This window comes from Rutidosis leptorrhynchoides, chromosome 3 (assembly GCF_046630445.1).
Source record: "Rutidosis leptorrhynchoides isolate AG116_Rl617_1_P2 chromosome 3, CSIRO_AGI_Rlap_v1, whole genome shotgun sequence".
Classification (NCBI taxonomy): domain Eukaryota; kingdom Viridiplantae; phylum Streptophyta; class Magnoliopsida; order Asterales; family Asteraceae; genus Rutidosis; species Rutidosis leptorrhynchoides.
In genome coordinates this window covers 2868128-2940216 of record NC_092335.1, presented here as the reverse complement: position 1 = coordinate 2940216, position 72089 = coordinate 2868128, and the positions used below count along the sequence as shown (strand labels likewise).

General features: G+C 36.2%; 3 protein-coding genes and 2 pseudogenes across 4 annotated transcripts; 2 read left to right on the top strand and 3 right to left on the bottom strand.

Annotated features, from left to right (window-relative positions):
* Nucleotides 1–23469: 23469 nt before the first annotated feature.
* LOC139896896 (myb-related protein 308-like) lies at nucleotides 23470–25547 on the top strand (annotated as a pseudogene).
* On the bottom strand, nucleotides 23854–23997 carry LOC139903704 (U4 spliceosomal RNA; annotated as a pseudogene).
* Nucleotides 25548–50217: 24670 nt separating the features above from the next.
* On the top strand, nucleotides 50218–52971 carry LOC139895653 (uncharacterized). Of its 2 annotated transcripts, XM_071878180.1 has the most exons (6): nucleotides 50218–50319; nucleotides 50414–50584; nucleotides 51027–51356; nucleotides 51433–51621; nucleotides 51824–52660; nucleotides 52784–52971. In XM_071878180.1, exons 1-6 carry the CDS (start codon nucleotides 50235–50237, stop codon nucleotides 52828–52830), a joined length of 1659 nt encoding a protein of 552 aa, XP_071734281.1. In that variant the 5' UTR covers nucleotides 50218–50234; the 3' UTR covers nucleotides 52831–52971. The 2 variants fall into 2 exon arrangements, with proteins under 2 accessions (XP_071734281.1, XP_071734280.1); XM_071878179.1 differs by lacking the exons at nucleotides 50218–50319; nucleotides 50414–50584 and having other exon boundaries at nucleotides 50982–51356; nucleotides 51439–51621.
* A 413-nt stretch (nucleotides 52972–53384) lies between these two features.
* LOC139896885 (receptor-like protein EIX1) lies at nucleotides 53385–56455 on the bottom strand. The gene is made up of 3 exons (XM_071879531.1): nucleotides 55403–56455; nucleotides 55154–55330; nucleotides 53385–55084 (listed from the first exon to the last, which is right to left on the bottom strand). The coding sequence occupies exons 1-3, from the start codon at nucleotides 56451–56453 to the stop codon at nucleotides 53385–53387; spliced, it is 2928 nt and encodes a 975-aa protein (XP_071735632.1). The 5' UTR covers nucleotides 56454–56455.
* A 608-nt stretch (nucleotides 56456–57063) lies between these two features.
* On the bottom strand, nucleotides 57064–57587 carry LOC139895652 (actin-depolymerizing factor 7-like). Its single transcript, XM_071878178.1, has 2 exons — nucleotides 57334–57587; nucleotides 57064–57214 (listed from the first exon to the last, which is right to left on the bottom strand). The coding sequence occupies exons 1-2, from the start codon at nucleotides 57573–57575 to the stop codon at nucleotides 57064–57066; spliced, it is 393 nt and encodes a 130-aa protein (XP_071734279.1). The 5' UTR covers nucleotides 57576–57587.
* Nucleotides 57588–72089: the final 14502 nt, after the last annotated feature.

Genomic DNA, 72089 nt, shown 5'->3' with positions numbered 1-72089 from the left:
TGAAATCGTAAACCCCCCAAATCAAAAGAAAAGTGCACCTGGACGCCCAAAAGGTGAAATGTCCCGTTCTTATTGATTAAAAACGTTCCATATTAATTGATTTCGTTGCGAGGTTTTGACCTCTATATGAGACATTTTTCAAAGACTGCATTCATTTTTAAAACAAACCATAACCTTTATTTCATAAATAAAGGTTTAAAAAGCTTTACGTAGATTATCAAATAATGATAATCTAAAATATCCTGTTTACACACGACCATTACATAATGGTTTACAATACAAATATGTTACATCGAAATCAGTTTCTTGAATGCAGTTTTTACACAATATCATACAAACATGGACTCCAAATCTTGTCCTTATTTTAGTATGCAACAGCGGAAGCTCTTAATATTCATCTGAGAATAAACATGCTTTAAACGTTAACAAAAATGTTGGTGAGTTATAGGTTTAACCTATATATATCAAATCGTAACAATAGACCACAAGATTTCATATTTCAATACACATCCCATACATAGAGATAAAAATCATTCATATGGTGAACACCTGGTAACCGACATTAACAAGAATGCATATATAAGAATATCCCCATCATTCCGGGACACCCTTCAGATATGATATAAATTTCGAAGTACTAAAGCATCTGGTACTTTGGATGGGGTTTGTTAGGCTCAATAGATCTATCTTTAGAGTTCGCGTCAATTAGGGTGTCTGTTCCCTAATTCTTAGATTACCAGACTTAATAAAAAGGGGCATATTTGATTTCGATAATTCAACCATAGAATGTAGTTTCACGTACTTGTGTCTATTTTGTAAATCATTTATAAAACCTGCATGTATTCTCATCCCAAAAATATTAGATTTTAAAAGTGGGACTATAACTCACTTTCACAGATTTTTACTTCGTCGGGAAGTAAGACTTGACCACTGGTTGATTCACGAACCTATAACAATATATACATATATATCAAAGTATGTTCAAAATATATTTACAACACTTTTAATATATTTTGATGTTTTAAGTTTATTAAGTCAGCTGTCCTCGTTAGTAACCTACAACTAGTTGTCCACAGTTAGATGTACAGAAATAAATCGATAAATATTATCTTGAATCAATCCACGACCCAGTGTATACGTATCTCAGTATTGATCACAACTCAAACTATATATATTTTGGAATCAACCTCAACCCTGTATAGCTAACTCCAACATTCACATATAGAGTGTCTATGGTTGTTCCGAAATATATATAGATGTGTCGACATGATAGGTCGAAACATTGTATACGTGTCTATGGTATCTCAAGATTACATAATATACAATACAAGTTGATTAAGTTATGGTTGGAATAGATTTGTTACCAATTTTCACGTAGCTAAAATGAGAAAAATTATCCAATCTTGTTTTACCCATAACTTCTTCATTTTAAATCCGTTTTGAGTGAATCAAATTGCTATGGTTTCATATTGAACTCTATTTTATGAATCTAAACAGAAAAGTATAGGTTTATAGTCGGAAAAATAAGTTACAAGTCGTTTTTGTAAAGGTAGTCATTTCAGTCGAAAGAACGACGTCTAGATGACCATTTTAGAAAACATACTTCCACTTTGAGTTTAATCATAATTTTTGGATATAGTTTCATGTTCATAATAAAAATCATTTTCTCAGAATAACAACTTTAAAATCAAAGTTTATCATAGTTTTTAATTAACTAACCCAAAACAGCCCGCGGTGTTACTACGACGGCGTAAATCCGGTTTTACGGTGTTTTTCGTGTTTCCAGGTTTTAAATCATTAAGTTAGCATATCATATAGATATAGAACATGTGTTTAGTTGATTTTAAAAGTCAAGTTAGAAGGATTAACTTTTGTTTGCGAACAAGTTTAGAATTAACTAAACTATGTTCTAGTGATTACAAGTTTAAACCTTCGAATAAGATAGCTTTATATGTATGAATCGAATGATGTTATGAACATCATTACTACCTTAAGTTCCTTGGATAAACCTACTGGAAAAGAGAAAAATGGATCTAGCTTCAATGGATCCTTGGATGGCTCGAAGTTCTTGAAGCAGAATCATGACACGAAAACAAGTTCAAGTAAGATCATCACTTGAAATAAGATTGTTATAGTTATAGAAATTGAACCAAAGTTTGAATATGATTATTACCTTGTATTAGAATGATAACCTACTGTAAGAAACAAAGATTTCTTGAGATTGGATGATCACCTTACAAGATTGGAAGTGAGCTAGCAAACTTGAAAGTATTCTTGATTTTATGAAACTAGAACTTTTGGAATTTATGAAGAACACTTAGAACTTGAAGATAGAACTTGAGAGAGATCAATTAGATGAAGAAAATTGAAGAATGAAAGTGTTTGTAGGTGTTTTTGGTCGTTGGTGTATGGATTAGATATAAAGGATATGTAATTTTGTTTTCATGTAAATAAGTCATGAATGATTACTCATATTTTTGTAATTTTATGAGATATTTCATGCTAGTTGCCAAATGATGGTTCTCACATGTGTTAGGTGACTCACATGGGCTGCTAAGAGCTGATCATTGGAGTGTATATACCAATAGTACATACATCTAAAATCTGTGTATTGTACGAGTACGAATACGGGTGCATACGAGTAGAATTGTTGATGAAACTGAACGAGGATGTAATTGTAAGCATTTTTGTTAAGTAGAAGTATTTTGATAAGTGTATTGAAGTCTTTCAAAAGTGTATAAATACATATTAAAACACTACATGTATATACATTTTAACTGAGTCGTTAAGTCATCGTTAGTCGTTACATGTAAGTGTTGTTTTGAAACCTTTAGGTTAACGATCTTGTTAAATGTTGTTAAACCAATGTTTATAATATCAAATGAGATTTTAAATTATTATATTATTATGATATTATCATGTATGAATATATCTTAATATGATATATATACATTAAATGTCTTTACAACGATAATCGTTACATATATGTCTCGTTTAAAAATCATTAAGTTAGTAGTCTTGTTTTTACATATGTAGTTCATTGTTAATATACTTAATGATATGTTTACTTATCCTAGTATCATGTTAACTATATATATATCCATATATATGTCATCGTATAGTTTTTACAAGTTTTAACGTTCGTGAATCACCGGTCAACTTGGGTGGTCAATTGTCTATTTGAAACATATTTCAATTAATCAAGTCTTAACAAGTTTGATTGCTTAACATGTTGGAAACATTTAATCATGTAAATATCAATCTCAATTAATATATATAAACATGGAAAAGTTCGGGTCACTACAGTACCTACCCGTTAAATAAATTTCGTCCCGAAATTTTAAGCTGTTGAAGGTGTTGACGAATCTTCTGGAAATAGATGCGGGTATTTCTTCTTCATCTGATCTTCACGCTCCCAGGTGAACTCGGGTCCTCTACGAGCATTCCATCGAACCTTAACAATTGGTATCTTGTTTTGCTTAAGTCTTTTAACCTCACGATCCATTATTTCGACGGGTTCTTCGATGAATTGAAGTTTTTCGTTGATTTGGATTTCATCTAACGGAATAGTGAGATCTTCTTTGGCAAAACATTTCTTCAAATTCGAGACGTGGAAAGTGTTATGTACAGCCGCGAGTTGTTGAGGTAACTCAAGTCTGTAAGCTACTGGTCCGACACGATCAATAATCTTGAATGGTCCAATATACCTTGGATTTAATTTCCCTCGTTTACTAAATCGAACAACGCCTTTCCAAGGTGCAACTTTAAGCATGACCATCTCTCCAATTTCAAATTCTATATCTTTTCTTTTAATGTCAGCGTAGCTCTTTTGTCGACTTTGGGCGGTTTTCAACCGTTGTTGAATTTGGATGATCTTCTCGGTAGTTTCTTGTATAATCTCCGGACCCGTAATCTGTCTATCCCCCACTTCACTCCAACAAATCGGAGACCTGCACTTTCTACCATAAAGTGCTTCAAACGGCGCCATCTCAATGCTTGAATGGTAGCTGTTGTTGTAGGAAAATTCTGCTAACGGTAGATGTCGATCCCAACTGTTTCCGAAATCAATAACACATGCTCGTAGCATGTCTTCAAGCGTTTGTATCGTCCTTTCGCTCTGCCCATCAGTTTGTGGATGATAGGCAGTACTCATGTCTAGACGAGTTCCTAATGCTTGCTGTAATGTCTGCCAGAATCTTGAAATAAATCTGCCATCCCTATCAGAGATAATAGAGATTGGTATTCCATGTCTGGAGACGACTTCCTTCAAATACAGTCGTGCTAACTTCTCCATCTTGTCATCTTCTCTTATTGGTAGGAAGTGTGCTGATTTGGTGAGACGATCAACTATTACCCAAATAGTATCAAAACCACTTGCAGTCCTTGGCAATTTAGTGATGAAATCCATGGTAATGTTTTCCCATTTCCATTCCGGGATTTCGGGTTGTTGAAGTAGACCTGATGGTTTCTGATGCTCAGCTTTGACCTTAGAACACGTCAAACATTCTCCTACGTATTTAGCAACATCGGCTTTCATACCCGGCCACCAAAAATGTTTCTTGAGATCCTTGTACATCTTCCCCGTTCCAGGATGTATTGAGTATCTGGTTTTATGAGCTTCTCTAAGTACCATTTCTCTCATATCTCCAAATTTTGGTACCCAAATCCTTTCAGCCCTATACCGGGTTCCGTCTTCCCGAATATTAAGATGCTTCTCCGATCCTTTGGGTATTTCATCCTTTAAATTTCCCTCTTTTAAAACTCCTTGTTGCGCCTCCTTTATTTGAGTAGTAAGGTTATTATGAATCATTATATTCATAGATTTTACTCGAATGGGTTCTCTGTCCTTCCTGCTCAAGGCATCGGCTACCACATTTGCCTTCCCCGGGTGGTAACGAATCTCAAAGTCGTAATCATTCAATAATTCAATCCACCTACGCTGCCTCATATTCAGTTGTTTCTGATTAAATATGTGTTGAAGACTTTTGTGGTCGGTATATATAATACTTTTGACCCCATATAAGTAGTGCCTCCAAGTCTTTAATGCAAAAACAACCGCGCCTAATTCCAAATCATGCGTCGTATAATTTTGTTCGTGAATCTTCAATTGTCTAGACGCATAAGCAATCACCTTCGTTCGTTGCATTAATACACAACCGAGACCTTGCTTTGATGCATCACAATAAATCACAAAATCATCATTCCCTTCAGGCAATGACAATATAGGTGCCGTAGTTAGCTTTTTCTTCAATAACTGAAACGCTTTCTCTTGTTCATCATTCCATTCAAATTTCTTCCCTTTATGCGTTAATGCAGTCAAGGGTTTTGCTATTCTGGAAAAGTCTTGGATGAACCTTCTGTAGTAACCAGCTAGTCCTAAAAACTGGCGTATGTGTTTCGGAGTTTTCGGGGTTTCCCACTTTTCAACAGTTTCTATCTTTGCCGGATCCACCTTAATACCTTCTTTGTTCACTATGTGACCGAGGAATTGAACTTTTTCCAACCAAAATGCACACTTTGAAAACTTAGCGTACAATTCTTCCTTCCTCAATACTTCTAACACCTTTCTCAAATGTTCACCGTGTTCTTGGTCATTCTTTGAGTAAATAAGTATGTCATCAATGAAAACAATGACAAACTTGTCAAGGTATGGTCCACACACTCGGTTCATAAGGTCCATGAACACAGCTGGTGCATTAGTTAAACCAAACGGCATGACCATAAACTCGTAATGACCGTAACGTGTTCTGAAAGCAGTCTTTGGAATATCATCTTCTTTCACCCGCATTTGATGATACCCGGAACGTAAGTCAATCTTTGAATAAACAGACGAGCCTTGTAGTTGATCAAATAAGTCATCGATTCTCGGTAGTGGGTAGCAGTTCTTGATGGTAAGTTTGTTCAACTCTCGGTAGTCGATACACAACCTGAATGTACCATCTTTCTTCTTGACAAACAAAACAGGAGCTCCCCACGGTGATGTGCTTGGTCGAATGAAACCATGCTCTAAAAGTTCTTGTAATTGGCTTTGTAGTTCTTTCATCTCGCTGGGTGCGAGTCTGTAAGGAGCACGAGCTATTGGTGCAGCTCCTGGTACAAGATCTATTTGAAATTCAACGGATCGATGTGGGGGTAATCCCGGTAATTCTTTCGGAAATACATCAGGAAATTCTTTTGCGACGGGAACATCATTGATGCTCTTTTCTTCAGTTTGTACTTTCTCGATGTGTGCTAGAACAGCATAGCAACCTTTTCTTATTAGTTTTTGTGCTTTCAAATTACTAATAAGATGTAGCTTCGTGTTGCCCTTTTCTCCGTACACCATTAAGGGTTTTCCTTTTTCTCGTATAATGCGAATTGCATTTTTGTAACAAACGATCTCCGCTTTCACTTCTTTCAACCAGTCCATACCGATTATCACATCAAAACTCCCTAACTCTACTGGTATCAAATCAATCTTAAATGTTTCGCTAACCAGTTTAATTTCTCGATTCCGACATATATTATCTGCTGAAATTAATTTACCATTTGCTAATTCGAGTAAAAATTTACTATCCAAAGGCGTCAATGGACAACTTAATTTAGCACAAAAATCTCTACTCATATAGCTTCTATCCGCACCCGAATCAAATAAAACGTAAGCAGATTTATTGTCAATAAGAAACGTACCCGTAACAAGCTCCGGGTCTTCCTGTGCCTCTGCCGCATTAATATTGAAAACTCTTCCACGGCCTTGTCCATTCGTGTTCTCCTGGTTCGGGCAATTTCTAATAATGTGGCCCGGTTTTCCACATTTATAACAAACTACATTGGCATAACTTGCTCCGACACTACTTGCTCCGCCATTACTCGTTCCGACACCATTTGTTCCTTTCGTTCTATTAACCCCTGGTCCGTAGACCTCACACTTCGCCGCGCTATGACCATTTCTTTTACACTTGTTGCAAAATTTGGTGCAGAACCCCGAGTGATTCTTTTCACACCTTTGGCATAGCTGCTTCTGATTGTTGTTGTTGTTGCGGTTATTATTGTTGTTGGGATGATTGTTGTAGTTGCTGTTGTTGTTGTTGTTGTTGTTGGGCCGTTTGTTGTAGTTGCGATTGATGTTGCGATTGTTGGGATAATTGTTGCGATTATTGTTGTAATTGCTGTTGCTGTTGTATTGGTGATTCTTATCACCGTTTTCCTCCCACTTTCTTTTGACTTGCTTCACATTGGCCTCTTCAGCAGTCTGTTCTTTAATTCTTTCTTCAATTTGGTTCACGAGTTTGTGAGCCATTCTACATGCCTGTTGTATGGAGGCGGGCTCGTGTGAACATATATCTTCTTGGATTCTTTCTGGTAATCCTTTCACAAACGCGTCGATCTTCTCTTCCTCATCTTCGAATGCTCCCGGACACAATAGGCACAATTCTGTGAATCGTCTTTCGTACATGGTAATATCAAATCCTTGGGTTCGTAACCCTCTAAGTTCTGTCTTGAGCTTATTGACCTCGGTTCTGGGACGGTACTTCTCGTTCATCAAGTGCTTGAATGCTGACCACGGTAGTGCGTACGCATCGTCTTGTCCCACTTGCTCTAGATAGGTATTCCACCATGTTAACACAGAACCTGTGAAGGTATGCGTAGCATACTTTACTTTGTCCTCTTCAGTACACTTACTTATGGCAAACACCGATTCGACCTTCTCGGTCCACCGTTTCAATCCGATCGGTCCTTCGATTCCATCAAATTCCAAAGGTTTGCAGGCAGTGAATTCTTTGTAGGTGCATCCTACACGATTTCCTGTACTGCTAGATCCAAGGTTATTGTTGGTATGTAGCGCAGCCTGTACTGCGGCTATGTTTGAAGCTAGAAAAGTACGGAATTCCTCTTCATTCATATTCACGGTGTGTCGAGTAGTCGGTGCCATTTCCTTCAAAATAGTTAAATGGAACAAGTTAATCATACAGAATATTAAGAGTAGTTAATAGTATTTCGTAGCATAATATGAACTCATTTATAAAAGCTTTTTCTTCATATTAGCATTTTATAAGTTTAAATTCGGGTAGTACCTACCCGTTAAGTTCATACTTAGTAGCTAATATACAATTCAACTACTACAATTCTATATGAAAAACTGATTATAATAATATTTCGCGTTCAAACTTTTATACAATATTTTACAAACTTACAATACCGCTTATTTTACATAAAGCATGAAATATAGCACACAATAACTTTGATACAAGATAGTTGTGAAGATAATTCTAGCTAGTACACAAGTCGTTCAGCAAAGGCAATAAAGACACGTAATTCATACGTCCAGAAACAAGTCATGCATTCTGGTTTTACTAGGACTACTTCCCATCCTTGGTCTTGTGCAACATAACTGTTATGGCCGTTGATAAGACAGCGTGTTGTAGCGTCGTCAAAGGGACGAGGGTTACGTAATGTCCAATAGTCCCGTAATAATCTAAAAATCTCATTTCTTACCCCAATTACCGACTCCGTCACTTGTGGAAACGTTTTGTTTAATAGTTGTAGCCCGATGTTCTTGTTCTCACTTTGGTGAGAAGCGAACATTACTAATCCGTAAGCATAACATGCTTCTTTATGTTGCATGTTAGCCGCTTTTTCTAAATCACGAAGTCCAATATTCGGATATATTGAGTCAAAATAATTTCTTAACCCGTTGCGTAAAATAGCATTTGGGTTCCCCGCAATATATGCGTCAAAGTAAACACATCGTAACTTATGGGTTTCCCAATGTGATATCCCCCATCTTTCAAACGAAAGTCTCTTATAAACCAAGACATTCTTGGAACATTCTTCGAATGTCTTACAAACTGATCTCGCCTTAAATAGTTGTGCCGAGGAATTCTGGCCGACTCTAGACAAGATTTCATCAATCATGTCTCCGGGTAGGTCTCTTAAAATATTGGGTTGTCTATCCATTTTGTGTTTTTAAACTGTAAAATAGACAAGAGTTAGATTCATAAAAAAATACTTATTAATACAAGCAATTTTTACATATATCATAAAGCATACGAACACTATATTACATATATTACACCACACGAATACAACTATCTTATTCCGACTCGCTCGTTTCTTCTTCTTCTTCGGTTTTGGTTCGTTTTGCCAAGTTTCTAGGGATATATGATGTTCCCCTAATACGAGCCGTCGTGATCCACATTGGTTTAGAAAAACCTGGTGGTTTAGAGGTTCCCGGGTCATTGTTACAACTTAAGGACTTCGGGGGTTGACGATACATATAAAGTTCATCGGGGTTGGAATTAGATTTCTCTATTTTTATGCCCTTTCCCTTATTATTTTCTTTTGCCTTTTTAAATTCAGTTGGGGTAATTTCTATAACATCATCGGAATTCTCGTCGGAATCCGATTCATCGGAGAATTGGTAATCCTCCCAATATTTTGCTTCCTCGGCGGAAACACCATTGACCATAATTAACCTTGGTCGGTTGGTTGAGGATTTTCTTTTACTTAACCGTTTTATTATTTCCCCCACCGGTTCTATTTCTGCATTCATTTTTAGAACAAACCATAACCTTTATTTAATAGATAAAGGTTTTAAAAAGCTTTACGTAGATTATCAAATAATGATAATCTAAAATATCCTGTTTACACACGACCATTACATAATGGTTTACAATACAAATATGTTACAACAAAATAAGTTTCTTGAATGCAGTTTTTACACAATATCATACAAGCATGGACTCCAAATCTCGTCCTTATTTAAGTATGCGACAGCGGAAGCTCTTAATAATCACCTGAGAATAAACATGCTTAAAACGTCAACAAAAATGTTGGTGAGTTATAGGTTTAACCTATATATATCAAATCATAATAATAGACCACAAGATTTCATATTTCAATACACATCCCATACATAGAGATAAAAATCATTCATATGGTGAACACCTGGTAACCGACATTAACAAGATGCATATATAAGAATATCCCCATCATTCCGGGACACCCTTCGGATATGATATAAATTTCGAAGTACTAAAGCATCCAGTACTTTGGATGAGGTTTGTTAGGCCCAATAGATCTATCTTTAGGATTCGCGTCAATTAGGGTGTCTGTTCCCTAATTCATAGATTACCAGACTTAATAAAAAGGGGCATATTCGATTTCGATAATTCAACCATAGAATGTAGTTTCACGTACTTGTGTCTATTTTGTAAATCATTTATAAAACCTGCATGTATTCTCATCCCAAAAATATTAGATTTTAAAAGTGGGACTATAACTCACTTTCACAGATTTTTACTTCGTCGGGAAGTAAGACTTGACCACTGGTTGATTCACGAACCTATAACAATATATACATATATATCAAAGTATGTTCAAAATATATTTACAACACTTTTAATATATTTTGATGTTTTAAGTTTATTAAGTCAGCTGTCCTCGTTAGTAACCTACAACTAGTTGTCCACAGTTAGATGTACAGAAATAAATCGATAAATATTATCTTGAATCAATCCACGACCCAGTGTATACGTATCTCAGTATTGATCACAACTCAAACTATATATATTTTGGAATCAACCTCAACCCTGTATAGCTAACTCCAACATTCACATATAGAGTGTCTATGGTTGTTCCGAAATATATATAGATGTGTCGACATGATAGGTCGAAACATTGTATACGTGTCTATGGTATCTCAAGATTACATAATATACAATACAAGTTGATTAAGTTATGGTTGGAATAGATTTGTTACCAATTTTCACGTAGCTAAAATGAGAAAAATTATCCAATCTTGTTTTACCCATAACTTCTTCATTTTAAATCCGTTTTGAGTGAATCAAATTGCTATGGTTTCATATTGAACTCTATTTTATGAATCTAAACAGAAAAGTATAGGTTTATAGTCGGAAAAATAAGTTACAAGTCGTTTTTGTAAAGGTAGTCATTTCAGTCGAAAGAACGACGTCTAGATGACCATTTTAGAAAACATACTTCCACTTTGAGTTTAACCATAATTTTTGGATATAGTTTCATGTTCATAATAAAAATCATTTTCCCAGAATAACAACTTTTAAATCAAAGTTTATCATAGTTTTTAATTAACTAACCCAAAACAGCCCGCGGTGTTACTACGACGGCGTAAATCCGGTTTTACGGTGTTTTTCGTGTTTCCAGGTTTTAAATCATTAAGTTAGCATATCATATAGATATAGAACATGTGTTTAGTTGATTTTAAAAGTCAAGTTAGAAGGATTAACTTTTATTTGCGAACAAGTTTAGAATTAACTAAACTATGTTCTAGTGATTACAAGTTTAAACCTTCGAATAAGATAGCTTTATATGTATGAATCGAATGATGTTATGAACATCATTACTACCTTAAGTTCCTTGGATAAACCTACTGGAAAAGAGAAAAGTGGATCTAGCTTCAATGGATCCTTGGATGGCTCGAAGTTCTTGAAGCAGAATCATGACACGAAAACAAGTTCAAGTAAGATCATCACTTGAAATAAGATTGTTATAGTTATAGAAATTGAACCAAAGTTTGAATATGATTATTACCTTGTATTAGAATGATAACCTACTGTAAGAAACAAAGATTTCTTGAGGTTGGATGATCACCTTACAAGATTGGAAGTGAGCTAGCAAACTTGAAAGTATTCTTGATTTTATGAAACTAGAACTTTTGGAATTTATGAAGAACACTTAGAACTTGAAGATAGAACTTGAGAGAGATCAATTAGATGAAGAAAATTGAAGAATGAAAGTGTTTGTAGGTGTTTTTGGTCGTTGGTGTATGGATTAGATATAAAGGATATGTAATTTTGTTTTCATGTAAATAAGTCATGAATGATTACTCATATTTTTGTAATTTTATGAGATATTTCATGCTAGTTGCCAAATGATGGTTCCAACATGTGTTAGGTGACTCACATGGGCTGCTAAGAGCTGATCATTGGAGTGTATATACCAATAGTACATACATCTAAAAGCTGTGTATTGTACGAGTACGAATACGGGTGCATACGAGTAGAATTGTTGATGAAACTGAACGAGGATGTAATTGTAAGCATTTTTGTTAAGTAGAAGTATTTTGATAAGTGTATTGAAGTCTTTCAAAAGTGTATGAATACATATTAAAACACTACATGTATATACATTTTAACTGAGTCGTTAAGTCATCGTTAGTCGTTACATGTAAATGTTGTTTTGAAACCTTTAGGTTAACGATCTTGTTGAATGTTGTTAACCCATTGTTTATTATAACAAATGAGATATTAAATTGTTATATTATCATGATATTATGATATATAATATATCTCAGTATGATATATATACAGTTAAATGTCGTTACAACGATAATCGTTACATATATGTCTCGTTTCGAAATCATTAAGTTAGTAGTCTTATTTTTACATATGTATTTCATTGTTAATACACTTAATAATATATTTACTTATCATTTAACATAATTAACCAAGTGTATCAATATCTTAATATGATTCATATGTACCTAGTAAGACGTTGTTATAACGATAATCGTTATATATATCGTTTTCGAGTTTCTTAAATTAATAGTCTCATTTTTATGTATATAACTCATTGTTAAAATACCTAATGAGATACATACTTATAATAAAAACATGTTAACTATATATATAACCATATATATGTCATCGTATAGTTTTTACAAGTTTTAACGTTCGTGAATCACCGGTCAACTTGGGTGGTCAATTGTCTATATGAAACATATTTCAATTAATCAAGTCTTAACAAGTTTGATTGCTTAACATGTTGGAAACATTGAATCATGTAAATATCAATCTCAATTAATATATATAAACATGGAAAAGTTCGGGTCACTACAACGAGTTTGTGAGCCATTCTACATGCCTGTTGTATGGAGGCGGGCTCGTGTGAACTTATATCTTCTTGGATTCTTTCCGGTAATCCTTTCACAAACGCGTCGATCTTCTCTTCCTCATCTTCGAATGCTCCCGGACACAATAGGCACAATTCTGTGAATCGTCTTTCGTACGTGGTAATATCAAATCCTTGGGTTCGTAACCCTCTAAGTTCTGTCTTGAGCTTATTGACCTCGGTTCTGGGACGGTACTTCTCGTTCATCAAGTGCTTGAATGCTGACCACGGTAGTGCGTACGCATCGTCTTGTCCCACTTGCTCTAGATAGGTATTCCACCATGTTAACGCAGAACATGTGAAGGTATGCGTAGCGTACTTTACTTTGTCCTCTTCAGTACACTTACTTATGGCAAACACCGATTCGACCTTCTCGGTCCACCGTTTCAATCCGATCGGTCCTTCGGTTCCATCAAATTCCAAAGGTTTGCAGGCAGTGAATTCTTTGTAGGTGCATCCTACACGATTTCCTGTACTGCTAGATCCAAGGTTATTGTTGGTATGTAGCGCAGCCTGTACTGCGGCTATGTTTGAAGCTAGAAAAGTACGGAATTCCTCTTCATTCATATTCACGGTGTGTCGAGTAGTCGGTGCCATTTCCTTCAAAATAGTTAAATGGAACAAGTTAATCATACAGAATATTAAGAGTAGTTAATAGTATTTCGTAGCATAATATGAACTCATTTATAAAAGCTTTTTCTTCATATTAGCATTTTATAAGTTTAAATTCGGGTAGTACCTACCCGTTAAGTTCATACTTAGTAGCTAATATACAATTCAACTACTACAATTCTATATGAAAAACTGATTATAATAATATTTCGCGTTCAAACTTTTATACAATATTTTACAAACTTACAATACCACTTATTTTACATAAAGCATGAAATATAGCACACAATAACTTTGATACAAGATAGTTGTGAAGATAATTCTAGCTAGTACACAAGTCGTTCAGCAAAGGCAATAAAGACACGTAATTCATACGTCAAGAAACAAGTCATGCATTCTGGTTTTACTAGGACTACTTCCCATCCTTGGTCTTGTGCAACATAACCGTTATGGCCGTTGATAAGACAGCGTGTTGTAACGTCGTCAAAGGGACGAGGGTTACGTAATGTCCAACAGTCCCGTAATAATCTAAAAACCTCATTTCTTACCCCAATTACCGACTCCTTCACTTGTGGAAATGTTTTGTTTAATAGTTGTAGCCCGATGTTCTTGTTCTCACTTTGGTGAGAAGCGAACATTACTAATCTGTAAGCATAACATGCTTCTTTATGTTGCATGTTAGCCACTTTTTCTAAATCACGAAGTCCAATATTCGGATATATTGAGTCAAAATAATTTCTTAACCCGTTGCGTAAAATAGCATTTGGGTTCCCCGCAATATATGCGTCAAAGTAAACACATCGTAACTTATGGGTTTCCCAATGTGATATCCCCCATCTTTCAAACGAAAGTCTCTTATAAACAAAGACATTCTTGGAACGTTCTTCGAATGTCTTACAAACTGATCTCGCCTTAAATAGTTGTGCCGAGGAATTCTGGCCGACTCTAGACAAGATTTCATCAATCATGTCTCCGGGTAGGTCTCTTAAAATATTGGGTTGTCTATCCATTTTGTGTTTTTAAACTGTAAAATAGACAAGAGTTAGATTCATAAAAAAAATACTTATTAATACAAGCAATTTTTACATATATCATAAAGCATAAGAACACTATATTACATATATTACACCACACGAATACAACTATCTTATTCCGACTCGCTCGTTTCTTCTTCTTCGGTTTTGGTTCGTTTTGCCAAGTTTCTAGGGATATATGATGTTCCCCTAATACGAGCCGTCGTTGTCCACATTGGTTTAGAAAAACCTGGTGGTTTAGAGGTTCCCGGGTCATTGTTACAACTTAAGGACTTCGGGGGTTGACGATACATATAAAGTTCACCGGGGTTGGAATTAGATTTCTCTATTTTTATGCCCTTTCCCTTATTATTTTCTTTTGCCTTTTTAAATTCAGTTGGGGTAATTTCTATAACATCATCGGAATTCTCGTCGGAATCCGATTCATCGGAGAATTGGTAATCCTCCCAATATTTTGCTTCCTTGGCGGAAACACCATTGACCATAATTAACCTTGGTCGGTTGGTTGAGGATTTTCTTTTACTTAACTGTTTTATTATTTCCCCCACCGGTTCTATTTCTTCATCCGGTTCCGATTCTTCTTCCGGTTCCGATTCTTCTTCCGGTTCCGACTCTTCTTCCGGTTCCTCTTCGGGAACTTGTGAATCAGTCCACGAATCATTCCAATTTACATTTGACTCTTCATTATTATTAGGTGAGTCAATGGGACTTGTTCTAGAGGTAGACATCTATCACATAATATCAAACACGATAAGAGATTAATATATCACATAATATTCATATGTTAAAAATATATAGTTTCCAACAAAAATGTTAAGCAATCATTTTTAAAGAAAACACGGTCGAAGTCCAGACTCACTAATGCATCCTAACAAACTCGATAAGACACACTAATGCAAATTTTCTGGTTCTCTAAGACCAACGCTCGGATACCAACTGAAATGTCCCGTTCTTATTGATTAAAAACGTTCCATATTAATTGATTTCGTTGCGAGGTTTTGACCTCTATATGAGACATTTTTCAAAGACTGCATTCATTTTTAAAACAAACCATAACCTTTATTTCATAAATAAAGGTTTAAAAAGCTTTACGTAGATTATCAAATAATGATAATCTAAAATATCCTGTTTACACACGACCATTACATAATGGTTTACAATACAAATATGTTACATCGAAATCAGTTTCTTGAATGCAGTTTTTACACAATATCATACAAACATGGACTCCAAATCTTGTCCTTATTTTAGTATGCAACAGCGGAAGCTCTTAATATTCACCTGAGAATAAACATGCTTTAAACGTCAACAAAAATGTTGGTGAGTTATAGGTTTAACCTATATATATCAAATCGTAACAATAGACCACAAGATTTCATATTTCAATACACATCCCATACATAGAGATAAAAATCATTCATATGGTGAACACCTGGTAACCGACATTAACAAGAATGCATATATAAGAATATCCCCATCATTCCGGGACACCCTTCGGATATGATATAAATTTCGAAGTACTAAAGCATCCGGTACTTTGGATGGGGTTTGTTAGGCCCAATAGATCTATCTTTAGAGTTCGCGTCAATTAGGGTGTCTGTTCCCTAATTCTTAGATTACCAGACTTAATAAAAAGGGGCATATTCGATTTCGATAATTCAACCATAGAATGTAGTTTCACGTACTTGTGTCTATTTTGTAAATCATTTATAAAACCTGCATGTATTCTCATCCCAAAAATATTAGATTTTAAAAGTGGGACTATAACTCACTTTCACAGATTTTTACTTCGTCGGGAAGTAAGACTTGGCCACTGGTTGATTCACGAACCTATAACAATATATACATATATATCAAAGTATGTTCAAAATATATTTACAACACTTTTAATATATTTTGATGTTTTAAGTTTATTAAGTCAGATGTCCTCGTTAGTAACCTACAACTAGTTGTCCACAGTTAGATGTACAGAAATAAATCGATAAATATTATCTTGAATCAATCCACGACCCAGTGTATACGTATCTCAGTATTGATCACAACTCAAACTATATATATTTTGGAATCAACCTCAACCCTGTATAGCTAACTCCAACATTCACATATAGAGTGTCTATGGTTGTTCCGAAATATATATAGATGTGTCGACATGATAGGTTGAAACATTGTATACGTGTCTATGGTATCTCAAGATTACATAATATACAATACAAGTTGATTAAGTTATGGTTGGAATAGATTTGTTACCAATTTTCACGTAGCTAAAATGAGAAAAATTATCCAATCTTGTTTTACCCATAACTTCTTCATTTTAAATCCGTTTTGAATAAATCAAATTGCTATGGTTTCATATTGAACTCTATTTTATGAATCTAAACAGAAAAGTATAGGTTTATAGTCGGAAAAATAAGTTACAAGTCGTTTTTGTAAAGGTAGTCATTTCAGTCGAAAGAACGACGTCTAGATGACCATTTTAGAAAACATACTTCCACTTTGAGTTTAATCATAATTTTTGGATATAGTTTCATGTTCATAATAAAAATCATTTTCTCAGAATAACAACTTTAAAATCAAAGTTTATCATAGTTTTTAATTAACTAACCCAAAACAGCCCGCGGTGTTACTACGACGGCGTAAATCCGGTTTTACGGTGTTTTTCGTGTTTCCAGGTTTTAAATCATTAAGTTAGCATATCATATAGATATAGAACATGTGTTTAGTTGATTTTAAAAGTCAAGTTAGAAGGATTAACTTTTGTTTGCGAACAAGTTTAGAATTAACTAAACTATGTTCTAGTGATTACAAGTTTAAACCTTCGAATAAGATAGCTTTATATGTATGAATCGAATGATGTTATGAACATCATTACTACCTTAAGTTCCTTGGATAAACCTACTGGAAAAGAGAAAAATGGATCTAGCTTCAATGGATCCTTGGATGGCTCGAAGTTCTTGAAGCAGAATCATGACACGAAAACAAGTTCAAGTAAGATCATCACTTGAAATAAGATTGTTATAGTTATAGAAATTGAACCAAAGTTTGAATATGATTATTACCTTGTATTAGAATGATAACCTACTGTAAGAAACAAAGATTTCTTGAGATTGGATGATCACCTTACAAGATTGGAAGTGAGCTAGCAAACTTGAAAGTATTCTTGATTTTATGAAACTAGAACTTTTGGAATTTATGAAGAACACTTAGAACTTGAAGATAGAACTTGAGAGAGATCAATTAGATGAAGAAAATTGAAGAATGAAAGTGTTTGTAGGTATTTTTGGTCGTTGGTGTATGGATTAGATATAAAGGATATGTAATTTTGTTTTCATGTAAATAAGTCATGAATGATTACTCATATTTTTGTAATTTTATGAGATATTTCATGCTAGTTGCCAAATGATGGTTCCCACATGTGTTAGGTGACTCACATGGGCTGCTAAGAGCTGATCATTGGAGTGTATATACCAATAGTACATACATCTAAAAGCTGTGTATTGTACGAGTACGAATACGGGTGCATACGAGTAGAATTGTTGATGAAACTGAACGAGGATGTAATTGTAAGCATTTTTGTTAAGTAGAAGTATTTTGATAAGTGTATTGAAGTCTTTCAAAAGTGTATAAATACATATTAAAACTCTACATGTATATACATTTTAACTGAGTCGTTAAGTCATCGTTAGTCGTTACATGTAAGTGTTGTTTTGAAACCTTTAGGTTAACGATCTTGTTAAATGTTGTTAACCCAATGTTTATAATATCAAATGAGATTTTAAATTATTATATTATCATGATATTATCATGTATGAATATATCTTAATATGATATATATACATTAAATGTCTTTACAACGATAATCGTTACATATATGTCTCGTTTAAAAATCATTAAGTTAGTAGTCTTGTTTTTACATATGTAGTTCATTGTTAATATACTTAATGATATGTTTACTTATCCTAGTATCATGTTAACTATATATATATCCATATATATGTCATCATATAGTTTTTACAAGTTTTAACGTTCGTGAATCACCGGTCAACTTGGGTGGTCAATTGTCTATATGAAACATATTTCAATTAATCAAGTCTTAACAAGTTTGATTGCTTAACATGTTGGAAACATTTAATCATGTAAATATCAATCTCAATTAATATATATAAACATGGAAAAGTTCGGGTCACTACAAAAGGTACCGATCGTATTCCATCTCAAGGTGAAGAAACTGAAAAGAAAGTAAGAACATGTACTCGTTGCAAGCAAGCAGGTCATAACTGAACAACATGCAGCGCTTCTTATGATCTAACCGGTGAATCTACTTCTCAGAGGGTTAAAAAAACAGCCTCAAAATCAAAGTCAAAGTCAAAGTCGAAAGAGAAAGTCAAACCTTCGCAAGTTTATTAGTCTCAAATTTATCAAATGTACGATTTAGACCAGAATTAGTTAGTTCATGTTTTAGTTTATCCAAGCTTATCAGTCTCAGTTTGTAGTTTATGTTTTGTGTTTTGTGCAAAATTAATGTTTACTAGTTTAAATTTGTGTTTATGGTTATGGTTATGGTTTACTAGTCTCAGTTTGTAGTTTGTATTTGTGGGCCATTAATATTGTCCAACCAAGGCGCAAGGACGCAAAACCACACCTTGCGTCGGAAAACTTAAACAAACGCAAGACGCAAAGATAGACCTAAAAACAAACGCAAGGACGCAAGAAAAACCTTGCGTCTTCCATTTAACCAGACGCAAGGACGCAAACAACACCTTGCGTCAGACAACTTAAACAAAAGCAAGATACAAAGATAGACCTAAAAACAAACGCAAGGACGCAAGCAAAACCTTGCGTCTGCCATTTAACCAGACGCAAGGACGCAAACAACACCTTACGTCTGACATTTAACAAGACGCAAAGATGCAAACAAGACCTTGCGTCTGATAATTAACCAGAAGCAAGGACGCAAAAAAGCCTTGCGTCTGTACCAGAGTATTTACATTCAAAAATTACATGTTCTACCTAAAAACTGTATAATAATTACATCTTACAGTACAAGTTAACTACTTAACAACCTTTGGGTCCTTTGGTGGTGGTGGTTCCTGTGTGTCAAAGCGTACACGGAAGAATGTTCTTGCCATTCGAATTCTATACTCCATAGCAGCCTTTTTAGGGTCTCCAATATTGTCAATCTGATCCCAACCAAAAACTATCCTCTCCATATAAAGGCAGACCCAAACACCACAATCACCATGGCCACCACTCTGCATTGGCACATACGGTGCATCCTCGATCATCAACTCTACATCTTCTTTGTTCTCATAATACTCAACAATTTGTGAGTCCCGCTTCTTGTTAAAGTAATCTATAGCCTTCAAATATATCGGTAAGTTGTCTGACAAGTTTTTGAAGACAACATCGAGTTGACTTTTATCCAAACAACCCTTTAAACTATCATAGACAAATACTCTCTGTTCATCTAAGTTCAAAGAGAGTAGTATAAAATGTTCAGGATCTGAAAAATGTACTGGAATCAAAATCTGCAACAAAAGAAACATAAAAGATCAATAAGCAAGGACGCAAGGTTGACCTTGCGAGTGGTGCAAGGACGCAAGGTTAACCTTGCTAGTGGCGCAAGGATGCAAGGTTGACCTTGCGTCCTTAGTGAAGATGCAAGGTTAATCTTGCGGTGGACACAAGGACACAAGAAAGTGTTTGCGAACGGACACAAGGTCACATTTGTGACACACGCAAATACACAAGAAATGTCTTGCGCCTATTATAGTTTACACAAAATGGATAGTTGATATAAAAAAAAGCACTAACCTTATCACATTCAGCCCAGGATGGATAAAGGTCATCACTACCATCCCCAAGACCAATCAAATACATATAATCTGGGAGATTGAATTTAATGATCCCCTCTGCTCCCGGATTAGATGTGTCCCCATCTCCTCCTCCTTTTGAGTGTCATCATCATAAAAGGACTTGAATCTCTCTAGTTGATTGAGGAAACCCAATGGCATAATCGTCCATCGAGAACTACATGTATAATCTGCAATCAGAAACTGAGGACTCAAGGACATCTGGCTAGCTCGGGGGAGAAACCTCTGCCGAAATCTCAACAGGTAGGTAGCCCATCCATCAATATGCTATAATCAGATCAAGTTGATCATGATGTTAAATAAAGCAAAAACAAATTAATTAAAACATGCATTTAATAATTAACAAACTTACTATGTTTTCCAAATAACCAGAAAATGCCATTCCCAATAAACGTTTCCAAAACTCAGCATCAAGGTAGAGGAAGGTTTCATTTTAGAAAATGAACATGCAACGCGTATCTTGATTATTGAGGATCACTGATTTCAAATCTTTTGGCCCCACATGCTTCCTTTGATCTCTCCATGCATTTGGTGGTGGTGGTTGCAAAGTTCCTTGATCGTTTACTAATTTATCAACCATGGACCAAATTTCCTCCTCACTAACCCAATCCTTTCCCTTCCTTTTTCTCTTCTTTTCCTTTTTCTACAAAATACAAAAAAAATATTAATGAAGACGCAAAGACGCAAGAATTGTCTTGCGTCAGTGTAATGCAGACGCAAACACGCAAGGTAGGTCTTGCGTCCATTAGTAAAGAAGACGCAAAGATGCAAGAAAGGCTTACGTCACATAGTGTACAGACGCAAAGACGCAAGGAACTCCTTGCGTCATACACTAACCTCAGTCTGGTCTGGTTGTTTTTCTGCTTCATTAACCAATGGAAAATCAACAGTTTGCTCTTTTTCCTCAGACACCACAGCAACATTCTCAGCTTGTTTATCAACATCTTTTTCAGTAGGCTTTTCAGTATCCATTGGCAACACATTCTCAGCTTCTTTAGTCTCTTGATGAGAAACTTTCAGCCTTTTTACTCTCGAGGCTACTTCGTCAGACAACTGTATAATACCATAAGTCAGCAAACATACGCAAGGACGCAAGATATATCTTGCGTAAAACAAGACGCAACACGCAAGGACATTTAAACATCACACGCAAGGATGCAAATAAAACCTTGCGCCTGGTGGATGTTACAGACATACCTTCTCCAATGGTTTTCTATAGCCCGGTGTTGTGAAAGGGGAGTTTAAAACACGAGTGGGCCTTCTTTCTCTTTTCCCACGTCTAACAACCCTCGGAGATGTATCATTGTCAGAGAAAGATCGAGGATCCACACATGCATCCTCCTTATCAACATACAACACACAAAAAATAAGATGAGAAGCCAGACGCAAGGTCGCAAAAAGGTCCTTGCGTCTGAGTTAGCGACACATAGTAGTTAGTTGCTTGGTTCCGGTTAAAATAAAGAATGGATAGATAGCTAATCCTTCTCGGATCAACTATGACACAACCTTCTCGGTTGAAGAAAAGAACCTTCACGACCTTCTTTTTATTTCACGTTACTTTTATCAATAATAAAACTAAGTTCTAAATAAACATGAGAGTCCTTTTTAAACAAAATATGGATAACCTAAAACTAAAGATAAACATGACTTTTAAAATTTAAACAAAGACTCCTTTATTACTTCCAACTCTTAGCATGTTATCCTCGAACAAATTGCCAGCTTTCATATTTGCTATCTTGATTTTATTTATCACATCCCACTTTATATTCCCTAGCCCAACAAGTGTAACCCATTTAATCCTTAAACTAAATAAATAGAACTTGTTGAGTTGGCCCACCTGGATCATACACATATGCATCAAGAAAGATGGATTTGATGGTGGTGGATGATTTGGGGATGAAGAAGAAAGAAGAAAGAAGGAAGAAGAAAGTTTCAGAGTAGTGTGGGAGGAGATGTAAAGGAGGAGAAAGGTGTAAAATAAATTTGGGTCGGGTCAGAGAAGGTTATTATTAACGCATGTTATTGGCCAATTACAGGCTGACACCATTTACCACAATTTATATATATATATATATATATATATATATATATATATATATATATATATATATATATATATATATATATATAATTGATTAAAATATTTTTATATTCCTACTTTATTTAAGTAAGACAAAAATGTAAGTAAAAATTAAGAGGTAAAATTGGAAAGTATACAAAATTGATAATATGTCATTCACTTTTTCTTAAACTATTTTTTTTATATGTAGACTATTAAATTGGAACGCAGAATATAAAATTAAGATTGCATTTGATTCATACCTTAAAAATAGAAATTATATTTCGGAATATCTCCGAGGGTTCGGTTCACTGAAAACCAAGACATCCCCCGGTGACATGTGTCTTGCACACTATGATACTATCATTCATTCAATCAATCAATCATCAAGTTTGAATCATATCATTCATTTAAAAGAAATATTTTCTACAAAAACTAATTACTCCGTAACACTATAACTTTTACTCTTTTAGTTATGGATGCAAAAGCCCGTTGAGAGTGGGGACTCATCTTTTTTCTTTTTTACATTATAAAAAAGTCACAAATTTTGTCTTGTTGTTTGTTGGAGATGCAGAGAATAGAAGTGTCAAAGCTCTCTTCAAATATACCAAAATCAATAAACCATAAACCAAAAAGAAAATAAAATATAAAATGTTCTGTGACATCATATCTTCAATCGGTGCTCGTGGTTTTTCATTTTCCAGTAAGCATACATCACTTATATTTCTTCCTACATTTATTATTTGTGTCTATGTATTTATGTTTAAGGTTTATTTTAGGAATGTATTTGACTTTGGTGTCAAGAAGCCATAACCACCACGTTTTATTGCTGCAACTTTTTCAGACTAATTCTTTTAAAGTTTAATGCGAGCGATTAGGCCTAGCTCAGCATTTTACAGAATACTGTTTATTTAATTGGCAGATACATGTGAGTAGATAAAAGAAACAAAATTGTTGAATGACAAAGATCAAATGAGGAAGAAAAAAAGGGAAAATGGGAAGAGCGGCATGTTCATGTTGTGATAAAAATGAAGTGAAAAAATGTGCTTGGACTCATGAAGAAGATAGATTACTAACTGATTAGATCACTAAACATGGTCATGACACCTGGCACCTGGGGTTCCTTGCCTAAACTTGCAGGTCTATTGTTCATTTCTTTCCAACTCCAATTCCTCATTTTATTCATCGTATGGTAAATTGGTATTATATAGGTGATTAGAATTTGGTCATTTGTTGATCATGGGTCTTTTTTGGTAACATACTGTATTTTGTGCTGAATTAAGGTAGAATTTTTAGGCAAATTTCATTAATTAGGATAACTTATTTGTGCTACACGTGGGTGGAGAGACAATCTCTCTTCTATTTTATGACATAGGAAAGATCTCTACATCTCACCTCTTCCCGTACCTCGCAATCGTGGGAATGGGTGTTGTTTGGAAATAGTTTTCAACTAGCACTTGACGCGTCTCGGTTATTACCTCATTAACTACGTCATTGCCCCAAGCGCAAATATGGTGGTGGTGTTGTTGTTTATTTGTGCTAGTTAGTAGGTATAACAGGTTACCAGATCACATTTTATTATTATTGATTGAAACAATTAAGGTAATTAATTTGTGAACTCTTATTTTTTGCTATGATGTGTTCTATGACACATATATTTGAAAGAATAAAAACAAAATTATCTAAGTTGAAACAACACAGCGTAAAATTATCTTTGTTTTCTACAACCTTTTTTGAAATCATTTTAATTTCTTTTTGGATCTGATTATTTTGTTACAGGACTTAAAAGGTGTGGAAAAAGTTGTAGACTTCGTTGGACAAACTATCTCCGTCCTGATATCAAATGCGGTTATTTCATTTCTAAAGAAGAACAAACAATCTTCAATCTGCACAGCTTGCACGGTAACAAGTAATGAACCACTTTCACTTTTAACCAATTGAAAAATCTATCATGCTTTGCATTTTATTATGTCTGGCGATTTAGACGCATACTCTCAAAGTTGGGTCAACTGGGTCACACTTTCCGGTTAACTGGGTCTTGAGAAAAATTAGGTCTGGCAATTTAAACCTAAACAAGACTTAAAAAGGTCCAATGGGTTTCCCTCTAATCTATTGAGTCCTATACAATATACAAAGGAACATGTCAATTGGGTATCAATTCCTAAAGCTCAATAAATATGGATAGGTCTAATGGGTCTTGTAAATAGGTTAAATGAGGGTCGAGCATAAAGATCATAACAAGTTTCATCTATCAAACATAGTCATATATGTAAAAAGCAAATGTAAAAGTATAAACGTAAAAAGTAAAACATAATCATAAATGTAAAACGTTTGCACCCCTTTGCCTATGACCCTTTATACAACCCAGCCTATTTGGACGCGTTTAAAAATCCGACACATTTGACCCATGACCCATTCCAACCCAAAACCGTATTGACCTGTCACCCAAACCAACCGAAGACCCGTTTGCCAGGTATACATGTTATGTTATGTTATGTAGCAACTGATGATAAACAAAACACTGAATGATTCAGGTGGGCAGCCATTGCTTCACAGCTGCCAGGAAGAACCAATAACGAGATAAAAAGTTACTGCAATACTCATGTATGAAAACGGATTCCTAACAAAAACAGAACCCTTGAAGCCAAACCTCCTACCAAGTTGTCACCAACTCTCCATATGGCAGACTGTGAGAACACTATGGTGAAGGATGAGGTGGCAATGGATCCCGTGTTTCTGATCCCTGAAATTGACGGCAATAATTTTGTGCATGAATGGGATTCTAACAATGAAGAAGCGTTTCAAAATCATATGAAATTCGAAAAGGTTAAATGTGAAATCCCTACCATCCGAGACATAAAGTTTGAAACAGATTCAGTTGTGACAGGAGTCGCGTCTACTAGTGAATCGTGTGATCATGGTATCAAGGAGCATATCAAAATGAAACAAGAGGTGGATGAGATAAGAACAAATTTATCAGAAGAATCTGAAAACTCGAATGAAGAAGAAGAAAGTGCATCTGATATAACATTGGATCTCCTGCTGGATATGTTAGTCCCTTGATAACAACAGGAGTATTGTAGAGGGGGGGTGAATACAATTTTTTCCAAATAACTTAACAGTTAAACCAATTAGTATTCAAGCATGCAAATAAATAGAGTCACAGGTAATTTTCAACAGTTATTCTTTATTGATTGAATCACAAAGAATCACAACTATCCTTGGCGGAATGATAGTTGGTTGATACAGATTACCTAGATTATAGCTAAGAGGTAAACTAACAGCTATTACACGTTTTGACTCTATAAAAATAAACCCACACCACTAGTTATTACAATAGTGGATACAACAATTTATAGTAGTCCTATTAACCGTGTAATGGTTCTATTGTCCACTGGTACATAGGATGTCTGTACTTGTGGAGACAACTATATTAGAGAGCATGCTCTCTTCTTTCTTCTTTGGTAGCTATTTGTAGGAACACCCCAATTTGGTTTGGCACCACTATTTGATTAAACAAATAGAATGTTGTGTTCCCTAGGTGATGACAAAGTATAACCCATGTCTGCACATGCGTTAAACTTCTGCATTCCCACGTGGTCTTGTAAGGTCACTTGTCAGCCGCCGACGCGTGTCCTTTTCTGTTCAACTTTGTCTTTGACTTCTGTTGAATAGTACCATTGATGTAGACCACTCGGGAAATGACTATGCTTATAATGGAGCATAGCTATCTTGTGTAGTGAGCTGCATTCCAGCTGTGCTGGTTCTTCATTGCTGAGCCACTTCATGTTCTTGATTTGCTGAGAACACATCCTGTGCTGATTGAAGAACATTGTCTATCTTGTGCTGGTAGACTGAGCAGCAAACTAAACACTCGACACAGCAATATCTGCTGTCTATACATGAACAAACTTGTGCTGACTGCACATAGCACTTTAGTGCAAATAAATTACAGTTTTGTCATAATTAAATCCTTAATTATTTTGGGGACTCAACAATCTCCCCCTATTTGATGATGACAAAACCTATGACATGTAGAGAAAACACTAAAGTCAGCATGGAGGGACCTAATGAAAATAGGCAGTAAATTTATCCTTTTTTAAGTTTGTTTTGGGATCTTTTGCTGAGTTATCCATATCTTTTAATTTGATATGATTTGGAAGATAAACTCATTTCACTTTCATTACAACACAATATGTACAGTAATTACAACAACAGCAGAATGAAAAGTGAATTAAACAAAAGATACAGTTTGAGCACATAGGAGACTATCTATCTTTATCTTTTTTTCGTTCTTCTTCAGATAGCTCCTCTTGTTTGATTCTCCAGGCTTTAGGGAATAGATAAGGTACATCAGCAGGGTTAAATACAGGGATATGGGGAGGTAGAATTATGGGGCCTTTTCCGGTTGGTCCTTCACCAGTGGATTGCTTTCCTTTAGGTTTTTGAGAGAGGACTTCATCTACATTCACTACTGGTGCATTCCCAAACCTTGTTGCTTTCTTGAAGAGCTGTTGGAGTTCAGATTTAAGTGTATTTTTGATAGCACTTTCACCTTTACCAATGAAATACTCCAAGATCTCCATCCATTCACTAAATCCAAGGGATCTTAACTCATCATAGTTTATTCTTTCTTGAACTTTATTCTCCCTTACAACATTGAACGCTCTTTTTGACCCTCTATTTACTTTGATGATCCTGCTGGGATTGGATCTTCTATTCATCACATCACCATACCTACTCCTATAATAATGATCAGGAAATTCACTGGTACGAACAAATTCTATAGGAGCAGTAGCAGGTGCTTTCTCATCAGCTTCCATCTTATCAAATGCCTTATCCTGTTCTTTGACAATGGCTTTAGCTAATTCTAGGGACTCAGCCTCTTGCTTTCTATCAGCAGCCAATTTGTCTTCTATATCCTGGAGCCTTACCCTCTCAGCGAATTCAGCATCAGCAGCCTCCCTTCTTTGAATTTCAGCTTGTAGACCCAACAAATAATCGTCGACAGTGATTTTCAGGGATTTTGCTATTTCAATCATCTTTCTACCCTCTTCAGTTCTCAGGGCAGCATGATACTCCCTTAGATCCATACCCAGCTGGTGAACCTCTTGAAATTGAGCTTTCTTCTCATCAGTAGAGAGCCTTTGACCACTGTTGTTTAAGTATACACCAATTTCAATGCCATAAGTCAAGGCATTGATGTAAAGTGGCTGATCAAGGGGATGATGCAGCAATCTAACTTGGTGTATCCTTTCATTGATAGCAACTTGTCTTTGCTCAAGTAATTCCTGTACAGTGATCTCCAGCCGGTAAGCATCTCTTTCATCTGGATTCATTTTAAATAAGTCTGGCTCACCACGGGTAACTGAATCATCTTCCCAAGTTCTGTGTTTACCATGACGTTTTGGGGAAGATGGAGGATACATGATTGATTCACCTATGCCAGATGAACTCACTAGAAACTGATTGCCATGATTATCCTTTGTTCTGTTAAAATAAGTGAGGGTCTGGGGAGAGATAGGTGATTGAACAAATAAATGATCTCCACTACCCCATACTGTAAAATCAGCAGGATTAACCGTATCATCATCTTGATTAGCACCCAGCTCAACCACCTTGGCTGGGTCTTCAACACTTGTAACACCCAGCAGCACACTTTTGGCTGGGTCTTCATTCATAGCACTCTTTGCTGTGTCTTCAGTACCAGCTGACTGATTAGTATCAGCTGGTACAACCACCTCAGTATCTTCATCAGCTGCCACAAATAAGGGTCCTTTCCTTAGGGGCTGATTATTCCTAGGAGCAGATTTCACCATTTGTTTATCTATGGGTATGGGTTCAGCTGATGGTTCTTGTGTTGATACTGGCTCAAGTGGAGGCAGGTAGGGAACGATAGCAAGATGCTCCCCCTGAATATCATCATCATCAAGATTGATTGTTTCTGTTGGCTTATGTTGTGTAGCTGGCTATGCAGAAGATGTTGGGCGAGAAGATGAGCTGGTTTCTAACATAGCATCTAACCATTTCATAAAAATGTCAGATCTAACTCCTCCCCCTGACTCAGTAGATGCAAGATAATCTTTCATTTCTTCTGGAGTCATTCGTTTGATCCTATCTGCTCGCTCAGCATACAGCTTTGCCATCTTTTTGTCGTATTTGACCATGAATTTGGCATTTCTTTTTCGTGCATCCTTTTTGAATTTATCAATGCCAATCAGGTAATCATCAATGTCCCTCTTTTTCGGGGTCAGCCATCTCCTATGCTTAATTCTGTGGCATTTAAGAGCAACATAGGCATCCCATTTGACATTGAAGGCATCATTTAATTCTGGTTGTCTCTTCTGATGTCTCTCCCATTTTCTTTTCATTCTTCTTTCAATAGTTTGAGAGACAACAAAAGCTTCAGCAACAGCCAAAGCAGAAACATCACTGGGCTTACTGCCAGAACCAATATCATCCACTGATGTGGCAGACACACTGGGTTGAGATTCACCAGCTGCCTCTACACCAGCTTTAGTATGAGCGTTGCTGGGCTTAGTGCCAGAGTCTTGACCAGTAGAACCATCACCACCATCACCATCACCATCTCTCCTTGGTTGTTTTGGAGCCTTTTCATGCTCATGCTCCCCCTCTGATTGTTTTCTCTTTTTGAGTTTCTTTTTAGATTTCTTCTCCCCCTTTTTATCATCAGCAGGGGCAGAATGGTGAACAGGGGAGACATGTGCATCAAGGTCACTATCTGAATCTGGAACAGAGAATGCAAAATTGTTCCAGTCAGCAACTTCAGGAGTAAGATGGTCACCAGGATCCACGCTAAATTGTCGAAGAAGGAGGTTGGAAGACCTAACTTCATTCCTTTCAACACCCATAGCCATCTGCTCAACCATGGCCCTAACATCACCCTGTAGGATAGCCAGTCGATGCATATTTTCAACCATTTGAACATAGGCAGAAGCAGGAATCATGTTAGCCATTTGCTGTTCCTGTGAATCCAATCTCTCATGTAGCACTGTATTTTCTTCATTAAGAAAAAGAATTCTGCGATTAGCAGCATCCAAATCAGCTTGAAGACGGGCAATGTCCTCAGTATACTCATTGTGAGAGATGATTCGTTTCTTTAAGTCCTCCTCCTCTTCATGTTGTTTGACAATGGCAGCCACCGCAAGATCTGCAAAGACACATACTTGTTTGAGCTGGGCTTCAATATTGGAAGTGGTAGCTTGCCCAGCATTACGTATGGCTTCAGTCACACTATCAGCAATAGCAGTGCGAATGGTGGATTGTAGATCAGGTGTAACCTCGGCTAGTATCTTATAGACAGCCAGGGTGGAGATGTCAGCCACCTCATCAGCATTAAATTTAACATAGCTGGTTGAGGGGTGGTCAGAAGCAGCTAACACAGGATTACCTCCGTGGGGTGGTGGAGGTGGAAGGTCAGAATCTGACTCGTCACCATGATCACCATCATTTTTACCTTCACCCGAAGGTTTAGAACCACTAGTATCCTTGTCAGCATCAAGATCAGCATCATAAGTGAGATCCACTGGTTTATCTTTGGTACCAGGCACATTATCATGAGTGACTGGTTCATCCTTACCAGTACCTTTATCAGCATCACCATCAGAAGAAGAAGATGACGAGGAAGAAGCTGATGAATCAGAAGGTACTGGTGAATCAGGAATATTCTGCATAACATATTTACCAGTAGAGGGATCTTTGATGAACTTGAGAGGCCTCCATGTACCAGGCCATGGAGAAGCAGCTGGAGCCATGCCAAAAAAATGATAATATGGCTGCTCGTTGATCTGTTCTAAAGTAGCCAGCCTCTCATAAACTTCTTCTCGAGTTGGTCGATCAAGCTGAGACAATAGTTCAGTCAGCTCCTCGCGAGGCAATTTGCTGGCTAAGACTATGGCAGTTTGAGGATTAATAGTTAGCTGATCCACCAGCAGAGCAACTCTAGGAGTAATAGATGCTCCCCGATAGATGAAGTTAGGGACAACTTCATCAGGATCTGGCAGCTAGCACACATAAGGTTTCTTCTCAGCAGAAACAGTAGCCTGAGAAGAGTCAGTAGTGGCAGAAACAGAGGTACCAGCATCCATAACGGGTTCCGTAGAACCAGTAGCAGCGGTAGGTAACTGTGCAGTAGGTGAAGAAGCAGCATCTGCAACATCTTTAAAGAAAGTATCCGGTGTGGAATTAGAAACATTCGGAATAACACTAGTAGCATTAGTATCCACCGTTGGCTCTATGGGGACATAGCCAACATAGCCAGCATTAACAAAATCAAGACCCTCCAGAATAGTATTACCCTGTGAACCAAAATCTGATGGAAAAGTAGCACTTTTACCAGCATCCATGATAACATCAGATGGAAAAGTAGCACTTGTACCAGCTTCCATGATAACATCAGATGGAAAAGTAGCACAAGTACTAGCATCCACAATAATATTTTGTGCATCAGTAGCAGCAGCAGATGCAATGTCACCCTTTGGTTCATGGACAGGTTCATCAAGAAGAACATCCTTGACAATATTGTCAATTACCTTTTTAAGAACAGGAGGATCCACTATGATTTCATCTCTCACTTCAGGTGTAGTAGTGGAAGCAGCAATACTGGGAGCAGTATCACCAGTAGCTGTAGAAGCAACAGTACTAGCATCATCACCACCAGTAGGAGAAACAGTAGCACCAATACCATAGCAGAGGCAGCAATCTACTCAGTAGGAATAATATCATCTTTAACTTGCTCCCCCTCTGCCTGTTCATCTACCCTGCTAAGAACTGAAACGATAGAACATTTTATGTTAACAACTGTAGAACCAAATAAATTTGACTCAACAATTGCATCTGGTGTTGGTCTCTGGGGACAGACTAGTGATTTGGTCAGCCCTTCGAATGAGACAGAATAAGGTGTCTGTAAGTACAGCTGTGACTCTGCTGACTCATTGGTGACACATATTGACCCAGATAGTGTAAGAGTTCTGGCTAGTAATGATGTAGGAGTGAGACTCTTATCATGATCCGAGTAAAATAATGGTTGTGCAGTATCCTGAGCTGGTTCAACACGATGAGGACCCAGCTCAAGTATGCTTTGGGGGTCAGGTATGTGCTCTGCTGGTTGTACTCTCAGCAGAGTATATAGCATTAAGTTCAATTTTAAAAAATGTGGAAGTGTCTGGCTAGAAGAGTATGGGTTACTACTCTTCTTAACACTAGTTTTAAAACCAGTCAGCTTGGGAGCCAGGGTTATACCTTTAACTCCTCTTTCATTTTTTCAAGTCAGCAGATAAAAGATTTTTAATTATGTTAGAATTTTCTGCTGTTTGGTCTAGAAACACACCAGGTTCCATAGCCACATCCTTTGCAGGAGCAGCAGTTGAGACTAGTGCAATCTCCCCTATGGTGAGCCTGGAGCCAGCTTTTGCTTGTTTGGATTTGCCTGTTACCAAGAAATAGTTAAGCAACGGATTCCAATACTAGAAGTGGATAGTCAGTATATAAGACTAGGGCTGTTCTTTATGATCAGAGAGCACTAGATTCTAATACAACTACTGTTTTACCAGTATGTGAGACGTTGGTTGTACTAGTTGAGGTAGCTGGCTTCTTCCTTTTTACAGCTGTCTTTCACTGAGGTCCCTCCCCTTCAGCTGGTGCAGCACCAGAGGCAGCCGGTTGGTTCACTCCACCTCGAGCAGCAAGATACTCAAGCATGCCTGGTGTCAGGACATTATATGGAGCAGCAGGAGCATCTTTTGGAATTCCCCCTTATTTTGGAGGCATGTCGAATGATTCATCAGCAAACTGCTGGTAAGCTTCACCCAACTCATTTTCAAAAACAAGGCTCAAAAACCTTGGAAAGGTGATTAAGTGTGTTCGTTTAGGTGCAAGCACCATTTCCCTTAGCCTTAAGTAAATTTCACCAGCATAATCAATATTTCGATTGAACAGCATCCCATGACCAATCTTCAGCTCAAAATCTGAGCACTGATCAAAGCTCCCAGACTTCTGACTGATGCATTGAGTCAGCAAGCCAAAGAAAAAATTCCACAGAGGTGGCATCTGCTTTCTTAAGGGCGTATGAGCCACTGGTCCATCAAACCCTATAATCTCCAGTACCTCTCTTCTAAACTCATCACTGGTTGGTGAATTAACGAACGGACCAATGGGTAATTGGAGAGCACGTCAGATGGCATCAACAGTGATGGAGCAGGCTAGGGTTTCAGTCACCATGCCACGAATACATGGAACGTTCTGTTGAGTGGTGGCCGTGGTGGCAATATACCAGAATCTGGCCAAACAAGCCGGATAAAGATGAGAAGGTACGCTGGTAATAGCTCGAGCCAGTGGTGATTGTGTTATGTAATCGATAAGCGTATCATAGCACAAGTTGGCTTTGGATTTGGGAATTGAAAGGGCATGAGCAGCATTGCCTCTTGATAGGCGAATGGAAGAGTGTTCTGGTGCATTTGCAGCCCTAACAAGGCTTGGGTGCAGGTTGAATAGAGGGCCCTGCACCACTTGTTCTTCGATGACCGGTGGTGGTTGCTGTTCCGGTTGTTGTGGTGCTACCGATTGTTGTTGTTGTGGTTGTTGTTCCTCTGGCTGGTTTGAAGCAGGTGGTGATTGATGTTGTTGTTGTTCTGCCATTGATGATTTCGTAGAAGATGGATGTATGAATTGATTTGAAGATTTGGGGATTTTTAGAGAGAAGAGTGTGAATTTGAAAACTGAATAACCGAAGGTTATTATGGAAGATAAAACACTCTTTTAACCGTTGTGATTGGGTGAAAAAGGCAGGAGAGAGAAAATGACAACTGCCATTAGCAGGCGCGTGGGCAGATGTGACAGACTGGCACACTCGAGGGGACACAAATTGATGATTTGACGTATATACTGCTTGAACACTCATACCTCACATTCAACATTAAATGCAGCAGGTTTTAATTTTAAAAAAAAAATTAAAAACCACAAAATAAGTTTTGTATTAAATACAAAATACTTTGTTACATTTAATATGTCATGAATTTAATTTAAATCATTGGGAGTAAATGAGTTTCAGATTTAAGGAATCATTTAATTTTGTGAGCTATTTATTATTTCAATTAAAAACATTTTGAGTAACCAAAATATAAAAGACGTTGTTGTGCTGAGTGTTTTACATGTAGGCAGTAAGTTCACAAAAATGACTTACTGGTTTGCCCTACATGTTGTAGAGCCAGCACACCAACAAAAATTGTCTTTTATTTAAAGTTCAAGCATACCCAGCTCAGAGATGAGATAGTTAAAACATTTCTCATCTAAGGGCTTTGTGAATAGATCTGCTAACTGCTGGTCTGTTGAAATAAAGTGTAGCTCCACATCTCCTTTTTGAACATGATCCCTTATAAAGTGATATCGAACGTCAATGTGCTTTGTTCTTGAATGCATCACAGGATTGTTGGTGATAGCTATTGCACTTGTGTTGTCACAGTAGATTGGAGTCTTTGTAACATGAACACCATAGTCTTTCAGCTAGCTTTGCATCCACAGTACTTGAGCAGTACAACTACCAGCAGAAACATATTCTGCCTCAGCAATAGATGTGGACACAGTATTTTACTTTTTGCTCATCCAGCTGACTAGCCTACCACCCAGTAACTGGCAACCACCAGTAGTACTTATCCTGTCTATTTTACACCCTGCAAAATCAGCATCTGAATACCCAATTAGCTCAAAATCCTGGTCTTTGGGATACCAAAGACCACGTTTAGTAGTAGCTTTCAGATACCTAAATATCCTTTTGACTACTAGCAAGTGTGACTCTTTAGGATCAGCTTGATATCTGGCACAGAGACATGTGGCAAACATAATATCTGGTCTGCTGGCTGTGAGATAAAGTAGGGATCTAATCATACCTCTATATTCAGTGATATTGACTGGTTCACCATTGGGATTAGCATCTATTTTAATAGTTGCTGCCATTGGAGTCCCTATATCTTTTAAACAGGTCAGACCAAATTTCTTTAGCATATCTTTGATATATTTATCCTGGCTTATAAAAATTCCATCATCAAGTTGTTTAATTTGCAATCCAAAAAAGTATTGCAAGTCTCTTTGTAAGCTCATTTCATATGTCTTTGACATAAGTTTTGAAAAATCTTGACAATGTTTCTCATTTTTAGATCCATAAATAATATCATCCACATATATCTGTACCAGCAAGAGATCACCATCTGTCTCTTTTGAGAACCGAGTAGTGTCAATTGTTCCAACTTTAAAACCTATACCAGTGAGATACACATGAAGTGTCTCATACCATGCTCTTGGAGCCTGTTTGAGGCCATAAAGAGCTTTGTCTAGCTTGTAGACATGGTCTGGATATTTACTGCTTACAAAACCAGGAGGCTGTTTGACATAAACTTCTTCTTGCAGCTTGCCATTTAGAAATGCAGATTTAACATCCATCTGGAATACCCTAAAGTTCATCTTAGCAGCATGTCAAGAACAGTCTGATAGCGTCAATCCTAGCCACTGGAGCATAAGTCTCTCCATAATCCAATCCTTCTTCCTGTTTGAACCCTTGAGCTACCAACCTAGCTTTGTTTCTGATCACAATCCCATCTTCATCCATCTTGTTCTTGAAATCCCACTTGGTACCAATGATTTTCTTAGTTTCATCATCAGGTTTAGGTACCAATGTCCAAACCTTATTCCTATCAAACTGGGAGATCTCTTCTTGCATAGCTCCTGCCCAGCTTGGATCTTTGATCACTTCATCAGGACATTTAGGTTCAATGGTAGACACAAAATTTACATGCATACAGAAATTGCTGGTTGCATGCCTTCTTGTCTTAATCATTGGAGACAAAAAGAAGGTGATCCTTTCCATCAACCAAATTCACCTCTTGGCGGTGAACCTGAAGCACTTACCGGTGAACCTGTCCGAGATACTATTTTCTCACTCATTTCCCGAATATCTCGCCACGATTATATTCTATCTAAAATTCTAAACCTTATTCATCCGTTCGTTCCGACCGACAATCATTTTGGAGTAATGGAAGAAGTCAAAGAGCTTCGCACTCGATTAATAAATTTGGAGAATATGGTGCAAAATTTACCAGCTTCAGCAACATCACCAGTACCAACAGTACCATCAGCAACAGCACCAGTATCATCAACAATCCATGCCTCACATCTCATTCTGTACCTCAAGCATAATCATCGTTCTACATGATGTTCTACATCATTTATCCCCGTTCGACATGGCGATTAAGTAATCTCTAAAGTTTTGGAGATTATCCATTCTAGTTCTAACGGTAAATCAAATGAGATTAATATCATATTAACTCATTAAATCCATGATTACATCTGAAGAAAATATATATGTAAGTATATTTTCATAAAAATTGTAATTAAAAATTCTTTTGTACAAACTGTTAATGGTGAAAATATTTTAACGGGTAGGTAATACCCGAGAAATATTCAGATTTCACATTAATAAGTTACAATGTACATTCTTCGAAGCTGATTCAACAGTCATTTACTATCCTACTTACATCCACCGATATACAAATCCGTTCACCACAGAATAACCATTTTCATCCAATTTCATATTTGGATTTTGATTTATCAGAATCCAATAAGTGGCCTAATGAAGAAAACATTTGACAAAATAAAATTTGTTAGAAACAAACAAATTAACTATGAGAAATTTTGTTAAGAATTCACGCTAACTGTTCCTAGCTAATTGTTCCTAGCTAACTGATTACATTTTATTTATCGCAATTTACATTCTCGCAATTTTATTTATCGTCATTTAATTTCTGTTATTTACTTTACGCACTTTATTTATCGTCATTTAATTTCTGTTATTTATTTTTACGCACTTTAAATATCGGGACACGTATACAAGGTTTTGACATATCATATCGATGCATATATATATATATATATATATATATATATATATATATATATATATATATATATATATATATATATATATATATATATATATATATATATATATATATATATATATATATATATATATATATATTATTTGGAATAATCATAGACACTCTATATGCTGTAATGCTAGAGTTCGCTATACAGGGTTGAGGTTGATTCTTAAATAATATATATACTTTGAGTTGTGATCGAGTCTGAGACATGTACACGGGTCACGATACGTATTAATTAATTCGAATGTTATATATTAAATTATATATGAATTATTGAATTGCTAACTGTGGACTTTGAACTATGGATTACCAACATTGGACAATTAAAATGAATTAAAATATTAATTATAACATATGAAACTAAACAACTCTTCAAGTTTGCCACTTGATTTCATCCTAAACCTCATTTATATCTTGACGATTACAATCTGCGTTCAAACCTTTCATAATTCTTGGAAAACATCTCAATCGAGAAGATGAACCAACCGCACTTCATCTACGGAAGAGAAGATTTATGCATATAGTTATGCGCCTGAAAAACTCTCGAAAACTGAGTAAACGTTTAACACGTAGCGGTGCTAATTCCTTTAGCATTAGTATTACCGAAAATAACTTTGCAATCTCTTTCCAAATTAGCCAATTTTTCACAGCTCCAGCAAGTTAATTTCGATTTCTCATTCGAAACAACCTTATTATAACCTTGAAATATATGCGTGCTCTTTTATTGTTACCAGAGAACCTTCTATATTCCACAATATTACCATTAACGTTTAATCATCTAAAGACACAATTCTCCTGAAAACACCTCGGATTGATAACCGACAATTCAGATATGGCTGCATTAAATGTAGACGAAACAGTAAAATTGTAGATGGTCTAAATGGCCAAGAGTTTGATGTTAAAGAATGGAGTATTGGGAACGCTCGATAGAAAATTTGGTACTGAAAAACAGATTGAGCGAACCATGAAGGAGACTAAGGACAAATACAAGGACCAAACCCTATATTCAAAGACTCCAGGTAATTCTGGATCCGATGAAACCTGCAACGAATATCTTGCTCCGTACTCATGTTAAAATCTTGTGGAAAATTTTTCTTCATCAACCTTCGAACTTAGAAATTCCAAAATATCATCATAAATATCTTCAATATTTCTGAGGATATTTTCATACATATTCTTGTCCGAAATAATCTACCTCTTCGTGTTTTCAGTATTCCATTATATTAGAAACTTCAGTAAAATCTAAGTATAAATTATGAATGAATTGTGGAGAAGTGTTGGGAATTGAAGCATGGGTTAGTATAATATAATGACGCTAGGCCAACGTGATTATATTATAGAAAGTCATGCTGAGTTTCTAATGAAACGTGATGATGGTTCACAGTAGATCATACCATTATAATTTGCCATGTTACATAACTCTTTCATTCTACTTAACTCCTGAACATATCAAGATAATGTATTCTTGATGGTTCTATCTTCCGTGATGTTGATAAATTTGAAAATCAAATCATGCTATCACGTTCCTTCCTGCTTAGAACATTATAATCATTCGAAACTCTATATCTACGAACTCTAGACCATTATTCGCTTGACTTGAAGTCGGAAGAGAAAACAAAAGCATAAGAGCTTCAAAATATAAGAGAAAATATAAAGCCTAATAACAACATGGAAATTACAAACCGTGTATATCAATGCGTATAGCAATATAAAGACACGGGAAAATTATAAATACAACAATACCAAGAGCGAAGTAGAAGCAAACAGATTCCTCCGGAGGAAGTTGGAATAGAAGGATGATTGTTGCGATAGACAGAATGAGGTCAAGGATTAGAACTGGATTGAGCATTTTCACAATCTTTGGAAGTATGAATTGAGAAAGAAAATATTGGAGTGCTGAAAATAATGGAATGGAGGAAGTTCATTTATATTGGAAATACGAGACAAAGCAATCGAGACAGATGATCGCATTTAATTAAAGAGACCTTAATTTCCATAAATCCCGAAGAATCAGATCTTATAGATTTCCAAGATTTTCTTTTAAATCCCTTGAATTCCGGAATTCAACCTTGACTAGTCAAAAGTTATGACGAAACTTTATTTCCTCATTTCACTCTTTAGTGATAACTTCACTCGTACTCCTCATATAAACGAATTGTTTTACTCATATTACCCTATAGTAATAAAACTCTATTTTGCAACTCATATTCGTCATGAAAACATTTTTATTGTTAGCCATGACCACCTCACTCAAATTTCGGGACGAAATTTCTTTAACGGGTAGGTACTGTGATGACCCGAAAATTTCCGACTAAATTTAAACTTAATCTTTATATGATCTCGATACGATAAGCAAAGTTGTAAAGTTGAGTCTCAAGAAATTTTTGAACTGTTTACATGGATTCAATAGACCTTTGACTATTCCCGACAATTCACGAACAATTGTTTATAAATAACTAAATGTATATATATGAATATATATATATATATATATATATATATATATATATATATATATATATATATATATATATATATATATATATATATATGTATATATATAAACAAAAGTATATATATAATAATTTGAATTAATAAGATACATTATAAATCATTGAATTGAAAATATAAAGTATTATACAAAATAACTAAAACTGTTATGAATCTATATAAATATATATATGACTTCTGAAATATTAAATATATATTAAATATTCTGCATATGTTAATATATATATTTACATTATATAACTACTACATAAAAAAAATATGGATGTTAATATATTAAAAATTTAATTACAAATATTATCCTTATTATATATCTATATAAATATATATATGACTTCTGAAATATTAAATATATATTAAATATTCTGCATATGTTAATATATATATTTACATTATATAACTACTACATAAAAAAAATATGGATGTTAATATATTAAAATTTTAATTACAAATATTATCCTTATTATATATATGACTTTTGTATTAATATGATTGTTATTATTACTATTATTATTTTGTTATTAGTATTAGTATTATTTTTTTTACTTTAAGGTTAGTATTAAAAATATTATTATTATTAAATATAAATGCATTTATACTTATAAAAATCAAAGGTAGCAGATATAATTACGCAAGGTTGTTTAACATCCCAATCATCCTATATTGAATCTTGTCTTCTGTCCCTAAAAGAGTAACAAATCGAATTAGAATCATAGAACATAACAAAATCAGTTGCAAGATTGATATCCACTTTCATTTATTTATTTAATTTTATTTTAATTCCTCCTGATTGAAATTCTGTGTCGACTTCATTTGTTATAAAACAAAAGTGATCCTATTGTCTTCACTAACTCCATTTACTCTATCACCATTACATAATCGAAAACACACATCATCTTGAACTCAACTTCACGACAACCTTCATAACCACGGTCACCATGATCACCACAAAATGTCACCCTACAAGCCTACATGGAATCACCACCATAACCTACACTTACTCCTACTAAAATTCCTACTACAATATGTATACAGATCCATTCCTAAAAAGAATACCAAGCTTAAAACCATTATCAAAAACTACAATCATCACCTATGATCAACGAACTAAGTGGTGCTTTCATTTGGTTTACTCAAACCATAACAACCACAACTAACCGTCGCCAAGTTCACTTATGTTGCTGCTAAGTTATTCGAATTTTTTCCTGTTGAAACCCACAACATCTTTGACCTATTAAACACCATCACAACCACCATATTCTATCATCACCTTCAACCCACTTCATCACATTAAACAATCACCACCACCCACTTGCAGGAACAAACCGTCACCATAACCATGATGAGAACCACACGAACGCCACCATCGGTATGCTATAATACCTACTATTCAGTATTTTTTTTGTGTCTTCCCTTTCCTGCTGTAAATCACTGTTCGAGCAACAATAAAGCTGTTGTATACATATTAATTAAAACCGCGGATATTAAGGTTAGTGATAATTAAAGGTGACGATTAATAGAGAAGTGATGCATGTATGATGATTATCAATGATCACTGCAGCTATTTCTGTTTTCTTCTTAATTCGAGCAAAACATGAACCGACATCCAAACCCAATATCAAAGAAACCGAAACCCTTTTGTTTTAACTACAGATCGAATTCTTTTCTTCTCCTTCTTATGATACAAACAATCTCTCCTTCTGCCTATGAGTCACTGTCGATTACATCACAATTGATAACTAAAGACCATGATTTCTTATTCGATTAGACCTACACAACCATCTTCTGTTATTCTCTTGTTCGATTACTATTACCATAAGATGATTCTTGGTGAGCTGTTAAACGAAATCAAGTCACTTATTGCTATTGTTTTCTCTGTTACGAACCCATACATAATGATGATTAGATGATCACGATAATTTAAATGATCATGAGGAGTTATATGATAATAATGATTAAAGATGATGAGCTATAAAGGAGATGATAGCTACTTAATTTTTTTTTCTTTTATTCGTAGCTGTGATCACCAACAGGAAATACATCCACTTTATGAATATATTTATTTTAAGAGGCCAGCGAATGTGATTTGAGCCGTAGACAGCTCTTCTATTTGGGCTTCGATAAATGCAATTGGGCTGCAACCTTGTAGTTGTTTCAGTTGGGCCGTGTAGGAGTTTTGCTGTTGGGCCGGAGTAATTATGGGTTATATGATTTTGGATTCGGTATCAAAACAGAAATAAGTAAGTGGAGCCATTGTTAAGGGCATGAGTGTTTAAACGACAGGTCATGGGTTCGAGCCCAGGCTAGGACATTATATTTTTAGAAAAGCTTTGGAAGGTAGTCTTTAATATCATTATTATTATTATTAGTATTATTATTGTTATTATTGTTAGATTACTTATTATTATTATTATTATTAAACTTTTTACCATAATTATTATTATTATCATTAAAATTATTTATGTTCTTATCATTATTAATATTAGTATTATTAATAAACATTATTAGTATTATCATTACAAATATCATTATTATTAGTACTATCCTTATTATTAATAATATTATCATTAATATTTTTATCATTAATATTAAAATTATCATTTTCATTATTATTATAAGAATTATCATGATTTTTATCATAATTAGTATTATTTTGAATAACAAACAAATATTATATACAAGTTAATGTTACATAAAATTCTATAAACATTTATTGTATAAATATTACATCTAACAAATTATTAGATTTTGATATTATATCAATTATTAATATGTATATATATATATATATATATATATATATATACATACATACATATATATATATATATATAACTATTCGATTACCATTACATGTGTTAATATATATAATTGAATATAGGTTCGTGAATCCGAGGCCAACCCTACTTTTGTTAAATGATGTCATATGTATTTTTACTACAAAATACAGTATGGTGAGTTCATTTGCTCCCTTTTTACTCATTACATTTTTGGGCTGAGAATACATGCAAATGCTTTATTAACTGTTTTACAATATTTATATGCGTGAGTTCATTTGATTCCCTTTTACTCTTTACATTTTTGGGACTGAGAATACATGCGCTACTTTTACAACTGCTTTATTAAATGCTTTTGAAATACATTTTGAACTGCGAATACATGAAATGCTTTTATAAATGTTTGACGAGATAGACACAAGCAAAACATTCCTCGAATGATTTATGTGGACGTGATAATTGCCACCATTGAATTATGTGGACGTGATAATTGCCACAATTGATATGAATATTTTTCCCCTGATTATTATTGCTTGGTAACCTAAGAATTAGGGAACATCACTAATTTTGAGAATTAGTGCACGTCTAATTGACGCGAATCCTAAAAGTAGCTATCGGGTTTAACACCCCCACCCAGAATGTTCACTAGATGGAAGGGCTAGTGGGCGTGGTGTTTAGTACTTCGAAGTTTATATGATTATTATACAGACGAGATGTTCTGTTTTGGGGATATTATTATGCGCATTATATGTTAAGGTCGGTTACCAAGCCAAGATACAAAAGAAATGAAAAGTGAATGTTATGTATCGAGAGAATGATTTTATACACAGGTTATGTGTATGTTATTTTTGTGCACGAGATATGTGTACGGTTACTAAGATTTATGAAAAATGATTTCGTACACGAGAAAGGTGTACTGTATTTAAAAGATATCGCATGTACATTACAGGTGGGTATAGGATTCGGGCTCATTTATACCATGCAGCATTTAAATCTTGTGGTCTATCAAAATTACAGAATTTTTATTGTTTTATGATAAACTTATGAACTCACCAACCTTTTGGTTGACACTTTAAAGCATGTTTATTCTCAGGTATGAAAGAAATCTTCCGCTGTGCATTTGCTCATATTACATGGAGTCGTTCATGGCATATAGAGGTCAGAACCTCGCAATGGGATCAACTGTTGAAGACTTCGTCCAGATGGATTAGGACGGGGTACTACAAATTTCTCCCCCTCGGATGTAAATAACTAAATCGTTCAAATAATTCTTCGATTGGAATATCTGTTGTCTCAGACTTTGATAACATAGGAATCGTTGAAGCTTTGTTCAATTCGTGATCCATGATTCTCTTGCAGTTAGGTGGTGCATCATGTTATTTACAACTTCAAACAAATACATATAAACAAAACATAACTTGCATCATGTTTTTTTTTTTATTAGATTTTATGATGTTGCCTTTTCTCCATAAATAAAACAAACAAAATAAATAAATAAATACAACTATACATGATGATGATGCATCACTGTCTTTGACTTTAGTAGTAACTGCATGGAAAACCAATCTTCTGATGTTGAAATCTAGAATCCAATGACGTTGCAAGGTACAAATCATTCTGTGTCTGTGATACAAGACTGTACTTCTCAACCCTTCAAGAGAAAACACCTCCCTTTGGGTACCCGATATGTATGTTGTTGAATTTCGGTCCAAGTAATAAAGGTAAATAGAAACAAGTATGCATCCTAGACAAAGTATGCTCACCTTGGGGACTCACAAAATTATCCTTTGCTACCGAGTATAATGAAATGTCCCGTTCATATTGATTATAAACGTTCCATATTAATTGATTTCGTTGCGAGGTTTTGACCTCTATATGAGACGTTTTTCAAAGACTGCATTCATTTTTAAAACAACCATAACCTTTATTTTATCAATAAAGGTTTTAAAAACAATACGTAGATTATCAAATAATGATAATCTAAAATATACTGTTTACACACGACCATTACATAATGGTTTACAATAGAAATATATTACATCGACATATGTTTCTTGAATGCAGTTTTTACACAATATCATACAAACATGGACTCCAAATCTTGTCCTTATTTTAGTATGCAACAGCGGAAGCTCTTAATATTCACCTGAGAATAAAAATGTTTTAAACGTCAACAAAAATGTTGGTGAGTTATAGGTTTAACCTATATATATCAAATCGTAACAATAGACCACAAGATTTCATATTTCAATACACATCCCATACATAGAGATAAAAATCATTCATATGGTGAACACCTGGTAACTGACATTAACAAGATGCATATATAAGAATATCCCCATCATTCCGAGACACCCTTCGGATATGATATAAATTTCGAAGTACTAAAGCATCCGGTACTTTGGATGGGGTTTGTTAGGCCCAATAGATCTATCTTTAGGATTCGCGTCAATTAGGGTGTCTGTTCCCTAATTCTTAGATTACCAGACTTAATAAAAAGGGGCATATTCGATTTCAATAATTCAACCATAAAATGTAGTTTCACGTACTTGTGTCTATTTTGTAAATCATTTATAAAACCTGCATGTATTCTCATCCCAAAAATATTAGATTTTAAAAGTGGGACTATAACTCACTTTCACAGATATTTCTTTCCTTGGAAATAAGACTTGGCCACGGATCGATTCACGAACCTATACAAATATGTACATATATATCAAAGTATGATCAAAATATAATTACAACCATTTTTATTATGATTTAAATATTTGAGTGTATTAAGTCAGCTGTCCTCGTTAGTAACCTACAACTAGTTGTCCACAGTTAGATGTACAGAAATAAATCGATATATATTATCTTGAATCAATCCACGACCCAGTGTATACACGTCTCAGGCTAGATCACAACTCAAAGTATATATATTTTTGGAATCAACCTCAACCCTGTATAGCTAACTCCAACATTACTGCATATAGAGTGTCTATGGTTGTTCCAAATAATATATATACATGGGTCGATATGATATGTCAAAACATTTGCATACGTGTCTATGGTATCCCAAGATTACATAATATATTAGAATACATGTATAATACAATATAAGTCTCGTTTCGTAATTCTTGAGTTAGTAGTCTTGTTTTTACATATGTAGTTCATTGTTAAAACACTTAATGATATATTTAAATATAATTTTATCATGTTAAATATAGTGTATCAATATCTTAATATGATACATATGTATTTAGTAGACGTTATCATAACGATAATCGTTATATATATCATTTCGAGTTTCTTAACTTAGTAATCTCATTTCTTATGTATATCACACATTGTTAATATATTTAGTGAGATACTTACTCATCATAATCTTATGTCAACCATATATATATGTCTATATATACCACAACATGTAGTTTTTACAATTTTGTAACGTTCGTGAATCGCCGGTCAACTTGGGTGATCAATTGTTTATATGAAACTTATTTCATTTAATCAAGTCTTAACAAGTTTGATTGCTTAACACGTTGGAAACATTTAGTCATGTAAATATCAATCTCAATTAATATATATAAACATGGAAAAGTTCAGGTCACTACATATAAATCGTAGTAGGGGAGACCTCAACCGTCTGTTGAGTTTCTGAACAATCATTTCTCAGTACATATTCAGTGATAAGTAGGTGACTACCCTCAACCGCTGTAAATCTTTCCATGAATTCCTCATCATGATATTTACGCTTTGTTAGTGTGATCATCTCTATCTAGAATTAGGCCAATAACGTCTACTGACACATTATCAATCATCCTGTATTACTTGTTTTTCACAACTTACATGTCAGTCCAGTATTGCAATCACTTCACCATAACATAGAATAAGCAACTCATTTTCAGGTTTTTCCAAATTTTTTTTGGATTTTCCATTTTTCAATTTTTATTTGTTTTTCTGGTTTTTTCGATTTTTATGTCTTTTTGATTTTCTCTGTACAAAAACATAAAACTATCTAAAAACATAAGCAAATATGCAGAAATATCATCAAATACTAATCTATCATGCAAATGACAAGAGAACATGCAAAAGACCTACTAACTACCATGCAAAGCTACACATATTATACAAGTAGTTTCAAGTTCTTCACAACTCAGTCTCTTGGTTAGGTTCCTCTGTGTTAGGAGCCTCAGTTTCAGGAACCACGTCGGTAAGCAATTTAATACCTATTTCCTTTAACAGAAAATTAAAGCGTGGTTTATCAAAAGCTTTTGTGAAGAGATCAGCCCTTTGGGCTGTAGTGTCTATCTGCACTACATCTATCAACTTTTTCTCATAGCAATCTCTAATGAAATGGTATTTAATCCCTATATGTTTCGTTTTAGAATGATTTACGGGATTTTTAGTGACAGCTATGGCAGCAGTATTATCAACATAAATAGGAGTGTTAGAAATTTGCAAACCGTAGTCACGTAGTTGCTGTTGAATCCAGATGACCTGTGATGTACAGCTGGCCGCAACAATGTATTCTGCTTCACAAGTGGATTGAGCCACTGCTGTCTGCTTCTTACACTGCCAGGTAACTAGTTTGCTACCCAGAAATTGACAACCCCCTGATGTTGACTTAAAATCTTTCTTACAACCTCCATAGTCAGAATCACTATACGCTGTGAGATCAAAACCATCCTCACACGGATACCATAACCCTAAACTCGGTGTATCTTTCAAATACCTCAGAATCTTCTTAACTACTAACATATGATGAACATTAGGATTCGCCTGATAACGGGCACACAGATAAACCGCAAATATTATATCTGGTCGAGAAGCTGTAAGATACATTAGAGAACCTATGATTGCCCTGTATAACGTTTGGTCCACTGAAGCACCCTCACAATCAGGTGATATCCCATGATTCACAGACAACGGAGTCTTAGCTGGTCTTTCTGCTTCCATTTGAAACCTCTTCAGAATATCAGCAACATACTTGGTTTGATGCAAAAAGATGCCTTTATCCGTGTGAGCTACCTGCAGACCTAAGAAAAATTTTATCGTTCCCATTGAACTCATTTTGAACTTCTGCTGCATGACCTTCTCAAACTCATCAACCATTCCCTGATCTGTTGACCCGAAGATAATATCATCAACATAAACCTGCACTAACATAAGATGTTTTCTCTTCTTCTTGATGAAAAGTGTTTGATCAATGACAGCTCTCCTAAAACCGTTTTCAAGCATATAGTTGGACAACATTGCATACCATGCTCTCGGAGCTTGGTGAAGACCATAAAGTGCCTTTTCAAATCGATAAACCTTTTCTGGGAAATGCGGGTCTTCGAAACCAAGTGGTTGTTCAACAAACACTCTTTCATTGATCTCTCCGTACAAAAATGTACTTTTAACATCCATCTGAAAAACTTTAAATCCCATGAAGGATGCAAAGGCCAAGAAAATCCTGATAGCCTCCAGTCTCGCTACCGGAGCAAATACCTCATCATAGTCAATTTCAGGGATCTGTTGATATCCCTTCACCACCAATCTAGCTTTGTTCCTGATAACAATACCCTGTTCATCCTTCTTATTTTTCAAAACCCATCGAAGACCATAGGGCACACAACCATGTGGTGGATTGACTAGCTTCCAAACCTTTAAATTTTTAAATTGTAACAGCTCCTCTTGCATTGCACTAACCCACTCGTCATACTTCAATGCCTCATAAGCATCTTTAGGTTCAATTTGATACACATAACATGAGTGAGCATGCACAAATATTTTTCCTGTCTTATTCAGTGATGAATAAAAGGCTGTCACTACATTTGCACTCTCTGTCTGAACATCGTCTGCTACTGTTGAACTTACACTTGTCACGGGAACCTCTGATGTAGTCAGAACTCCAGATGTAGAAGCTTCATTAGACTTCGCTTGAGGAATACTAATGTGAGGAATGCCTCTTGAATCCACATAATAATCATCAAGACGTTTAGGTGGCAGAATAACACGATTGGATCTACGTACACCTCCTGCTTCAGTTGGCGGTTCAGGAACTGTTACAGTTGGTGGTTGATTATATAGAGGATTAAGATGTTCCTCTATCAGTCGCGTTCGACTAACTTCCTCGTCATCTTCAAGCTCACTCTCTTCATCTGTATATATTACCCCGTTCTCATTTGAATCAAAATTACCTCTAACACTCTGCGGACTTGGTTGCAAGCTAGAAACCGTATTCTGAACTTGCACTGGAATAGTAATAACATTCTCAGTAGAGTTTTGAGAATCAAACAATATCTGAGTTAGAATTTCTTCCTCTGTAGCATCTGGTGGAAGATTGAAGGAATCAAATAACTTATCATATACAAACTGCCATGTGAACCCTTTACTAACACGAGGCGGAGCATTGAGCTGAATATCGACCTCATACCGTTCTTCCACACACTTTGACTCAGTATTATACACTCTTTTGTTCGGATTCCCATATCCTAAGAAGATACCAGAGACAACCTTTGAATTAAATTTCCCTCCGGCGTCTCGTACCAGAATAGTACAAGAAGCACCAAAAGGTTCAAAATGCTTAATATTAGGCTTTCTCTTGTGTAACAGTTCATAACAAGTTTTTTCATGTCTCTTCACCACTAGAACCCTGTTCATCACATAACATGCTGTACTCACGGCTTCACCCCAGAAAACAATAGGTAGACATGAATCAGCTAGCATAGTTCTTGCGGTTTCAATCAAAGTCCTATTCTTTCTTTCAGCAACACCATTTGACTGTGGTGTATAAGCAGGACTGAACTGTTGTTGTATCCCCTTCTCATTACAAAACTGCAGCATCTGATTGTTCTTAAATTCCGTACCATTATCAGTACGAATCTTCCTAACCTTTAACTTATATAAACTTTCGAGCTTCAGAATCAAAACTTTAATATGATCGAAAGTATCTGACTTGTGTTTCAACATCACAACCCACGAGAAACGGGAATATTCATCTGTAACTACCAAGCAATAAGACTCTCCGGTGAGAGTTTTACAGTTAACTGGACCAAAGAGATCCATGTGCAACAACTCCAAAGGAATGTTAACTGAATGATGTTTCTTGGTAGCATGTGACTTCTTAGTCTGTTTTCCCTGTTTACATGGAAGACATACTTCAGGAATATGAAAACTCTTAACATTCACACCTTCAACTAATTCATTATGGACTGGATTATTCATCTTCCTTAGACTCAGATGACCCATACGCTTGTGCCAGATAATCGACTCCTGTTTAGTAGCTTTAGAAACGAAGGCTTGATGGCATGTAGCTGCTTTAACATGAGCCTTACGCATATCAAGGATATAGAGATCCTTGAACCTTGGAGCCGTCATCAGAATCATGTCTTCCGGAATTACAAACTCTTTTCTCAAAATATAACAAAACTTATCATCAAAAGCAACTGTATACTTTTTGTCAGCAACTTGTGAAACTGAAAGTAGATTGTTCGACATCTGCTCTGATACCACTTTGTAGACGATCTAGGACCTTAGATCAAACGCTATACCTAGATTAAGGTTGGAAAACAATAAACTAGGATGAATCGAATACGAGTTTCACTTTGGGATCAATCTAACCAACTAATTGTTGATATAATCGACGCCTAGATGATTGTATTCGGTTGGGGTATGGTCTGGGACAATAGTAACAGCGAATAACGACGGCTAGAGGGTGTAGGGTGTGTAACCTAACAATGTAACTCAACACCCGTATTTATATATAGTTACAGCGACCATCGGCCGGTGGTCTCTGACCTACGGCCGATGGTGATAGTCCCTCGACCGATGGTCTCTACCATCGGTCGATGGTCTGAGCTGCCAACCAAACAGCTCGAACCATTTTACGTCATCACATAAATCAAATCAACCACAATGTATTAATGACGATATCCTTACACGACTGAAATAGTAAATATAATACGAATAGAACATATTACATAATAGAATTTGAGATTATGCACCAACAGTCTAAGCGTTAGGTTGTTTTACAGAAATGAATGCAACAAGGGTGTTACAAAATTTTTTTAGCAGGGTTTCTTCGTTCTGTGTGCTAAAATATTGGGCCTCTAGTTGCCCATCGGCCTCTGTCTCTCATAGGCCATCAAACAATATTACGGTATCTAAATAGAAAAGTAACCGTTACTTTTTACACTATTTAATTTTTGTTTTTTCTCAAAAAAACAAAAACAAAATAAAATTAAAATAAAAACCGCTAACCCGCCAAATCCGGCCTCGTTCTGATCCTGTGCCTGCTTACAGTACTATAGTTGGACACTTGGACCAATGTAATCGGGTGACAAAGCCACGTCAATGCCCACACGACTGCCACGCGTATGCTGTGTGATACGTGTTACACCCCCTTACATGTCACCGTTTCATGATAACCGTTTTCTTTTTGTTTGAACAAATCCAACATCTATATATCTTCTCTTCTTAAACATATTTAAACACAAAAGTTTCCGTACAAACATTTCTAGGAAGATAAAGAATTTATAATACAAATGGAATCACAATTGCAGCGCACTCACGATTCTCACGGCCATCACTACGACGCGCATGACCTTCTCTCCACCGACCTACAAACTGGTAATGATATTAACAAGTTACTTGATTTTTGCATTACAATTGAAAGATCATGTGACATAATGATCGTATTATTATTTTTAATTATTGTTGAAAGGTCATGATCACAATGAACAACACGGGGAGAAGAAATCAGTGATCAAGAAAGTTAAAGAAAAAGCAAAGAAATTGAAGAACACAATCACAAAGCATGGACATGGACATGGTCATAGTGGCCATGATCATCATGAAGAAACGGTTGAAGACCCTGAAGTACATGGTGCACCCAGTAAGTTGTTACTGTATCTCAATAGAAGTTTAATTTTTGAAATAATAACCGTGATTCTTGAATGTCAATATAGCCTACATACTATTTTGACTACGCTATTTTGGTAAACAATAGTTTAAGCATTATAATTTGTTTTTTTATGTATGTTTTCCGTATTCATATGGGGGATGATTTTCACACACACTTTTTTGATACTCACACACCAATTGAGTATTATTAGAAGAGTAAAATGTTAAAATAGATGTGTGAGAATCAAAAAAGTGTGTGTGAGAATCATCTCTCTATTCATATTTCATATATCAAATAATAAAAAATTGTAAACTTGTAGTATCAATATCAATATATGCTTAGAGATTGGCGAATCATTTCGTAATTAATTTAATTTATGGAATTTTAATATTATCATACCAATTAATAATTAATTTATCAATGAAAATTGTAGTGTATGATTTGGCTAGAGTGGGTGATTTGGGTGGTCCAGATTCGATATTGGCACAACCCAGGGGGAATTTGGAAAGGCCATCGGTGATGGCGGAAGATCGTTACCCAAATCCATTACCGAGCATTGTTGAATCACCGCCCGTGTCTACCGGTGCCTACGGAACCAACTTAACCGGCGTTGGTCAAACTTGTGGTAGTCAACAAGTAAATCCAGATAAATGGAGGGGTAAAATTGGACAATCAACTGGAATGGAAGAAGACCCATTTGCCCCTAACCCAACCAGGGCGGCATCTCCTGTTGTCAGCGTTACACATGACCCAACAACATACGGTATCATCTTCTATGCGTGAAGTACAATTCGAAATAACTAGTTTGACTTTTTTGACTAATATGGTGTGTTTGCAAGTGGCAGACACAAAACAGGTATTTGACTCGTCTGGCAAACGTGGCCATGATGTGAATCAAGGACAATTGAGGGGTGTTATGGGAAAATCGACGGGTATGGTACCGGATCCTCATGCCCCGACTGATAAGTATCGGATGGATTCGGATCCTTCTAACTACGAGTCTAAAGTCACTGATCCAACACACACAGGTATGAATACATTGCAAGATGTAAAAGCTTTTTTATCAATGTACTTTCAACCGAAGACATTTTATATATATGTATATATATTTTCTGCTAGTTAAATACTACGTACTATATATATATATATATATATATATATATATATATATATATATATATATATATATATATATATATATTAACGTATAATATAAAAATCTTTCGATAGGTGGCAAGAAAGCAGGTCTGTCACAAATCCGACATTCACTTGACAAATTGAGCATCCACCATGACCCGAACCACCCCCACCCTGAACATCCACCACATGGAACCCTGACCGAAAAAATATCATCGTCAGCTTCTGTAATAGCAGAGAAAGCAGCTGTAGCCAAAGATGTCATTGTTCATAAACTGGGTTATTCAGGTCATGAACAACACCACCACACGACCGGCGGATCACACGTAACCGTGCATCATCCTCCTCCAGGATCACACGGACACGTCCATCATTCTTCAGTCACCGCAGCAACAGAATATGCGCATAAGATAACGGACAAGGTGACAGAAACGTTGGCACCGGTTTATGAGAAAGTAGTGGATGCTGGATCCTCGGTTATACATAAAGTGCACGATACCGTTGCTGGAACTGGAACTGGGACCGGGACTCACCATCAACATGTGGTTCATCGAGGTGCCGAGCATATGAAGGGAGATGCTGATAAGGGTGGTGTATCGGTAAAGGAATATTTGGTGGAGACGTTGAAACCCGGTGATGAAGATAAGGAGCTGTCGGATGTGATAACTCATGCTTTACATGGGGAAAATCAACAAGAGTTGGAGAAGAAAGGTAGAGAGGACAGACGACCTGCAGCAATGGGGAGAGTGACTGAATCTATTGGAGTGCGAACTCGGCTGGGGACTGATCGTCCGTCACACCACCAACAGCAGCAGCATTCGGACGATGTGACCGCAAATAAGAATGTGACTGAAAGGTTGAGTGAAGCAGTTGGTTCGTTTTTTGGTGGGAAAGGGGACGCACCACAGGCAACATCTGGGACTTCATATGGTAAGTGTAACGCCTTGTTTTTGCACGATCATTAATTAATCTTATCAAGTTATGAAATGGGGTTTATTTTTACCGACATAACTTATTAATTTTTTTTGTTTTGTTTTGTTTGGATTTATATAGTGACAGATGAAGGATTGTCGAGTAATCCAAGAGGCGATCAAAAGTGAAGCGTCGTGAAGATGTGAACAATTTATTATATTAATCATATGATGTAGAAAGTAATGTAATTGTATCTGTTGGTTTGTTTTTGCAAGTTATAAATATGATCCTATATATGTAAGTACTTGGTTACAGTGATTTATTATAAGAAGGGTATATTAGTATTAGTATAGTACATACTACATAATAACAATAATAATTGTTTGTGGTAAATTTGTGGTCACTCGTATAAATTACCTATTTTTTCACATCTTATTGTAATGTACTCTTGCATATTATATTATATATGCACGTGTTATATTTTATGTCATTTGCTTAATGTTCACAAAAAAAGAACATGGAAGAAACTGGAGGGAGCTGTTGTAATGTACTCTTGCATACATACATACAACAGAGCTAGCTGTTGTTTGCGAGATATAAGTTTGTATTTCTTTGCCTGTGCAAACTTGTACCGATCCAAGTATTATCGAATGACATCTAAATTTAAACTACTAATCAATATCTAATTTGACACAAAAGAATATGAATTTGGCGATGTTGAAGAAAGAAGCCAATTGATTAGTCAAAAACTGTTGCTTGCTGCTGATAAGTTTGTAGTTTGCTTGCTTATGCAAAATTCCAACACAAAATTGAAAACTGCAGATCTCCATTTGTCCTTAAGCACAAGAACTCCCAAAATTCCCATAAACCCTGTTATGAAACCACTTGTAGTTGCATAAATCCATATCATTTCAAAATCATCCTCCTCCTCTTGACCGCTATCATTGTTGCCTCTAGTCACCACGACTTCATCACGGTCACACCTTTTTGTTAATGGGCTACCACACAGATCACTATTGCCTGCATATATCGAGGGATCAATAAGTGTCTGAAGCTGACTTCCAGTCGGAATCCTCCCTGACAACTTATTTTCCGATAGATTAAGATGGCTAAGAAATGTCAACCAAGAAATACTCGATGGAATCGTCCCTGAAAGCTCGTTTGAAGAAAGATCAAGAGACATCAACGAATTCATATCACCGATTTTATCAGGAATGGGACCCGTCAGATTATTGTTTGACAAGTTAAAACCAATCAACCCCGAAAGACTAGTCAACTCATTAGGTATCTGTCCCTCAAGATTATTGCTAGAAAGGTCCATGTTGACTACGTATCTCATTATGGTTGTGTACTCTAACGAAACTCCTCTCATCACCTGGATCACGCTTTGCTCGAACCCGCCTGAAAAGTACAGATTCGAACCACCTCCACTCATTCCGCGCAAGTTTCCAAAACAGTGAGGGATTGTTCCTGTTAAGTAATTGTCACCAAAATCTAAAATTTGTAGGTCGGAACTTAATTCACATAATTCTTGAGGGATTCGGCCCATGAAGTTGTTATCATGTAGCCTTAGGACGGCTAGAAACTTCACCTTTCCTCCTATCCATTTCGGTATACTTCCAGATAATCTATTCTCACCCAAATCTAATACGTTTAAACTTGTTAAATTCGATAGATTTTCTGGAAGTTCGCCATGGAAACTGTTGTTGTTTAGATGTAACCATTGTATGGAACGACCAAGTTTTCCTAGAGAGCTTGGAATGACACCCGATAGCCGATTGGAACTTAATATCATGACGTTTAAGTCGTCAAAACTCCCAAAGCAATCTGGAACGTTTCCAGATAGCATATTTTTGGAAAGATCGAGAATTACTAAATCTCTAGCATCGCATAATGAATCTGGAATTAACCCGTTGAAGAAATTGTTCTTAAGAAGCAACAATCTTGACACAAGAGCATAATCTGCCAACCGTTCAATAAAAGCACTAGGAGAGTAGTACTCTGTTGTTGGGTTAGATGGAAGGTTTGTCAATGGACCGGTGAGATAGTTATGGGAGAGATCGAGTATCGCGATAACAGGCAGCTCGCGGAACCAATCCGGAAGTGGTCCAGAAATGCTAGTATTAGAAAGAATCAGGATTACCAGACGTGTCTGTGTTCGAATCCACGGAGGAAACTCTGAATTGAATTTGCAAGATCCAAGTAACACGTTTCTTAACTGAAAAGGAGGCTCCCAATCGAGTGAAATTTTGAAGCTTAGCATGTGGTTGGAGGTTGCAGCAAGGTGTATTAGCATCGACATGTTTGCAAAATGAGCTTCGGTGATTACGCCAGATAAAGAATTGTTGGATATATCGAGAAACTGGAGTTTAGACAGCTGTCCAGTCGAATCTGGAATTGACCCTTGTAATAAGTTAGATGATAAATCAAGAAACTGGAGTTGTGAGAGGTTTCCGAGCGCGAACGGGATTGAAGACAATGAATTAGAGTTCAAATACAAGATATTCAGATTCGATAGGCGACCCATCGAGGATGGAATCGTCCCATTCAATAGGTTTTCAGATAGATCTAATCTTTGTAAAAACGCTAGTTTTCCAATAGAAGTAGGAATCGGACCAGTCAATTGATTCCCAGATAGAACTAAATCCTGCAAACTCGTTAAGTTTCCTAAAGATTCTGGGATGAATCCTGTCAGCTCATTGTAATCGAGATACAATCTTTTTAAAGCCGTAAGCCTTTCTATTGATGTAGGGATTTCGCCATTTAACTTATTGTCATTTAAAATTAATGTTTCGAGATCATATTTGGCGCATTCAGATACATTGGTCGATGGCCCCGTGAATCCCCCTTTCATATAGTTGAAAGAAAGATCCAACTGTTTTATCAAACACTGTCTCCATACACCAGTATCTTGAATACCGGAAAACCTATTTCCGGCAAGATTGAGTTCAACAACATTGTTCATCAAAGGAATAGAAGAATTGAGTTTGTTGGTCGAAAGATCAAGCACTCGTAAAGAGGTCATGTTTTGTAAAAACAATGGGAACTGACCTTCGAAGGAATTTGAACTTAGATCGAGCGTTTGAATAGTGGAGCGTGTAATGTTTGAATCAAAATGAGTTATATTGAAATGAGAATTAGAAAGGCCACAATTAGACAAGTGTAGCTCTTTTAAGGAAGGAATCATATAAAGCAGTAACTTATCAAAAGCTCCATCTCCAGTGACGTTCACTCCACTTAGATCAAGATGTTCGAGTGATAAAAGACGTGTCAACCATGTGAAATCATCGACAACTAGCTCCATCATGCTATTACGATCACTGAGATCAAGTACGCGCAATCTTGAAAGATTTCCAATCTGATGAGAAACTACGCCCGCAAAGCCAGCTGAAGAAAGATTAAGATATCTGAGCTGTCTCATTGAGCCGATGAAATCAGGAATCGGACTTGTATGAAAATAGTTCCCACTTAAGTCCAGGTAACTCAAACGAGTCAACTCAGACAACGACGAGTTCAACTCGTTTCCCTCTAACTGCTCAGAATTGGTTCTGAGATCAAGTCTAGTAACGTAACCAGTGGTATTATCGCAGCCCACGCCTAGCCAATGGCAACAGTTAATTGTTTCATTCCAAGATGATAGTCTATTTGAAGGGTCCGATATAAGGCTATGTTTGAATCTCAGAAGAGATTGCCTCTCGTGTTCAAAGCAACTGGAGCTCGTGTTATCAGCTCCACAACTTAATAATAATTTTGTAGCTACAAATATGAATAAAACAAAGAACCCAGTACTATTACTCGACTGAAATTTCATGATTTAAGTATTCAACTACACTTTGATTTGTTTATTTCATTGTGTTTGATTTTTAATAATTTATGTACAAGATATCACCATCGAACAGGTCAAAAATTGTAGGTGCATGGGCTGACTCTTTCTATACACGGTAGACATAAAAGTCAAACTTTGACTTTGCCTAACAAGTTGTAGTATTCTCTGTGGCTTCGTATTCAGAAAATTAAGATTGTGATATTTCAGAGGTAAAATGTATAAGGTGCTTATATTATATTATGTTCTTCATTACAAGGATGGAGTTCATTAACATATATGGTCTTATATCAAATCGAAGTTAATAATAAATAAATAATTAATAATTGCACTTATTACAAAAGCAAAGAAAACCTTTTCCTAATTCAATGAACAATATGAAAACATATACGTAGACATGAATGCCAATTAAATTCAAAACTTAGCATATAAAGGCATAGTAATTGTTGAATTACACTAGTGTAATAATGAGTAAATTTCTTATAGAAAAGAAAAGCAAAAATTAAGAATAGGTTCAAAAAATTCTTAGGATACTATAATAATTAATTAATAAATCAAGGAAGTGAAGGTTCATCAAATTAACCAAACCAGGCTCTTTTTAGATTGCTCGTGCTTTAATAATGTCGAAGCTCATCTCACTAGGGTCCGTTGCTTGCAACTCGACTTGGATCCCATCCAATTCTCTCTTGAATCTGTCTTTAGAGCTTGCGTACACCATCTTCATTCTCACCTTTGATGTATCTGGTGACCTAATAATAAAATAGATAATTATTTTATTGTGTTTCTTTCATTACCGCATATATAATATATAGATATAGATATATAGGTAAAACTCCATGTTTAATTATGTCATTGAATGTATGTATACCATGCAATGAAGAATATCTTGCTTTTCTGACAATTTTCGTCGGTAGTGAAGTCGAAATCAAAGACAGCATAACGACATTCATTAACTGGAAGAGAGTTTGTGAAATCCTCGTAGGTTTTGTCAGGACCGCCAATCTTGTCAACAATCACCTGTTGATCCTCGATTTTGTAGGTAACATAACGGTAGATTCTTCTCGCTTTTAACTCTAGAAACTTTAACTTACATTCATCATCAACAGCCATTCCAGACGCCGCATTTGCCTAATCCGCATATCATTACACCAACAGGAAAAGAAAAACAGGAAACAAGCGACAACACATCCATCACATATGCACATTATTGGATCATGAACAAAAAAAAATCAATCAATTAAATTTGTTAAAGCAGGTTATAATATAACGAAAAACAATATTATCATTATGAAGAGACACATACCATGTTTGGTGTTGAAGTTGCAGAATTAATATTAATTGGGTGAAGAACAAAAATGCAAAAGGATGAAAACTTGGGTACGAAGAAGAAGATCCTTCAAATCTGGAAAACTATCAAACTTGTTCCCGAGAAAAATGTGGTGAAAGTAGAGATTTTTATGGTTCACCATTCATTGTTATATTGTAACCAACAAAAAAATTAGTTACTATTCTTTATTTAATTTACTGTTAGGTTTTAATTTTAATTAATTATAATTATAATTAATTGTGGATCTTAGTACAAGTTGTGTGAGGACTCTGTCTAACTAGTGTATTTTACACACTGTCTAACTCGTACTGAAAAAAGAGTTCAAAATTGCATCCACATAGAAGAGGATTGAGAGATTAATCTTCTAAACCACAAAGTTAACCACTTTGGTTCCTTATTTCTTTTTTGGTTCTACATTCGGTTCATTAGACGCATCATAAGCTTTAGGCTCAGAAGTCTTATCTTTACCACCATCATCATCATCATCTATTCTTGTGAAGTCACTTGCCCTCTTACCATACTTTCTATTCTGTGATACAGAAAAACAAAAAACAAGTGTAAGGCGCAAACAAAAAACATTTAATTTGAGGTAGTCACCTTATTCATAATCTTTTTCGATTCATATCCATATAGCTATCTTATTATGAGTTTATAACGTACAACAACTAGAACATAGTTTAGTTGATTCTAAACTTGTTCGCAAACAAACGTAATCCTTCTAACTTGACTTTTAAAATACTTCAACACATGTATTATGACAGTATGTCAAGCTAACATAAGGATATAAAACTTGTAAACACGAAGAACACCTTAAAATCGAATATACGCCGTCTTAGTCGAACGGGGGCTGTTTTGGGTTTAATTTTAAAAACCTATCTTAAACTTTGAATTAAAAGATTTCCTTTGATGAAAAATCTTATTTTATATGGATATGAAATATATCCAAAATCCATGGTTAAACTCTAAGTGAAAGTATGTTTTTCAAAAGGGTCATCAAGATGTCGTTCTTACGACGGATATGACTATCTTCTCTTATTTGACACCTAAGCTGTATTTTCGACTATAAACCTATACTTTTTCTGTTAAGATTAATAATTTTGAGTTCGATACGAAACCATGGCAACTCGAATCACTCAAAACGGATTTGTAACGAAGAAATTATGGGTAAAACAAAATTGGATATTTTTCTTAATTTTTAGCTACGGACGTGATTTATAAAAATGGATGCTAACCTTATCCTAGCTAACTTACCTTGTATCCTACATGTATTTATACATGTCTTGTTCCCGAACTTATGGAAATACAATTTATAATAGTCGTGATTAAGTTCTACGACAATATATTATAGTCTTAATAAAGATCGTAAGGCACCATATATATATATATGACTTGATCACCGTGGATTCGTATACAAAGTTTTGACATATCATTTTGACTTCTTCTATATATATTATTGGAACGAACTATTAGACACCATTGGCAGTAATCTCGAGTTAGCTGTGGGTCGAAGTGGATTCCAAAATATTATATACTTTGAGTTGTGATCGAGCCTGAGACATGTATACAATGGGTCGCGGATTGCTTCAGACAATATACATATTATGTGTCTTATTATATTAAGACAATATATTATACTGTTAGTGAATTCTAACACAGTATACGAATTTATATTTATATATATATTTATACTGTTGAACTATTGGACTATTGGACTACGAACGTTGGACTACTAACAAAGGACAATTAAAATTATCACAAGTATCATAAGTATGGAATATTAATTATATATATATATATATATATATATATATATATATATATATATATATATATATATATATATATATATATATATATATATATATCTATCTATCTTGACACAAGAATATTATTATTAGGTTCGTGAATTTGTCAAAAAGCCAAGTCTTATCACCATCTATTCGGAAATCATCACAAGTGAGTTATAGTCCCATTTTTACTATCTAAATTATTTTGGGATGAGAATACATGCAAAAATTTATAAATGTTTTACAAAATAAGCACAAGTTCATGGAACTACATTCTACGATTGTTTTGTTATACCGGATATCTGTCCTTATTATTATTATGCTTGGTAACCTAAGAATTAGTGAAAAACACTAATTGACGCGAATCCTAAAGGTAGATCTACGGGCACCAACCACCCTCATTTTCGAATAGTGGAAATGCTTTAGTACTTCGAAGGGTTCTTGTCATACATTTGAATAGTGGAATGTATGATGCCAGATATCTTAAGCGCTCTATGTTAAGGTCGGTTACCAGACGATTCATCGTATGAATGATTTTTGCAGTTGTAATGATCCTGCGCATTTAATTAAATGAAATCTTGTGGCTTATTAAATATTATGATTATTATATAGAAATTAAACCTATGACTCACCAACATTTTTGTTGACGTTTTAAGCATGTTTATTCTCAGGTGAATATTAAAAATGCTTCCGCTGTCGTATGTCAACCCAAGGTCAAGATTTGGAGTCGGCATAATTGTTTATATTGTTTAAACTTGCATTCGGAGTATTTGTTGTAATATATTTGATCATATTGTAATGGGTTGTGTAAAAACTTATTTATTTGAGGAGATTGTCTTTGATAGACAATCTAAATTATGTCATTAAGACCTTTATTCAATAATAAAGGTTATGTTTTTTTTTTTTTTTTAAAACTAATGCAAGATTTGAAAAACGTCTCATATAGAGGTCAAAACCTCGCAAAGAAACCAAATAATATGAAACGTTTATAATTAATATGAACGGGGCATTTCAGTTGGTATCCGAGCGTTGGTCTTAGAGAATCAGAAATTTTTTCATTAGTGTGTCTAACTGATTTTTGATGCATTAGTGAGTCTGGACTTCGACCGTAATTGTTTTAAAAATGATTGCTTAATATAATTGTTGGAAACATAAGATTATTTACATATAAATATTATAAGATATATCATTCTCTTAACGTGCCTGCTATTATGTGATAGATGACTTCATCCGATCATATAAGCATCTCTAGTGATTCAGATTTCATTTACTTATCAAGTGATTCGGAGGCTGAGTCAAAGCATACGACTTATGAACCAATGAAAAAGTTAACTTTTGGTGCTACCATTAAAGTGGAAAATTGTTGGGAAAATTGGGAAGATTCACAATTGCCAGTAGAGGTTCCAGAAGAGGATCCAGAAGAAGATCCCGAAGAGGAATCCGAAGAAGAGGATCCTGAAGAAGTTGTGGAAATTACCAAACCACAACGTGATTTGGGAAAATCTTTGGCTGTTATACCCGATCCCAAACCCGATGAACCTATTATGACCCAAAATGTTTGTGATCATCCACCTGAACCACCTAAGAGACCAGTTTATAAAATGACCGCTCGTATAACGACTGTTGGTTTTGCTCCCAAACAATTAGCCGAAAGAACCAATTGGGAGGAATTGGAAAAAGAACTATCCAAACGAAAATCCAAACGTTTGGCCGAGAAAGAAACAACGTCAACATCTAAGAAATCTCGCCTTTCTTGAACCATCGGCAGCTATCCTGTATTCCATGCATTGTATAATATGTATTATATTGTGTGTTTAAGTTTGTAAGAAAATCCGCAATGTAATTTTCCTTATGATTGTATAATAATAAGAATAAGCATGAAAGGTTTATTATTATTATTACAACTTATTATTACGTAGTAACGTAATAACTTACCATAGTTTTTCATATTAGAATTTTAGTAGTTAATTTGTGTGTTAGCTGCTAAGTATGAACATTATTATAGTTATAAAACGCTAATATGAAGAAAAGGCTTTTATAATAATAAGTTCATATTAAGCTATAAAATACTTTTTGGCTACTTCTAAAATTCTATATGATTAACTCAGTCGGCTATTTTTGAAGGAAATGGCTCCTCCAGCTACTAGACAACAACAATTGAACACAGAAGAACTTCAAGCTTTCGCTGCAAATATGGCTGCAGTGGTGAATGCAATGAACAACAATAACCAATCGGGTTCCAGCAGTGGAGGAAACAATGGCAACCGGGTAGGATGTTCCTATAAAGCTTTTATGGCCTGCAAACCCAATGAGTTTGAAGGAACCGAAGGACCCGTTGGACTAAAGCGGTGGACAGAGAAGGTTGAAGCTATGTTCGCAATCAGCAACTGCGCAGAAGAGGATAAAGTTAAGTATGCCACACATACTTTCAGGGGTACTGCTTTGACATGGTGGAATACCTACATGGATTACGTAGGACAGAATACCGCCTACGCACTTCCATGGTCCACTTTCAAGCACATGATGACGGAAGAGTACCGTCCCAGAACCGAAATCAACAAGCTCAAGGCAGAGCTTAAAGCACTGACAACCCAAGGGTTAGATGTCACTACCTACGAGCGACGTTTTAATGAACTGACTTTAATGTATCCTGGAGCATTTGAGGACGAAGAAGCAAAAATTGAAGCATTCATAAAAGGGTTGCCGGAACGAATCCAAGAACATGTAGGTGCTAACGACCCTGCAACAATGCAGAAAGCGAGCCGTATAGCCCACAAATTGATAGGCCAAATTACAGGAAGGATAAAAAAAGAAGCGGCCGAGGAGGCCATAATGAAACAGGGGAAAAGAAAGTGGGAGGAAAGCGGTGATCAGGGTCACCAGTACAACAACAACAATCAAAACAACAATTACAACAACAATCGCTGTAGCGACCCGACAAAATCGTCATTGACGGCGCCGTCTACTTAGGTCCCGTTACGTGGTCATAAGTCTTTAAAACAACGTTTGACCAAAAGATATGTCGCATTCATTTCAAATGTAAAGATTGTTCAAAGTTTACAAGAATAGTTCCACCACAAGTTGCGTTACAAAGTTATAAGTACAAATGAAACTTATGCGACACAATTTAAAAGTAGCCAAAAGACGCTCCATGTATGCATATATACTCGACATCCAATGCAAGTATCAAAATAAAGAGCGGAAGCATGTATCATGTATCGTTCAAGGACCTGAGAAAAACATAGAAATCTGTCAACGAAAACGTTGGTGAAATCATAGGTTTGAGTAAGTAAGTACAAGTGAACCACAAGATTTGCAACAATGAGATAATAGTAATACATTCCAAAAGTTTGTTTAACGAGCACCCAATTATCAATGCTTAACATTCCTTCCATTGAACCCCATCACTTAGTGCTAGAACATACACTGTTTCTCGAAAATATATTTCATTCGTAAACGGTAGCGAACCGTTTGAATGAGGGTTTGTCAAACCCATATGGATCCATATAACATAAGTTCTCGCTTACACCCGGCAAGTGTAACTAATGATAATCGAATTGAGGATTTTGTTCTAAACTCGTATGTAGAATGTTTGTTTTCCAGTACTTGTGTTCACTTAGTAAAAGAAATGTTTATGTTTTCTCATCCCAAATGTAAGTTCAAAAAGAGTAAAAGTGGGACTATGATCTCACCTTGAGTGCACGAGTAGTAAAGTACTTCAACAAGTAAACGTGTGCAAAGAACAATGCTAGTCTTGACCTAAACAAATAGGTTGTATCAATAACGATAGTCACGATTGGTCAAAGATGTTCAATTAGTCCTATGGCTCGTTAAGACTCGATCATAATAGCATGTGAATCAAATTGTCATGTTTCATGCAAGGTACAAGTATAAAAGCATGTTAGAACGATTGCACAAACATTTGGTTAAGTTTGATTAAAAGTCAACTTGGTCGGGTCAAAGTCAACGAAAAAGTCAACACGTTCGGGTCGGGTCTCGAACTATTTTTCTGAGGTTTTTAATCATATATGAGCATGTTAGAACAAGTTACATGTGAATCGGAAGTCCATAGCATAGCAAACATTTTTCGTAAAACGACCAACGATGACAGAGGCCTGCCAGTGTATCTGGACGGCGTCCAGATTTTCTGGACGGCGTCCAGCTTTGAAGGCTGGGACGGCGTCCAAATATCTGGACGGCGTCCAGCTTCGAAATATGGGATGGCGTCCAAGGATCTGGACGGCGTCCAGGTTGGTATTCCAGTCTGATGCAGTAAGCTTCTAAGTACACGAACCAAAAACCAAATAAACACAATTTATGATCCGCAAACAATCAAGTCAAGTACTTTATACCGTTGGGATGGTAATTTGACGAGGAAGACAACTAAACACATTTCAACAAGTAATTTAACACCTACAACAACCCAAAACAGCATCAAACGTTCATAATCAAAGGTTCAAGTTCTAAAAACGCATTTCATGATTCGGGTAACCAATTTACATGTATGATATGCCGTTTCGAAGGTAATCAAACACACGTTGCAACAAAACACTTATCAACAATATTTCATAGCATTTGATACATCAAAAGTTCATATAAAGCTTATCAAACCCTAACCAAAATCTCAAAACCAATAATCATGTTAATGTAAGGTTTTCATGTCAATCAACATACCAAAACGAAGTTAATGAAGTAACTAACACTTTGAGCACACAACCATTAACATCTAAACACATTTTATCATTCAAAATCAAAGGTTAAACTAACCCATTTCAAGTGTTCATGCTAGTTACACCAAATAACAAGATCGAGCCTACAAATTACATACACGACATCACAATGAGCCATAGACACTAACTAACACCATTTCAAGTCAAAAACACGAATTTAGAGAAATCTAGAGTTTTAGAAATGTTACCCAAACGAGATGAAGTTGGTACCAAAATGAAGAGGATGAAGAGAGGATCACGAATATGTAATTTATTTTGTTGTAAGCCTCCTAGATCGAATTTAGATGATGATTGAATGAATTTGGTAAATGGGTGTGTGTTCTTGCTAGAGAGAAAGAGAGAGAGATGGAGATGGTTGAATGGTGGTGATTGGGGTGGACTAGGTGACCTAGTCAACTAGTTTGCCCCGTGTCAATTTTAGTCCCTCAAGTTTGAATCGGGTGCGTGAATTACCTAATCGAGATAATTTAAAACGCGTATTAACGAAAGATGTTATAAATATATAACGGACTTTAAAATAGTTAAACGGAAAGTAACCGGAAAAAGGCGGGATGTTACATTACCTACTCCTTAAAAGAAATTTCGTCCCGAAATTTAAGTAGGCGTAGTAGTCGTTGTTTCTTCCTCGAGATCTTGCGTTTCCGAATTCACGAATAGATGAGGATACTTCCTTTGCATTTGATCTTGTCTTTCCCAAGTAAACTCAGGTCCCCTTTTGGCGTTCCAACGGACTTTAACAATCGGGATTCGGCTTTGTTTCAATGTCTTGACGGAGGTGTCCACAATTTCTACCGGTTCCTCTACAAAATGAAGTGTGTCATCAATAGTAAGTTCCTCGAGAGGGATGACGATATCGGGTTCGGCAAGACACTTTTTCAAGTTAGATACATGGAAGGTAGGATGAACGGAGTTCAATTGAGGCGGAAGATCTAAACGATAAGCAACGGTTCCAATACGCTCCAAGATTTCGAAAGGACCAATATACCTTGGATTCAGCTTCCCGCGTTTTCCAAAACGGATTACACCTTTCCAAGGCGCGACTTTTAACATTACTCGGTCACTGACTTGAAATTCAAGATCGTTGCCTCGTTTGTCGGTATAGCTCTTTTGACGACTTCGGGCCGTCCTAAGACTATCTCGGATTTGAACGATTTTTTCGGTGGTTTCGTGAATGAGTTCGGGTCCGATGATTTGCACGTCGCCTACCTCGGCCCAACAAAGAGGTGAACGACATTTTCGGCCATATAGCGCTTCAAAAGGTGCGGCTTTAATACTCGCGTGATAACTATTGTTGTAAGAGAACTCGGCGAGAGGTAAGTGCTTGTCCCAAGCTTTTCCGAAATCAACCACGCAAGCGCGTAACATGTCCTCTAAGGTTTGAATTGTACGTTCGCTTTGTCCATCAGTTTGAGGATGATATGCGGTGCTCACGTCTAAACGTGTTCCCAACGCTTCTTGTAAAGTACGCCAAAATCTAGAAACGAAACGGCCATCTCGGTCGGAGATAATCGATAAAGGTACACCGTGTCGGGCTACGATCTCCTTAATGTAAAATTGTGCAAGTTTCTCCATTTTGTCCATTTCTTTCATGGCAAGGAAGTGTGCGGATTTGGTGAGACGGTCAACAATAACCCAAATGGTATCATAACCGCCCGTCGTTTTTGGTAGCTTGGTGATAAAATCCATCGTTATCCTTTCCCACTTCCATTGCGGGATCTCGGGTTGTTGAAGTAGTCCGGACGGTCTTTGGTGTTCGGCTTTGACTTTGGAACATGTCAAACACTTGGAAACATAAGTAGCTACGTCCCTTTTGATGTTCGGCCACCAATATAGTTGTTTAAGGTCGTGGTACATCTTATTGGCACCGGGGTGAATCGAGTATCGTGACTTATGGGCTTTATCTAAAATAAGGCTTCGTAGGTCCCCATAACTAGGCACCCAAATCCTTCCGGCGTAATATCGGAGTCCGGTCTCCCTAATTTCGAATCGAGAGACGAGAATGTTCAAGAGCTCGTGTGAAAGGTTTTCATCCTTGAGAGCCTCATCTTGGGCTACCCGAATTTGGCTATTAAGGTTTGTGTGGATGGTGATGTTTAAGGCTCGGACACGAAGAGGCACCGTTATTTCTTTTCGACTTAAGGCATCGGCTACTACATTTGCCTTCCCGAGATGGTAACGAAGCTCGCAATCGTAATCGTTTAAGGTTTCAATCCACCTTCGTTGTCTCATGTTTAGTTGCTTTTGATCGAAGATGTGTTGAAGGCTTTTGTGATCGGTGAAGATAGTACTCTTGGTTCCATAAAGATAGTGTCTCCACATTTTAAGTGCAAAGACAACGGCTCCGAGTTCGAGATCATGTGTTGTGTAGTTTCGTTCATGAATTTTGAGTTGTCGAGAAGCATAAGCAATGACTTTCGTTCGTTGCATCAATACACACCCAAAACCATGTTTCGAGGCATCGCAATACACAACAAAGTCATCATTGCCTTCAGGAAGTGACAAGATAGGAGCGGTGGTTAGCTTCGTTTTCAATATTTGGAATGCGGATTCATGCTCGGTCGCCCAAATGAATTTCTTTCCCTTGTGAGTTAATGCGGTTAGAGGACGTGCAACCAAAGAGAAGTTTTCGATGAATCTACGATAGTACCCGGCGAGACCCAAGAATTGACGAATGTGAGTAGGAGTAGTAGGAGTCTCCCATTTACTAATGGCTTCGATTTTCGTGGGATCGACTTTAATACCTTGATCACTTACAACATGACCAAGAAATTAAACTTCCTTCAACCAAAATTCACACTTGGAGAATATGGCATAAAGTCGTTCTTGTCTCAAGAGTTCAAGCACAAGTCGGAGATGTTGTTCGTGCTCTTCTTCATTTTTAGAATAGATCAATATGTCATCGATGAACACAATAACGAATTTATCGAGATATGGTTTGCACACACGGTTCATAAGATCCATGAACACCGCCGGTGCGTTAGTGAGACCAAATGGCATGACAAGGAATTCATAACTACCATAACGAGTCCGGAAAGCGGTTTTGGAGACATCTTCCCCCTTAACCCTTAATTGATGATAACCCGAGCGGAGATCGATTTTCGAATATACACAAGACCCTTGTAGTTGATCAAAGAGGTCATCGATGCGAGGAAGAGGATATCGGTTCTTAACCGTCAATTTATTTAGTTCACGATAATCAATGCACATTCGTAGGGATCCGTCTTTCTTTTTAACAAACAAAATCGGAGCGCCCCATGGTGAATGGCTAGGTTGAATAAAACCACGGTCAAGTAGTTCTTGAATTTGACTTTGCAATTCTTGCATTTCGGATGGAGCAAGTCTATACGGTGCACGTGCTACTGGTGCGGCTCCCGGAATAAGATCGATTTGGAATTCTACCGGTCGATGAGGCGGAAGACCCGGTAATTCGTCGGGAAATACATCGGAAAAGTCACTAACAATTGGCACATCATCGATATGCTTCTCATCGGACTCGACTTTCTTAACGTGGGCAAGGATCGCAAAACAACCCTTACGGAGTAGTTTTCTAACCTTAAGGCACGAAACGAGGTCGAGTCTGGTGCAACTCTTATCGCCATAAACAATCAAAGGTTCACCATTCTCGATAGGAATTCGGATTGCGTTAAGATCACAAAGGATGTGAGATTTCATTTTGACTAACCAATTCATACCGATTATTACATCAAAGCTTCCTAGTTCCATGGGTATCAAGTCAATTTCAAATTCCTTACCCAAAATGTTTAACGTACACCCCCGGTAATATGTGTCGGCACTTAATAGTTTTCCGTTGGCCACTTCAATGGTATAAGTGGTATCTAGTGGACGTGGTGGAGTATTAAAAGAATGAGTCAAGGTCTTGGATACAAAACTCTTATCGGCACCCGAATCGAATAAACAAGTAACATAAGTGTTGTTGAGAAGAAACGTACCCGTGACTAGTTCAGTGTCATCCCGGGCTTCCTCGGTGTTGATGCTGAAAGCTCGGCCGCGCGTGTTGGGGTTATCTTTCTTCTTTGGGAATGCATTTCTATAATGACCCGTTTGGCCACATTCGTAACAAGTGCCCATCTTTGGTGCATTGGGTCACTTTCGAGCGACGGGAGTGGCACTTTTACAATCGTTGGCCTTATGACCAATTCCTTGGCACCGGTGGCAAATTAACTTGCCACATTCACCAAAGTGATGTTTGTTGCATTTGTTGCAAAGGGGTAGGTTCCCGGCATAACCCTTCTTGCCGTCGGAGGTGTAAGGCTTCTTAGCAAAGTTGTTGTTGCTTGATTGGGAGGGTTCCCACTTTCTTTTGCTGCCGCCCGATTTATCCTCGGCCTTAGGTGCCGGAACTACGATTTCGTCAACCGTTTCTATCAATTTGCGGGCCATGTTCAAAGCTTCTTGATGATTAGTGGGTTTGGATGACATTACTCCGTGTTTGATACTCTTTGGAAGACCATCCATGTAAAGTTCAACCCTTAAAGCTTCGGGGTTCACAAGATTTGGGCACATCAAGGCTAGTTCGGAAAATCGTTGATTATAAGCCTTGAGGTCATTTCCGATCGCCTTTAAAGTTCTTAGCTCTTGTTCGAGCCTTCGGGTTTCTTCACGAGGGAAATATTCGACAATCATCTTTTCCCTCAAGTCGGCCCAAGAGAGGGCGTGAGCTTCATCGGTACCCACCGATTGTACATAAGTATTCCACCATGTAAGAGCGACACCGGCGAAGGTGTGAGTGGAGTATTTGACCTTGTCTTGGTCCCGACAACCGCTTATGCTAAAGACGGCTTCCGTTTGCTCAAACCATCGGGTGAGCACGACCGGTCCCCCGGTTCCATCAAAAGTGTGAGGTTTGCACCCCATGAAGGATTTGTAGGAGCACCCTTCGTTTGAGTTACCGGCTCCATTGTTGTTGTTGTTGTGGTTGTTGTTATTGTGGTTGTTATTATTATTGTTTTTGGATGAGTGACCGGCCATGGCCGCATCTACGGCGGTGGCTATCATCCGTTCGAGAGCTTGTTCGGGAGTTTCATTGCGGCGTACACGACGAGGAGCCATTGTTCCTTCAAGACACAAGAATATCATTGATTAGTATTCTCAATAATACTAACCTTGATATAGAATAAAGATAAAGAGAAGTTTTCGACTCGCCTTAAATTCTTTATGTCATAATGTCGGAACGTTCATATGAGTCACCGTAATATAATCCCGGAAATTATATTACCCTGATTCATATATGCATTCGACATCATTTCATATAGTCAAGGTGGCGTGTCAATCAAATTAAACAACGTGAGATTAAGATGAACTAAGAGTAGATATGAGTAGAAGTGTTCGAGTATAAATGCACAAGTAGTCAAGTAATTCCTACTTCAAGTCTATATGCCGGTTGTAGTCTAGACTCACCAATGTACCCTATGACTCGAGGTTGACACCAATGAACTCTAAATCCCTACAACCAACGCTCTGATACCATCTGTAGCGACCCGACAAAATCGTCATTGACGGCGCCGTCTACTTAGGTCCCGTTACGTGGTCATAAGTCTTTAAAACAACGTTTGACCAAAAGATATGTCGCATTCATTTCAAATGTAAAGATTGTTCAAAGTTTACAAGAATAGTTCCACCACAAGTTGCGTTACAAAGTTATAAGTACAAATGAAACTTATGCGACACAATTTAAAAGTAGCCAAAAGACGCTCCATGTATGCATATATACTCGACATCCAATGCAAGTATCAAAATAAAGAGCGGAAGCATGTATCATGTATCGTTCAAGGACCTGAGAAAAACATAGAAATCTGTCAACGAAAACGTTGGTGAAATCATAGGTTTGAGTAAGTAAGTACAAGTGAACCACAAGATTTGCAACAATGAGATAATAGTAATACATTCCAAAAGTTTGTTTCACGAGCACCCAATTATCAATGCTTAACATTCCTTCCATTGAACCCCATCACTTAGTGCTAGAACATACATTGTTTCTCGAAAATATATTTCATTCGTAAACGGTAGCGAACCGTTTGAATGAGGGTTTGTCAAACCCATATGGATCCATACAACATAAGTTCTCGCTTACACCCGGCAAGTGTAACTAATGATAATCGAATTGAGGATTTTGTTCTAAACTCGTATGTAGAATGTTTGTTTTCCTGTACTTGTGTTCACTTAGTAAAAGAAATGTTTATGTTTTCTCATCCCAAATGTAAGTTCAAAAAGAGTAAAAGTGGGACTATGATCTCACCTTGAGTGCACGAGTAGTAAAGTACTTCAACAAGTAAACGTGTGCAAAGAACAATGCTAGTCTTGACCTAAACAAATAGGTTGTATCAATAACGATAGTCACGATTGGTCAAAGATGTTCAATTAGTCCTATGGCTCGTTAAGACTCGATCATAATAGCATGTGAATCAAATTGTCATGTTTCATGCAAGGTACAAGTATAAAAGCATGTTAGAACGATTGCACAAACATTTGGTTAAGTTTGATTAAAAGTCAACTTGGTCGGGTCAAAGTCAACGAAAAAGTCAACACGTTCGGGTCGGGTCCCGAACTATTTTTCTGAGGTTTTTAATCATATATGAGCATGTTAGAACAAGTTACATGTGAATCGGAGGTCCATAGCATAGCAAACATTTTTCGTAAAACGACCAACGAAGACAGAGGCCTGCCAGTGTATCTGGACGGCGTCCAGATTTTCTGGACGGCGTCCAGCTTTGAAGGCTGTGACGGCGTCCAAATATCTGGACGGCGTCCAGCTTCGAAATATGGGACGGCGTCCAAGGATCTGGACGGCGTCCAGGTTGGTATTCCAGTCTGATGCAGTAAGCTTCTAAGTACACGAACCAAAAACCAAATAAACACAATTTATGATCCGCAAACAATCAAGTCAAGTACTTTATACCCTTGGGATGGTAATTTGACGAGGAAGACAACTAAACACATTTCAACAAGTAATTTAACACCTACAACAACCCAAAACAGCATCAAACGTTCATAATCAAAGGTTCAAGTTCTAAAAACGCATTTCATGATTCGGGTAACCAATTTACATGTATGATATGCCGTTTCGAAGGTAATCAAACACACGTTGCAACAAAACACTTATCAACAATATTTCATAGCATTTGATACATCAAAAGTTCATATAAAGCTTATCAAACCCTAACCAAAATCTCAAAACCAATAATCATGTTAATGTAAGGTTTTCATGTCAATCAACACACCAAAACGAAGTTAATGAAGTAACTAACACTTTGAACACACAACCATTAACATCTAAACACATTTTATCATTCAAAATCAAAGGTTAAACTAACCCATTTCAAGTGTTCATGCTAGTTACACCAAATAACAAGATCGAGCCTACAAATTACATACACGACATCACAATGAGCCATAGACACTAACGAACACCATTTCAAGTCAAAAACACGAATTTAGAGAAATCTAGAGTTTTAGAAATGTTACCCAAACGAGATGAAGTTGGTACCAAAATGAAGAGGATGAAGAGAGGATCACGAATATGTAATTTATTTTGTTGTAAGCCTCCTAGATCGAATTTAGATGATGATTGAATGAATTTGGTAAATGGGTGTGTGTTCTTGCTAGAGAGAAAGAGAGAGAGATGGAGATGGTTGAATGGTGGTGATTGGGGTGGACTAGGTGACCTAGTCAACTAGTTTGCCCCGTGTCAATTTTAGTCCCTCAAGTTTGAATCGGGTGCGTGAATTACCTAATCGAGATAATTTAAAACGCGTATTAACGA

What these genes read in the sequence shown, in the direction of transcription:
- LOC139895653 (XM_071878180.1), top strand. Translation starts at nt 50,235, where the DNA reads ATGGAATCACAATTGCAGCGCACTCACGATTCTCACGGCCATCACTAC. An exon ending in TGAAGTACATGGTGCACCCA is followed by an intron (nt 50,585 to 51,026) that starts GTAAGTTGTTAC and finishes TGAAAATTGTAG; the next exon opens with TGTATGATTTGGCTAGAGTG. An exon ending in AACATCTGGGACTTCATATG is followed by an intron (nt 52,661 to 52,783) that starts GTAAGTGTAACG and finishes GGATTTATATAG; the next exon opens with TGACAGATGAAGGATTGTCG.
- LOC139896885 (XM_071879531.1), bottom strand. Translation starts at nt 56,453, where the DNA reads ATGAAATTTCAGTCGAGTAATAGTACTGGGTTCTTTGTTTTATTCATA. An exon ending in AAATGACAATAAGTTAAATG is followed by an intron (nt 55,331 to 55,402) that starts GCGAAATCCCTA and finishes ATGAGCTGACAG; the next exon opens with GATTCATCCCAGAATCTTTA. An exon ending in CTCGATGGGTCGCCTATCGA is followed by an intron (nt 55,085 to 55,153) that starts ATCTGAATATCT and finishes GAAACCTCTCAC; the next exon opens with AACTCCAGTTTCTTGATTTA.
- LOC139895652 (XM_071878178.1), bottom strand. Translation starts at nt 57,575, where the DNA reads ATGGCTGTTGATGATGAATGTAAGTTAAAGTTTCTAGAGTTAAAAGCG. An exon ending in AAGATATTCTTCATTGCATG is followed by an intron (nt 57,215 to 57,333) that starts GTATACATACAT and finishes TTTTATTATTAG; the next exon opens with GTCACCAGATACATCAAAGG.